Raw genomic sequence first — 72,089 nt, forward strand, 5'->3', positions numbered from 1 at the left:
CATGCCACTCTGCTCAATTTGCAGTGTATTCTCAGTGTGACATGCACTTGAATAATTAAGATACAATCAACAAAATAGTCTTGTAAATCAGCATTTCTTTTAATATGATGATAGGCTAAAGTATCTTATAAAGATAATGAATAGTTCTTCCTCCCAAAAATTAGTAACATTTTGGGGCTGGTGCTGTGGAGTAGTAGGTTAAGCACTGCCTGCACCTCCAGCAGGTTTGACTCCGGCTGCTCCACTTCCAATCCAGCTCCCTGTTAATGGCCTTGGGAAAGCAGCTGAAGATGGCCCAAGTCCTTGGGCTCCTGCACCTACATGGAAGACTCGGTTGAAGCTTCTGGTTCTTTGCTTCGGCCTTATGCAGCCTGGCCATTGTGGTCATTTGGGGAGTGAACTAGCAGGTGGAAGATCTCTCTCTCTGTCTCTGCCTTTCCCTCTCTGTAACTACGCCTTTCAAATAAATAATGAATAAATATTTTTTAAAAAGTTAGTGACATTTCAAAGCTATTAAAATAAATTTTTTTTTAAGATTTGAAATATAACAGTCAATATGAAATTCATGACTTAGAGCTGTCTAATATGAGGGATTGAATACAGCTTAGAGTGAATTTTCAAATTAAAGTAAATTTCTTGACAAGAAACACCAGTTCTTTATCATAGATGAGTATCTGATGCCTCTTGGTTAATGATTTTCTCAAAGTTATGTCTTGATCTCTTCAGAAGAAGTCGTACCCTTAAGTGCCAGTTTTACTTGTTAAGAAGGTGGGTTCCAATTTCATTTTTCTGGTGTTTCAATTATTGTTGCTTTATTATAGATCTTTGGGCCTGCTTTAGGAACTATGCCATTCTGTATTGCTTTGAGCATTCAATGGTACATTTCTGTTAATTCAAGAAATTTAAAAATGTCAGCGCATTTTAAATTTCATTTTGCATTTGATAAGCATTTGATAAGCATTGAGGATCAAGGAGTGGATGCAGCCCTTGCTTGCCAGTGCAAGGATTGTCTTGGTAATGTTATGAAACATAAATGGAGATTAGGAAGTGTCTGAAATAAGTCATCCTCATCCAGTATCGTAAGGGTTAAAACTTGCTTGGCTTCATTGTTAAAGACAAATACCACCTGGGAATAAGTACTATTTTGCCTCACATTTGCATAAGTGCACATTTACAGCCAGTCCATTTCAGAATATGGATATCAGCTATGTTGAGTGGAGGCCCATGGCTGGCATTAGGTGACACAAAATTATCAGTTCATTTGACAAGTGTGACTTCATCCCTGATGGTTTAGTTTGTCTGTTTTATGAGTAGTACCTTGGCTCTGTTGGTTGGCAGGAATATTTCAGTTTTACAGTTAATATATAAAACTTTAGATGCCATCCAAGGGACGTTTATAAGAGTGTTCTCTGCTGTCTACATCATTTGCCGCCCATCATTAAAGCTTGACAGGTAGCCTTGTGGTGAATACTTTAACAGCCTGAGCATGTTACCTTTCACTAAGAAACACTGCCACTGCGATGATCCTGTTTTGAATAAAAGCAAGAGCTTTAACTGTTAGGAATACTATTTATATTCTGGGTATTACACAATATCTTTCTAGGCATATTAATGAATAAGTTAAGTTTATTATGGGTTTACTGGAGAAAATTCCTATTTCTTTTTGTGATTTGCTTTACTTGCTAATTTGAATAGTAACAGTAATAGCAATGATAATGAAAGATAACTTCAATTAGGCATGTACTATATAAAGACTGCTGGTGTTTTATATGACTTCATAAGGATTCACTGTCTCCTGAAGTAGATAATGCTATTATTTTCATTTCATGTATGAGGAAACTGACACTCTGTGTATGGCTTCTCTGTTGTTTCACAAGCCATCACCACAAACACCATTCATTTCTAAGCTTTCAGTTCTGTCACACAGATGTCTGGCACGGCATAACTTATGCTTTGTTTAGGAGCTCACAATGCTAAAATCCAGGTGTCGGTTGGGCTGCATTCCCTTCTGGAATTTCTGGGAGAGAATCTATTTCCAAGCTCATTTAAATTATTGGCAGAAGCTAGTCCCTTGGGACCAGGAAAGTCAGGTCCTGGTGGCCATCAGCAAGAAATTGCTCTCAGGTCTGCAGAACTACCCTTACTCCTCAGCATCTGGCCCCCTCCTTCTGTATGGAGGGGAATGGAATGTCCTTTGTGTCAAACCTCTCACTGCTTTGTGTCTTATTTCTAGACCCAGATTAAAAGGTTCATGTAATTAAGTCAGGTGCATCCTTTTGTAAGGACAACCATACCATATGATTAATTATGCTATTATATTTGTAGTTCATACTCACACTCAAAGGTGTGAGAGAGCATCAGAAAAGAGATGTTGGTTCATCACAGGTGACCTTAGAATTCTTCTCACTGTACCTTGTGGCATGAATACTTTCCTAGGCAACGTAGATACAAATTGGTGGCACCAGGATGAGAACCCATGACTGACTGTAGACCTTTTCTCATTTTACAATGGAGACCCTGCATACCAGAAGCTTCATGAAGGTGGTGGAAAAGGAAAGGATGGTTTAAAAAGATAAGCTATAATTCTCAAAATAATCTTCCAGTTCAAGAAGCTTTTGTAAGTGAGCAGATCAACCATTTAGCTCATTACTAAAGAAATGAGAGCTGTACGAATTTAACTATGTAAACTCAGTCTTTTTCTGTGTTATCAACTGAAGACAAATGTGCATCCATTGATCAGCCCTTAAGGCATTTGGATCTGGCTGAAGAGCCCATCAGAGTATTTTAGGCATGGAAAGCCAAGACACTCTGGGAAAAAAAAAAAAAGACCTAAATGAAAGATCTCAGCGAGTGAGATCCCAGTGGAAAGAACGGGGCCATCAAAGTAGGAGGTACCTTTCTCTGAAGGGAGGAGAGAACTTCCACTTTGACTATGACCCTGTCGGAATAAGATCAAAGTCGGCGAACCCTAAAGGCTTCCATAGCCTGGCAACTCATGACTAGAGCCTAGGGAGATCACTGACGCCATAAACAAGAATGTTAAATTGTTAAATCAACATCGGGAGTCACTGTGTACTTACGTCCCATGTGGGATCTGTCCTTAATGTGTTGTCCAATGTGAAGTAATGATATAACTAGTACTGAAACAGTATTTTTACACCTTGTGTTTCTGTGTGGGTGCAAACTGATGAAATCTTTACTTAGTATATACTGAAGCGACCTTATGTATATAAAGATAATTGAAAATGGAAAAAAAAAACAACTTGGTGTTAAATTGGAAATTACATAGAAAATTAATCAATTTAAAAAAATATATCATGTAGGATCTCTGTCCTTAATGTGCTCTACATTGTGATTTAATGCTATAACTAGTACTCCAACAGTATTTTTCACTTGGTGTTGCTATGTGAGGGCAAACTTTTGAAATCTTTATATGTACTCAACTGATTTTCTCTATATAAAGAGAATTGAAAATGAATCTTATGCCCAGTGCCGTGGCTCAATAGGCTAATCCTCCGCCTTGCGGCACCGGCACACCTGGCTCTAGTCCCCGTCAGGGCGCCGGATTCTGTCCTGGTTGCCCCTCTTCCAGGCCAGCTCTCTGCTGTGGCCAGGGAGTGCAGTGGAGGATGGCCCAAGTGCTTGGGCTCTGCACCCCATGGGAGACCAGGATAAGCACCTGGCTCCTGCCATCAGATCAGCGCGGTGCACCGCCATAGCAGCCATTGGAGGGTGAACCAACGGCAAAAGGAAGACCTTTCTCTCTGTCTCTCTCTCTCTCACTGTCCACTCTGCCTGTCAAAAAAAAAAAAATAAAAAAGGAAAATGAATCTTGATGATGTGAATGGAAGGGGAGAGAGAGCGGGAAAGGGGAGGGTTGCAGGTGGGAGGGAAGTTACGGGGGGGAAGCCATTGTAATCCATAAGCTGTACTTTGGAAATTTATATTCATTAAATAAAAGCTTTAAAAAAAAAGTGCATCCATTGAAAATCGCTTTAAGATGATGAAATAAAAACAAGTCAGGAGCCAGACCAGAACTCTAAAATTGATTTCTCTAAGATGGATTTCTCAGTAAATCTCTTACCAATTGCCCTTGTCTCATGAGAGGAATGAGCAAGAACATTGTTGTGGTCGAGAAGGACTCCCTCGTGGAGAGTTCCTGGGTGTTTTTCTTCTTCTTCTTCTTTTTTTCTTAAAGACTTATTTATTTACTTGAAAGGCAGACCCACAGAGAAGAGAGAGAGAGAGAGAGAATCTTTCATCTGCTGGTTCACTCCCCAAATGGTTGTATGGCTGGGGCTGGTCCATGCCAAAGCCAGGAGCCAGGAGCCTCTTCTGGGTTGCCCACATAGGTGCAGGGGCCCAAGGACTTGGACCATCCTCCGCTGCCTTTCCAGACTTTTTGGCAGGGAGTTGGATTGGAAGTAGAGTGGCTGGGACTTGAGCTGGTACCCATTTGGGATGCCAGTGCTGCAGACCATGGCTGTAATCCGCTGTACCACAGTGCCAGTCCCAAGTGTTTTTCTTCTAAAGCTTTGGCTAATAAGAAAATGCAATTGTTCTTTGGTCTTCCAGAAAATTAAAAGAAAAATCACAAAAATACCACAAGAGAATTGCCGTAATCTTTACTGTTAAGTGATCCATTTTTGCTTTGACCAGACCATTTCCACCTCTTGGTATCCATTACTTTGATTGTTCTTTGTCTTCAAGATCATACTAGGAAAGCCATGTTCCATCTCCTCTTACGCTTCTTCTAAGATATGCTTCAGATCTTGACACCACTTGCTTGCAATGCAGCTGCTATGAGAGCAACAGTTGGGCACCCATGAAGCAGAAAGATTGCTCAACTTTAATTTCTCAGTCAGAATTGTGTAAACTGAACCAACTGAGATGTCTATAATATTGGATTTTGTTTCTGCTGTGAATTGTCAGTTCTTTCAGGGGGCAGACAACATCCATTTTTTTCCTGGCATACTAGTGTGAGTTGTCCCTGCAGACTTAATCTTCAACTTTGTCTTATCCCTTCATAAAACAAGCTACCCATTTGTAAATGGCTTCTGGGGTATTGTCCTCATCAACGTTTTGTAAAGTAGCAATGGTTTCATCACTCTTCTACGCAAGTTTCACCACAAATTGGATGCTTGCTCTTCAATTTTAGTAGAATTCGTGTAGTTGTGATAGGGGTTTTTTCATACTGATGTCTCATCCTTCTTAGTGCCTCAAACTAGATTATGTCCAGACTTTTTGTTGTATGTTAGTACAAATTTTGGGGGGGGGGCAAAATTTTTTGAAATTCCTGTGTAGTTTTTCCAAATATACATTTTCCATAAACTTTTTGAAGACATTGCCTATTAAATGCAAAGCTGCAGATTGGGTAGAGAATGTGTGGCCATTATCTTATTATTGAATGATGCTTCTTGAAGTCTTGTAGTGGTCCTGACTAGGCCTATCTCTCACTTCATTTTAACCTTACAGTGTTTTGTGTTTTTTGGTATTAGTATTAAGTTTATAAAAAGCCAGAGGGCATCATGAAACTTATTTTGACTTTTTTATTTTGATATATGTTCAACTTATAGAAAAACTGCTAAACTTCAAAGTTCCATACACCAACCACCAGCTTCCCCAATTAACATTGTAATACATTTGCCTGCTCATTTTTTCTATGTATGTGTATTTTAACAGCTCTACTGCAATGTAATTTGCATATGATTAAGCTTACCAGATTAAATATGCAATTAATGTTTACTACATTTATAGAGCTGTGCAACTATTACTTTAATATAGTTCTCTATTGCTTCCATCATCCCCCTTCTCAAATCTTTTACTTATTATCAGTTATTTCCCTCACTATCCCACTTAGTGCTAGCCAACTGCTCGTCCACCTTCTGTCTCTATGAATTTGATTGTTGTGGTCCTTTCAAATAGATGGAGTCATACAAAGTGGTAGTTGGTGCCTTAGTCTCTCATTTAGCCAATGCTTTACAGCTCATCTGTGTGGCAGCACCTGTTTGCACTTCATTTCTTTATGGCTAAATAATATTCCAATATATAGATATACTACCTTTTATATATCCTTTTATAAATTGATGGCTATTTGGATGATTTGTAGATTTCAAATTTGATGAGCCTTTGGTTTCTGCTTATTAAGTAAAAGCATTAAAATACTGATAGAAGTTCTGCGTGATTGGGCAGGACTTAAGTCCTGTTCAACTTGCTATCAGGTACATTAGGCATTCTCCAAATTTGAATATCTGTACGTCTTTTAAGCTGCTGTGTTTTGACATAAAGGAATCTTCCTAGCTTTGCCACTGGGGGTAAGACTTACTGAGAGCCACACAGATGAAAGGGGGTCAAGGGTGATAGAGAGCAAATGTTTTTGTCTTCACAAACATTCATATTGAAGCCTCTGCCTCTAATATGACTGTGTTTGGAGATAAGGCATCTATGGAGGTAATTAAGGTTAAATGAGGTCATGAGAGTGAGGCATGGGTCTAGTAGGAGTAGTGTTCTTATATGAGAAACACCAGATTGCGAGCTCTCTCCCCCACCCCTCTCTCAATCTCTATTTCTATCTTTGTCTCTGCTTTGTCAGAACACGGTGAGATCACCATCTGCAAACCAGCTAGAGAGCCCTCATGAGAAATCAACCACGCTGAACTTTGATCTTGGACTTATAACCTACAGAACCGTGAGAAAATAAATTTTTGTTATTTGAGCCCCTCAGTCTATTGTATGTTGTTATGGCAGCCTGAACCAACTAAAACTCATACCCCTGGTTACGGGATGCTTTTGTGTCACATATACTACATGGCTGGAGCTACTGTCTTCGGAGCTGTTGTTACAGCTGTTACAGAATTTTGTTCTGTAAGATTGAACCTTGAATTTTCTGCCAAGGAAAGGAAAGGCATGTATGCCTGACTATGCCAGGTGGAGGTGTGGATTTGAAGGTCCAAGTCCTGTGTCTACGTACTTTCACCAGATCCACCATTTTTCAACCTTACCTTGAACTCTTCCCATCACACAGACAACACCAATTCATGCTTGTCTGGAGTTTTTCTCTTGAATTATTTTGCTTCTTAGAAAAGTCTGTTGCTATCTTCTACCACTGCTGTTTCTTGTCCTGCACACTTTTTCTTGGAAATTGTTACATTACTAATTATTTTCCTTATTTTCAATTTCTAATAGTCATCTTAATGGAATGTTTTGGACACCAAAACATCACAGGCTTGATGGATCCTGCCAGTTTTCCAGTGCTGGGAAGCCACTTGCAGGAATTGCAGCAGCAAATGTTGTAGAAGACTGAGGATGAGTCACACCCAGGCCAGAACTGGACTGGGAAGGACAGGAGGAAGTTTGCATCCACGATAAAGTCAATATTTAGAAACCAGTCTCTTAATGGAATCACTAGGCCAGGCCAGGCTACACAACAGTGATAAAGAGCAAAAGAGAGCTGCCTTCTGACTGAGCCATGGTATAATATCTCTGCTAACCCCCCATCCCCACCCCGACCAACACCAGAGGACTAAAGAAACCACAGGGAAGAAGGAGGGGAAATGTGGGAAGATTAGAAAGAACAGATTATACCTCTTCTCCAAGTCACAGAAGAAATAGACAGCCTGCAAAAGGACACAGAAAGGAAGAGCATCGCGTTAGGTACTGACTCTTAAGTGCAAAATGAGGGTGTTTACATAATACAAGGGACTAAATGATTATTGACTCTCGACAAATGTACATGGGTCTTTCAAAAGTTCATGGAAAATGTGTATTATGCTTTTCAACTTTTTGCACAAAATAAACTTATCTTAATTCAATTTTCCATAATTTTTAAAAGACCTGCTGGTACTTAAGGGGGTCATTATCCAGCAAGAAAAGGATGTCCAATGTGGTCTAATTGGAGTCATTATATTTTAATATATTAGGTGTATACACCAATAAGTTGAGAATAATAAACAATTCACATGGAAAAGATTTGGTCCAAGAACAGGCAAACCTTGATCAGGTACTTACCCATAATCCAATTAGATGGAATAGGCAGAAGGGGATGGAGAGCATATGCAAGCACACATAGCATCAGGATTACCCTGGTACCATTCTAATAGATTCTCAGAGTACATATAACATAGGCTGAGACGCCATCCTCAAAAATAGGGTTACTTCTAAATGACCATTAGCTGGGTGGCAATAATATGATATTAGTTAAAGGATCAAATCAACCTGAATGTTGGTAGGCCTGAAATCAGTACATTTTTCTGCCTCAGTACAGAGTAGTTTTGTGATCAGGCAAACATAACTTAGCTATTTGTTCCAGGAAATAATTATTACTACAAGCTAAAATGGAAAACCACCTTGAATAGCAGTATCAGCAAGATGAACACAGGAAACTGTGTGTAGATTGGTTTTCAAAATATCTTTCCAAAGCATTAACAAAACCGCAAAATTTCACTTTCATTCTGACCACAGTTGTGTTGTAACTGGATCATACATTACCATATTAAGCCTTACTGACATATGGGGATCACGAGATATTTAGCAAAAACTTTTCTTAAACCTCAGTTTATAGTTTCTGGCTGAGTGACATTAGGCAAAGGAGTAAAGTTTTTTTTTTGTTTTTTTTTTAAGCTACAGTTACTTCAATTGCAATATGTGAAGAATAATAACTCCCTTGCAGGTTGTTATGAAGATTAAAGGAAATGGCTTAGAATCATACCACGCTCTCAGTGAATGGTAGTAGTTAATAATTCAATACAAAGGCAAAACACAATGAAACAGAACATACAGGCACAAAAAACTAGGAGGAGTTAATTCATGTGCAAGTAAAGAATTTGAGAAATTTGTTCTTTTTTTTTTTTTTTGACAGGCAGAGTTAGACAGTGAGAGAGAGAGACAGAGAGAAAGGTCTTCCTTCCGTTGGTTCACTCCCCAAATGGCCGCTATGGCCAGATGCACCAATCCGAAGCCAGGAGCCAGGTGCTTCTTCCTGGTCTCCCATGCGGGTGCAGGGCCTAAGCATTTGGGCCATCCTCCACTGCCTTTCTGGGCCACAGCAGAGAGCTGGACTGGAAGAGGAGCAACCGGGACAGAATCCGGGGTGCTGGTGTCGCAGGCGGAGGATTAACCAAGTGAGCCATGGCGCCGGCCAAGAAATTTATTCTAAACCTTGCAGAACTCAGCTAATTTATCACAAATGAAACATCTGGAACCAAAGGCAAAAGGGAAGAATTTTAACAGTTTGCTCAAGCCAGGGAGAAGGCTGGTATGTCACATCACTTTTTCATCATTCATTAAGAGAGAGTGCTATGAGCTTTGAGAGTCAGATTTTGCATGGTAAGACAGAGAAAGAATGGCAAGATTGAAACTTTTCTCTTTATTTTCACCTTGGAGTATAACTCATTAGAAAAGTTGAAACAAAGTCTAGAAATATAATTTAGAATTTTTGGTCACATAGGAGAAACTTATTTCAGAAGAATTTTTTCAAATCAAGGACTTCTTAGAATTAAAGGTCTCTAAAGGAACAAACTTGGCAGATCCGTCATGATTCACAAGATTGAATTTTCTACTGATATGGCAAGGCACAGAGCACATTTGTCTCAGGCAGAGAAAACAAGTCTGTTATTGATTTGTTTGAGGAGGTGGTAGTTCAGATTCAAATTGATTATGTGTGTATTGCAGCAGAGTGCACTGTTGGAGCTAAAACATGACCAGGCATGTCTGGAGAACAAGTAGGACTATTTCACCAGAAATCTATTTATATTAGGAATGAAGCACCCCCTTGCAGATACATCATCCCATAGAAAAGAGGAGTCAGCCACATGGGGCTGCTTCAATGGCAAAGACTGGGTCGCCTGACAGGTAATTTTGAGTACAACATAGTTTATGTTGTTTACATTACTGAGATTCTCAACCTCTCACCCAACTTTCCTTCAATTTCCTAGCATTCATTCATATATACACACATAAGCATATCTGAGAGATTGTGGTGGTTAATTTCAGGTGTCAGCTGGACTGGACTAAGGGATCCTTAGATAGCTGGTAAGGCTTTATTTCTGGGCATGTCTGTGAGTGTGAGTGAGGACTGACTCACAGATATTAAAATCCATGGATATTTAAAAGCAATTTTCTACAAGGGATTTGAGTATCCCTGGGTTTTAATATCTGTGAGTCAGTCCTGGAAGCAGTCCCCTTCAGCTACTGAGGGATTTTTTAAATATAAAATACCATTTTTATTAAAAATACCATATATTATGCATAACACATGTATATTATACATAAGTGCACCCATTGTTCATCCTATTGGTCTCTCTCTGTACAACCCAAACTAATGTACCTAGATTATATGTAGATTATGCAAATGGGTACTGGCAAACGGCTAATATAGAGGAAGCTCATTTCTTTTCCTTTTTTAAAAATTTTTGTTTGAAAGGCAGAAACAGACAGTGATTTCTCATTTACCAGTTTGCTCCACAAAGGCCTGAAAAACTGGGCTGGGCTGGATTGAAGCCAGCAGGCAAATTCTCGGTCTGCTGGGACCCCACCTCTTAAGCCACCACCTGCTGCCTTCTTAGGGTGCTTATTAACAGAAACTTGCAATTGGGATCAGAGCTGGGACTCAAACCCAGGCACTTAGATATGAACATGGCTACCCTAAGTGGCATCTTATATACCAAATGCCCAACTGTGGAACCTCATTTCTTATTATGGGATTATTTAAAGTCAAAGAAAAGAGAAAGCAAAAAATTAGAATACAATCTTATGGAAATAAGCGATTTCAGAAGAGTCATGGATTTTGATGACTAAGAGCCATGCTTTGAGATACTAAGAGCCACAGAATATAATCTTCAAGTTGTTTGAACATTCTGTTTCACCGGGTAATTACTGAATGGACAGAAATTGTACCTACTCAGATGATATATTAGTATCTCTGAAACTCTGAAGCTACTTCCCTCTGGGAAAGTATGTTTTCTTTCATGACACTGGTGAAATGAATAGGAAGAGGCATTAACAGTTCAATTAGCAATGTAAGCACTGGTTTAAATTTCAGATGTATCTTGTTTAAACAGCATCCATATGGAGTAGTAGTCTCTCCTCCCCTATTTTCTGAAAGAGTTTGAGCAGGCTTGGCATTATTTCTTCCTTAAATATATGCTATTCACCATTAAAGCCATCTGCTCTGAGATTTTCTTTGTGAGAAAAATTTCGACTTACTACTTTGCTTTCATATTATAGCTCTACTGCAATACTCTATTTCTTCTTGAATACATTTTGGTAATTTGTATAATTTTAGGGAATTTGTCCATTTTATCCAAATTATCTAATTTAGTCAATAAAAATTGTTTGTAATATTTTATTACTTTCACTTATTGTTATTTATAAATTTTTAGGTTTACAATGTCCTTTCTTTTATCTTAGTAATTTATGTCTTTTTTCTTATATTCTTGGTAAAGATAAGGTTTATCAATTTTGTTGAACATTTCAATGAATCAGCTTTTAGGTTTCTTTGATTTTCTTTTTTTTTTTCTTTCTATTTCATCGACTTCTACTCTGACCTTTGTTGTTTACTTGATTCTACCTTCTTTGCTGTTAATGTGCTCTTATTTTTCCGCCTTCCTGAATTGCAAACTTAGATTACTGGTTTTAGCACTCCTTCCTTTTAAATGCAAGCACTTACTCCTACACTTTCCCTCCAGCACTGCTTTAGCTGCCTCACACACAATCGTGTGAAGTGAAATCAATGTAATCAAATCCCTAGTTTTGTGACTGGTGACTGTAGTTACACAAAAACAGAAAAGAAGGAAAGGAAATACTATACTGACAGAAAGCACTTCTCATTTGGTTAATAACTTACTGATAAAACAAGAGGGGAGAGCAGACACTGTGGCACAGTGGGTTGAGCTGCTGCTTGCAATTCCAACGTGCCCTATCCAAAGGCTGGTTCAAGCCCCTGCTGCTTTCTCCTTCTTCTTCCTCTTTTTTTTTTTTTTTGGACAGGTAGAGTGGACAGTGAGAGAGACAGACAGAGAGAAAGGTCTTCCTTTACTGTTGGTTCACCCTCCAATGGCCACTACAGCCAGCGTTGCGGCCGGTGCACCATGCTGATCCGAAGCTAGGAGCCAGGTGCTTCTCCTGGTCTCCCATGTGGGTGCAGGGCCCAAGCACTTGAGCCATCCTCCACTGCACTCCCGGGCCACAGCAGAGAGCTGGACAGGAAGAGGGACAACCGGGACAGAATCTGGCGCCCCCACCGGGACTAGAACCCAGTGTGCTGGCACCACAGGCAGAGGATTAGCCTACTGAGCCGCGGTGCCGGCCCCTCTTCTTCTTCCCCTTCCTCTTCCTCTTCTTCTTTTTCTTCTCTTTCTCCTCTCCTCCTCCTCCTCCTTCTCATTCTCCTCCTCCTCCACCTTCTTCTTCTTGTAAAATTTTACTTAAGTTACACAAATTTCATGTATTTCATATATAAAGATTTAGGAATGTAGTGAAACTTCCCACCTTGCCCTCCCTCCCGCCCATGCTCCAACTTTTCTTCCTCCTACCTCTCCCATTTCACTCTTAATTTTTACAAAGATCTACTTTCATCCAGCTTACTGCTAATGTACCTGGGAAGACCTTATTAGTTGGGCCCTACCACCCACATGGGAGACAAGGATGGAGTTTTGGGCTCTTAGCCTTGGCCTGGTTTAACACTAGCCATTGTGGTCATTATAATCCTAAGTATAAATCAAAGGGAAATGAAATCTATATTTTGAAGATACATCTGGATTCCTACATTTATTGCAGCCTTATTTACAATAGCCAAGAGGTGGAAACAACCTAAGTGTCCATCCACCAAGGTAGTGATAAAGAAAACATAGTACCTATACACAATGGGATGTTACTCAGTCACAAAAGGAAGAAATTTTGTCATTTGAAACAATGTGGATAGAACAGGGGATCATTATGTTAAGTGAAATGACAAGTACAGAAAGACAACTATCACTTGATGTCAATCCCATGTGGAGTCTAAAAATAGGTGATTTCAAAGAAGTTAAAAATATAATGGTGGTTACCAGAGGCTGGGGTAGGGAGCAGAAAGAGAAGCATGGGAAAGGTTGATTGGACTAGGTTACAGCTAGAGAGGAGTAAGGTATTTGGGAGTTCTATTACACAGTAGGGTTACTATGGATAATGTTAATGTACTGTGTATTTTTCTGTTTCAATAAAACCTAGAAGGGGGCCGGTGCTGTGGCGCAGCGGGTTAACGCCCTGGCCTGAAGTGCTGGCATCCTATCATAGGGGCGCTTGTTCTAGTCCTGGTTGTTCCACTTCCAATCTAGCTTCTGCTATGGCCTGGGAAAGCAGACATTGAGTGACTCAGAATTATCTCACCATTGTCATTGTTTTTTAATAGAAAACTTTTATTTAATAAATATAAATTTCAAAAGTACAACTTCTGGATTATAGCAGTTCTTCCCCCCCATTACCACCCTCCCACCTGCAAACCATCCCATCTTCTACTCCCTCTCCCATCCCATTCTTCATCATGATTCATTTTCAATTATCTTTATATACAGAAGATGAACTCTATACTGAGTAAAGATTTCAACAGTTTGCACGCACAGAGACACACAAAGTATAAAGTACTGTTTGAAGATTAGTTTTACCATTAATTCTCATAGCACAACACATTAAGGACAGAGATCCTACATGGGGAGCAAGTGCACAGTGACAGGACTCTCTTTCGCTTTGTCTCTACCTTTCTAACTTTTTCAAATAAATAAAATAAATCTTTAAGAAAAAAATAAAACCTAAAAGATAGAATTTTGGATGTTTTCACTATAAAGAAATGTTAAAATGCTTGAAAAGATAAATATATTTACCATGGTTGGATATTATACAACATATATATATAATATATATAATGAAACATCACATAGTATTTCATAAATATGTACAATTTTTATATACCTGTTAAAATATTTTTAAATATTTATTATTTTTTTGAAAGTCAGAGTTACAGAGAACAGAGGCAGGGAGAGAGAGGTCTTCCATCCGATGGTTCACTCTCCAGATGGTCACAACAGCCAGAGAAGTGCCAGTGCAAAGCCAGAAGCCATGAGCTTCTTCCAGGTCTCCCACGTGGGTGCAGGGGCCCAAGCACTTGGACCATCCTCCACTGCTTTCTTAGGCCACAGCAGAGAGCTGGGTAGAAAGTGGAGTAGCTGGTGCCCAACCTGCTACATCACAGCTCTGGTTCCTAACATTTTTAAAGATAAAAAATAAAGAAAGTTTTTAAAAAGGTAATGTTTTTCCCTCTCACAAAGGGTGGGAAAATAAGATGCACAAATATCCATTTTTTTGCTTTAAAAAATTTTTGTAATAAGCAATTTTTGTTTTTACAGGAAAATTCTGCAGTGAGTTATAGCCTCACCAGGACATATTTTCTGAAAAAAAAAAAAAATAGAATAAGAGTTTTAACAATGATAATGGTGAATCATACTAGATAAAATGATCAGTTTAAGTTCATAACTGATCATAAAGATAGGATTAATTGTCAAAAGGATCACATAAATAAGGCCAGCGTCGGCAAATAATAATTGATAGAATTAAAAAGAGAGAATGATTCGACATAGGAAGTGGGATACACAGCAGATTCATAGAATGACAAATGCCCTAAACAGCACTCTGGCCTCAGAATCAGCCCTTAAGGCATTTGGATCTGGCTAAAAAGGCCACGAGAGTTTCTCAGGCATGGAAAGCCAAGACTCTGTGGCAAAAAATGACCTAAATGAAGGATCTCTGTGAGTGAGATTTCGGTGGAAAGAAAGGGCCATCAAAGAAGGAGATACCTTTCTCTGAAGGGAGGAGAGAACTTCCACTTTGATTATGGCCTTGTCTAAATATGGTCCGGAGTTTGTGAACTCAAAGAGGCTTCCATAGCCTTGGCAACTCATGACAAGAGCCTCAGGTAATTACAGACATCATAAATAAGGGTGTCAATTGTTAAATCAACAATGGGAGTCACTGTGCACTTACTTCCCATGTAGGATCTCTGTCCTTAATGTGTTGTGCTATGAGAATTAATGGTAAAACTAATCTTCAAACAGTACTTTATACTTTGTGTGTCTCTGTGGGTGCAAACTGTTGAAATCTTTACTCAGTATAGAGTTCATCTTCTGTATATAAAGATAATTGAAAATGAATCATGATGAAGAATGGGATGGGAGAGGGAGTGGAAGATGGGATGGTTTGCAGGTGGGAGGGTGGTAGTGGAGGGAAGAACTGCTATAATCCAGAAGTTGTACTTTTGAAATTTATATTTGTTAAATAAAAGCTTTCTATTAAAAACAATGATAATGGTGAGATAATTCTGAGTCACTCAATGTCTGAGAAAATATAGAATAAGAAGTGATAATGGAAGCAAAGTTTAAATCATAATAGAAAGCTAGATATTTGTTGCATCAAAGTATAAATATTTTAAAAGAAAAAGTATTAGTGCAGGATTTTTAAAGTGAATGGTTTTCTAAGTCATGTGAAGATGAGAAATATTTTAAAAATCACATCCACAAATCTTTTCTGAGAATATTCATAAAATATTAATACTAATGAGAAAAGATTATGCTATATGTGATCATTTTTAAAATACATTTACTCAGCTGTCTCACTGTTTATTACAAATTCTCAGTATTTATTTTGGTTGCATTGTAGTTCTTGCAGTGGATCAGAATGAATAATGATAATAATAGGAATTTTTACATAGCAGCTATCCCATGATGGATTCTGGTCTAAGTGCTGCATCATTATTTTTCCATTTAATCCTGCAAATTCTTTATGAGATAGTGAATCATTGATGAGCATGGATTCCATAACAATTAGTCTTACTCAAAGTTCCCTGACTGGACCACTACAAATACTCCTCCCAGATGTTTCCAGATCATTCTTTGATTTGTTGTGATGGCTAATTTTACATGTCAAATTGGTTAGACTTTTGTTCCAGTTATTTGGTCAAACTCTAGCCTGCATGTTGCTATGAAGATATTTTTAATATGTTACTAACATCTACAATTGGTTGACTTTAAAGCAAGTTACCATTCATAATGTAGGTGAGCTTCAGGCAATAAGTTGGATGATTTAAGACCAAAGATGGGAATTTCCAGAGAGGAAAGAACTGTGCCTCCACACTACAACGCAACAACACACAAATTCTTCCCAAAATGTAAGAGATGGGATTCAAAATTGCTACATCAACCTTCACCTGAATGCACAGGCTGCTGGCATTCAGTCCCTACAATAATTGCATGAACCAGTTCCCTCCCTAATCTAAATCTTTCTCTCAATCTCTACAGATAGATGATAGGTAGATCAATGATGATGATGATGATGATGATGGCAATGATAGATAGATCGATAGATAGATAGATAGATAGAGACCCTATTGGTTCTGTTTTCCTGGAAAACCCTGACTAATAGACTTGAGATGGCACGTTTGAAACTATGCCATGAATAACCATCAAAGTATATTCTGTATTTCGTGCCAGTGTGGTTACTGTTTATTATTGGTTTGTAAGAAGGTAAAACAAATAAAAGATAAAACAAGAAAATAAGCATTTAGAAAACATAGCAATTTCGCACCATAATAGTCAAATTCATGATCAGTGAACTCATCATGTTTAACAACATGTATACCAGCATGCATGCAGAAGGAACTTGCACTTTTGTGGTTATTTGCATGTTTTTCACCAATCAACTAGTAATATATGATGATATTTCAAAGTTAGTTAACCGTAACCCAAAAGTATATTTAAATCTGAGAATAGGTAAGCACTAAATATTTATAACTTTTTTAGTTATTTTACTATTTAATTCAAAATTAAATGCAATTTAACATGGCTAAAAGGACATAATTTAGAAGATTTCACAAGTGCACACATATTTTTAACATGAAAATTCTTTTATATATCTGTGATTTGAACATGATAGTAATTATTCTGTCAACAAATATGGTCCTAAGTCTAAGTTTAGTATGGGAATAAATTCTGCTGGCAGAGTTGTAATGACAGGAAAATAACCTGGAGTTGCTTTCCAGATGAAAGAGTTTGTGCCAGAATGTAAATCAGCTTGCTGCTTCCAGCATTGATAAAGTCTTGCCTCAAGAAAAAAAATGTTAACTGAGCTGAATAGCAAGCAAAGTAGTAAAAATTGTGAACCACATACAGGCTAATATGTTACATTTAAGATTATTTCCTTTATTGTATGATAACGAGTACACTGATCATAAACAACTAGGCATGCTGGCATTGATGGTTAGCAAGGCACAATGTTCTTTCAAGAATATATGAATTATGGAACAAACTCATAATGTTTCCACATCATTAGAAACAGTTTGCTCTTAAATTTTTAAAGATTTTGTAAATCATGTAAAAAGTTTTACAAGATATCAGATGTTTACTTTTCTGATATCAGTGACTTTTTTTTTTTAATTTTCTCTCCCAAGGAAGAAGTATCACATGTTTTCCAATGGAAGATCAAAAGGAAAAATGAAAGTTAGAAGCTTGGAAAAACAGACTTTCTATAGATTGTCACAATGTGACTCAGACTGAGTGACTCTGACACAGGTGATGATCTTGATGAAGCTCATCGGCTGGATGAAATTTCCATGTGTTATTTTTACAGGGGAAATTGAGGCATACGGAGGTTGCTTTAGGATATGGAAACATCTATCACACAAACAACTATTCCTCTTTGTTCCCCCTTACCTAGCTCCTCTGTTTAACTTATTGAAAGACTACTGATAGCAAAATAGTGAGTGAGAATTTGGTGCAGCAGTTAAGATGTTGCTTGGGATGACTACATCCCATATTAAAGTCCCTGCTCGACTCCCAATTCCAACATCTTGCTAAAGCACACTGTAGGAGGCAGCAGTTGATGGCATGGATTCCTTCCAGCCATTTGGGAGACTTGTGTTAAATTCCAGACTCCTGGTTTTGGCCTGGCCCAGCCTCAGGTCTGTGGGCATTTGAGAAGAGAACCAGTGACTTGAAGACAATCTCTTTCTCACTCGCTCTCTCTCCCCTTGCTTTCAAATAAGTAAATATTTTTAAGAGATATCATATATGTGGGTAAATATTACTTACCTTTATAAAAGCATTCTTTCTTTGCTATTTTTCCTTTTCTGATAAATACAATTTTCTTCCATTCTGCTATATGTGCCCAGGTAATCCATGATGATGATGACGATGATGGTAATGTTGATTTTAGTGCTGAACATAGCTATATTATAAAGAAATAAAATGTGTCTCTTTTGTCCTTTTCCTGGAATAGCCAATTTTTACATTCTAGTGAACCATTTGATTCTTTGTCACTGAAAATGACGTACTTAATCTTTTGAAAAATCTTGGTATAATGCCACAAAAGCTTTTAAAATGGCATTTTAGCAGAGAAAGATGTTCTGGGTATCAAGAACTACATTGATGAGTTATTACCCCAAGTGATCACTTTTCACATTCTTGTTCTTCAAAAAAAAAAAAAAAGAAAAGAAAAAAAAAAAGCCTGATTCATTTACAAACAAATTTAACAAACCTATAAGCCCTATGAAGGATTACATTGCCAACAATATGGTCCTCTTTTATTTTACTTTCTTGAAAAAAAAAATAAGCATAAGCAATAGGCATCCATTCTTGTGATTAGTTCAGATACATGATGATTATCTAGCTTATACTTAGATTTTTTAAAAATTTTTTTATTTGACAGATAAAGCTAGACAGACACACAGGCTAATGCATGAACACTAGAGAGCTTGTTCTCAGCAAGCTGGCGTGGAGGACAAGGAGAGCAAACCTGAGAAGTAAAAAGAGCAGCACAAAAATGCATCATCAAGGAGTGGCAAGATGGCGGAATAGGAAGGGAGCACATTGATAGTTCAGCAAGACACACAGGTTAATAAAAGTGGAGATACTGCAGGGTCAAGGAAGAGTAGGGGAAGAAACAGCAGCAGAAACTCTTCCGGAACTAGTGATTCACAGTGGACCTGCGTGGAGAGCGTGGAAGCCCAAGTTTGGGACACCAGCGGCAGACTCAATGCACCAGCACTGGAACGCAAGGTGAGCCAAACCTCAATAGCCCGAGACACCAGCGGGCAAGCGGAAAGAGGAGGCTAGAGGGAACGAGGCTTGAAACTCCGTGGGGAAAAGTTCACCAGGCTAACTAGAAGAGAGAGAGGAAAAAAAAAAAAAGTGACCGATACGGACACGAGTTTCTCTCTCTCCGCTCACCCCTCAAAGGCGAGCAAGACAAAGAGCAGGCGCCATTTTGGACATACGTCATAATCAGAGCGACCTCAGGTCTACACCAGCCCTGAGCCTAGCAGAAACACCTGACTCTGGGGGGAGGGCTGAAATAACGGGAGATTAGCATCTAACTTGGCAATCCAGTGGGAGACTGCAGGAGAATTGGAGCCCACACCGAGGGCAGCACAGATTCCCTGTGTGGTCCATGGGAAAGAGCTTTCGATCTCTGGCTCCTGTGGGTATATCATTCGCCTGCTAACTACCTCCAATTACGTTCAGCTGTGCAGAATTACTTCCCTTTTGAATCAAAAAAAAAAAAAAAAAAAAAAAAAAGAAAGAGAGATTTACCACACCTAACCTGGGAGTGTCATCTTTGACACACCCTCAACCCTGAGGAACCAAACACAGCTCTCAGTCCACACTTATCTCAAACCTCTAAGGCTCCACCGAAAGCAGACAGTCCACTTAATGTAGAGCCATAGTGTAACAAGAAAAAACACCACAGTGAAGAAACCAAATATCTCCAACATGCCAAACAACAAACGCAAAAACCAAGCTAACAAGAACAAGGAAGACACTATGACGCCCCCAAATGAAAAAGACACCCCAATTCAAGATTATGAAGATGATGAGATAGAAGAAATGCAAGAAGCGGATCCCAAAAAATTGATAAGAACATTAAGAAGTTCTCAAAAACAAATTCTTGAACTACAGAAATCCTTAATGGACAAGATAGAAAATCTCTCTCGTGAAAATGAAATATTAAGGAGGAATCAAAATGAAATGAAACAACTAGTAGAACATGAAACTGTGATAGTGACAAAAAACCACAATGAAATGAAGAATTCAATAGATCAAATGACAAACACATTAGAGAGCCTTAAAAACAGAATGGGCGGAGCAGAAGAGAGAATATCAGACTTAGAAGACAGAGAACAGGAAAGGAAACAGGCAAACCAAAGAAAAGAAGAAGAAATTAGAAATCTAAAAAATATTGTTGGGAATCTACAGGATACTATTAAAAAACCTAATATTCGGGTTCTAGGAGTTCCTGAAGGCATGGAGAGGAAGAAAGGATTAGAAGGCATTTTCAGTGAGATACTAGCAGAAAATTTCCCAGGTTTGGAGAAGGACAGAGGCATCTTAGTACAGGAAGCTTATAGAACCCCTAATAAACATGACCAAAAGAGATCCTCACCACGACACATTGTAATCAAACTCACCACAGTGAAACATAAAGAAAAGATTCTAAAAGGTGCAAGAGAGAAACGTCAGATTACTCTCAGAGGATCTCCAATCAGACTCACAGCAGACTTCTCATCAGAAACCCTACAAGCTAGAAGGGAATGGCGAGATATAGCCCAGGTACTAAGAGAGAAAAACTGCCAGCCCAGAATATTATATCCTGCAAAGCTCTCATTTGTGAATGAAGGTGAAATTAAGACTTTTCATAGCAAACAGAAATTGAAAAAATTTGTTGCCACTCATCCTGCCCTGCAAAAGATGCTTAAAGATGTGTTACACACAGAAACACAGAAACATGGTCACCAATATGCAAGAAGGTAAAGGAAGGAAACCTCACAGCAAAAGATCACAGGAAGCTCAATTTCTCTTTGACATAGAATTAAACTCTGATGCTCTGTTAAAGCAATGTGTTAAAGTAATCTAAAAACAAAAAGCAATTCAAATCAATTGGCAATCTACAAAAAGAGTTAAAGATTTTAAAAGCTATTATTAAAATTGCTATAGTGGTCTATTATGCTATGTTATATGTGTGTACATATTGTATGTCCACATAGGAAATTTTATTAAGAGTTTAATTTTAAATGGCTTATAGATAAGATTGTCCATAAATTTAAGCTGCTAAAATCAATCAAAGATACATTTTAATTTGTGGGACCTGAATCTGTGTATCATATGTTTTAAACTTGTTGGTAGAAAGAAACTAAAAACATTTTATATGGTTGTGCTTAAGTTTACTGGCTAAACAAACTACACCATGTTAGATATTTAAGAGGTGTTTTCAAATACATGATTCTTAAAATTTATAGAAGGCATTGGACCTTCTGGTAAATGTTTTCTTAAGTTGTTATCTAATGGTGGAAACTGTTTGCTAAGTATTCATGTAATATTGCTATTGTCAGCAAGCGATCTAGGACTTGCTCCCTCATTTCTCTATTCTAAGCCCAACTTGTTCTTTCATTTCTCTATTCTCTTCAAGGTAGGAAACTAATTCTATTATGAAGGAATCTGTAGGATGCACAATTTAATCTTTAGACCTTATAAAAGAGATGGCTAACATTTTTCTGTAATAGCATAGCCAAAATAAGAACTTAAATAATAATCTCATAGCTAGATTCACTTCGCCATCAGCGAAGTATACAGTAAGTAGAAAAAAACCTCCCTTTCAGACAAAAGGGAAAGAAAGTTTTAAAGTGAGAATATAATTTTCCTCATGGGCATTGTCTACCTTAGAAAAACTACTACAGAACAAGCCTGTGACTATAGACTTGTAGTTCAGGCCACCGAAGATTAGAGATGGGATACGGGCACTCCCTTGACTTGCATCCTCTGGTCTGCTTTAACACAAACCAGGAGGAAAAGAAAGCTCGGCATCAGAAGCAATGGGTGGCAGGCCTATTAATGGCTGATCTGTACAGTGATCTGCCCTCAAGCAGACCCAACAGGCCAGTCTACTGCAGTGGCTTTCAATGTGGTAAGCCTGGGCTTCAGCAAAAGTCAGCTTGTGAAGAGCCCTGGCAGCTCTGCCAAGAGTTGGATCACTGGAAATGGACCTGCCCTGGAGTCGAAGGATGCCCAGGTCAGAGCCACAGATCTTATTGGCTCTAAGCTGAAAAGCCCTTCACTCAGCCCAACTTCCAAAGTGACCACTGCAGCTGAGGGGGTGGTCAAGTAGGGTCAGCAACATTGCAGGCAGAACTGTAAATTTCTTGTTAGAGATGCCCCCTGCCTTTACCTGGCCAGCTCTCCTCCCAGGCCAGCCAAGTAATGAAAGTCAACAGAGTGCCTTCCCCTAGGAGGTTCACACCTCCCTTAGGATATACCCCATGTGAAGAGATAGATAGGTCTGGGCCTCTTAACTTACAAGGCCTAAAGCCCACCAGATTATTATCAAGCCCCTTCTGTCAGGTTCTATTTGCCTCTCAATCAGAAAACTTAATTGTAGCTTAGACAGCACCTTTCTTAGCTCCTCTAATAATGAGTCTGTCCTTTGTTCTAGACCCTGTCTAGCGCACTTGGGCCTCATTCCTTTGTAATCATAACCTCTACTCTACCACCAATGGCTCTACTCCCAACCTGTGTGTACTGATGGTCCTCTTCCCCACTTATTGCTGTATAATTGTTCAAACCTGGTAAATGCCACTCTTAGGATCATTGGTTACTATCCTCACTCTGTCTTTTATGACCTTATCTAAATATGATCAGAGTCGGCAAACTTGGAAGGCTTCCATAGCCTTGGCAACTCATGACGAGAGCCTAGGGTGGTTACTGGCGCCATAAACTAGAGTGTCAATTTGTTGGGTCAACAACAGGAGCCACTGTGCACTTGCTCCTCATGTGGGATCTCTGTCCTTAATGTGCTGTACATTTTGATTTAATGCTATGACTAGCACTCAAACAGTATGTTTCACTTTGTGTTTCTATGTGGGTGTAAACTGTTGAAATCTTTATACTAAATTGATCTTCTGTATATAAAGAGAATTGAAAATGAATCTTGATGCAAATGGAAGGGGAGAGGGAGCGGGAGAGGGGAGGGTTGTGGGTGGGAGGGAAGTTATGGGAGGGGGAAGCCATTGTAATCCATAAGCTGTACACTGGAAATTTATATTCATTAAATAAAAGTTAAAAAAAAAAGAAAAAAAAAAAGCTAGACAATCAGGGAGAGAGACAGAGAGAAAGGTCTTCCTTCCATTGGTTCACTCCCCAAATGGCCACCACGGCCGGAGCTATGCCGATCCGAAGCCAGGAGCTAGGTGCTTCCTCCTGGTCTCTCATGCGGGTGCAGAGGCCCAAGCACTTGGGTCATCCTCCACTGCCCTCCCGGGCCACAGCAGAGAGCTGGACTGGAAGAAGAGCAACCAGGACTAGAACCCGGTGCCCATATGGGATGTTGGCGCCGCAGGCGGAGGATTAACCAAGCGAGCCACGGTGCTGGCCCCTATATTTAGATTTTGAAACTGGTAGTCATTATTATAAATTTTTTTTCCAGTCTCTAGATGAAAGAATAACAAACTCACATTTCTTCTTGAATCAGCACCATACATAACCGCCCCTTCTCTCCTGCCTGCCTCTAGCCATCCTACTCTAATGCATCCCTCCACTTGTTTGCACTTTTCTAGGCTTAAAAGACTTCTGATATTGAGGTGACATCAGTAGGGAATAGCACTTCTGGGCCTTTATGTGGTGATGGTGAGGCGAAGCAGGTCTAGGCACAGGTTTTCGGTCATAATCTTGCCTTCTCATCAGCATGTGAACATTTACCTACTACATCTCTTGTGTACACCCTGATTGAAGAAAATACAATTTGAGTTTCTGGAGAGTCTACAAATGGGGACGTGGTAGGGTCACACTGAAAGCTACTGAAAGCTGGGAATGCTGGAGGTGATGTAGTAAGACGGTTTGGTGGTCATCAGGTGTGGGGTTGAGTCAGCTCCAAAAGTTGCTAGTTGAGTGAGTTCAAAGAAGTCATCCTAACCTCTGTCAGTTTCCTGAAATATATAATGAAAACAAAGGAGATTTCAAATAGTTTGTGGACAAATGAAATGAAAAGATAAAAGTATAATTTTCCATCAGGTTAAAGGCAGTTTGTAAGCAATGGTACCAGTTATTTAGTTAATCTCTAAAGAACTAAAGATCTTGAAAATTTAACTGTATTAATGAATTTTTTTACATTACTAATTGGAAAAAACTTGGTGCTCCTTAAAGATTTTTTACATTGGGAAACAAAAAGAAGTCAGAAGGAACCAAATCATGACTCTAAGGTGGATGCCCAACAATTTCCCATAGAAACTCTCAGGAAATCGACTTTGTTTGATTAAAGAAACAGGAGCATAGTCATGGTGGAGAAGAACTCTCCAAGGAAATTTTGTTGGGTGTTTTTCTGCTAAAACTTTGACAAACATTCTCAAAACACTATCCTAATAAGCAGAAGACAACAAGAAAAATGCCTCCGTTCTCCAAAATTATCTTTCTCTTTAAAAAAAAAAATTCAGAATAGTTTTAAATTAAGAAAACGAAAGTTGTGAAGTAACATTACAAGTTATCACATGACCTTTACCATTGACCAGTCTGCTTTTGCTTTGACTGATGCACTTGTACTTCTTGGTAACCACTGCTTTGATTGTACATTGTTTTCAGGGTCATACTAGCTAAGCTGCCACAACTCTAAGCAATATTTCAGGATCTTGATCTCACTTGTCTAAAATTTCCATTAAAAGATCCCTCTTTTCTGCACCTGATCTGGCCTCAACAGTTTGAGTACCTGGTGAGGAGAAAGTTTACTCCACTTTAATTTCTCAGGCAGATATTTAATCTGAACCAGTTGAGATATTTATGATGTTGGCTATCATTTCTGATGCTTACAGTCAGCACTCTTCAATTAGGGTATTAACAAGGTAAATTCTTTCTTAGAAAGTGGAACAGGGACCCCTAGTGGAGTTTAGGTCTCTCCTGAGAGCGTTTGCACAGACTGACCACAGAGGACCCCACACTGTCCTCCCCTTCTTTGCAGGCGTTGCACAACCTCCTGGCTGCTCCACCCCACTTCCTGCCCACTGTCATTTGCCAGACTGCAGACCATGCTGCTGAGTCTGGTTTACCAGGCTAGCTCTTCTGTTTTTTAATCTCAGGGATTTTCTTTTAGGGACCCCACTGGGTGCTCTCGCCAGTCTATCATCTTGTACCCCCTGATACAAGCTAGATTTAAGTTTTCCTCTCTGAGCCATCAAGACTGTGTGCAACTCAGAGAATGTGCCTGTTTATGGACAAGAAAACTGCTTATAGAAAAGTACCAGGGGCTGGCGCTGTGGCTCAATGGATTAAAGCCCTGGCCTGCAGTGCCGGCATCCCATACGGGTACTGGTTTGAGTTCTGGTTATTCCACTTCTGATCCAGTTCCCTGATAATGCACCTGGGAAAGCAGTAGAAGATGGCCCAAGACCTTGTGCCCCTGCACTCACATGGGAGACCCAGAAGAAGCTCTTGGCTCCTGGCTTTGGATCGGCTCAGTTCTGGCCATTGTGGCTATTTGGTGAGTGAACCAGCAGATGGAAGACCTCTGTCTTTCTCTCTGTACCTCTATCTGTAACTCTAGTCTTTCAAATAAATAGCATTTTTTTATAAAAGTACCAGAATGTCACCAATGTCTCTCATTTGCTATAAATAATTGGAATGAAAATAATTGTATTGCTTGGAAAATAAATACTATAACAAGATAAGTTGTAAAAAATATGTAACTTCAGAAAACCAAAAACCTCCTTTGATATGAATGCTGATCCTGGTAGTTTGGCCTTCTTATCATACAATGTCTTGCTTTTTCTCCAGTAGTAATTTTTATCTTAAAACCTGTTGTTTTCTGATATTGGGATAATTATTCTTGCTCTCTTTTAGTTATTGCTAGCATATTCACCTTTTTCTGATTTTATTTTCTAGTTCTTCATGTTTTTGAATCTGAAGTATATCTGTTAGACCTACTTATTTTTAAAAATCTGCTGCTTTGACGTCCTAAACAACACTCTGGCCTCAGAATCAGCCCTTAAGGCATTTGGATCTGGCTGAAGAGCCCATGAGAGTATTGTAGGCATGGAAAGCCAAGATACCATGGAAAAGAAAAAAAAAGAAGAAGACCTAAATGAAAGATCTCTGCGAGTGAGATCCCAGTGGAAAGAACGGGGCCATCAAAGAAGGAGGTACCTTTCTCTGAAGGGAGGAGAGAACTTCCACTTTGACTATGACCCTATCGGAATAAGATCAAAGTTGGTGAACTCTAAAGGCTTCCATAGCCCTGGCAACTCATGACTAGAGCCTAGGGAGATTACTGACGCCATGGACAGGAGTGTCAAATTGTTAAGTCAGCAACAGGAGTCACTGTGTGCTTACATCCCATGTGGGATCTGTCCTTAATGTGTTGTCTAATGTGCAGTGATGCTATAACTAGTACTGAAACAGTATATTTACACTTTGTGTTTCTGCGTGGGTACAAACTGATGTGATCTTTACTAATTATATACTGAATCGATCTTCTGTATATAAAGATAATTGGAAATGAAAAAAAAAAAAAAACCCTGGTGTTAAATTGGAAATGGCATAGAAAATTAATTAATTTTTTTAAAAAAATATTATGTAGGATCTCTGTCTTTAATGTGCTGTACACTCTTATTTAATGCTATAACTAGTACTCCAACAGTATTTTTTTTCACTTTGTGTTGCTATATGGGGGCAAACTGTTGAAATCGTTACTTAATATATACTAAACTGATCTTCTGTATATAAAGAGAATTGAAAATGAATCATGATGTGATTGGAAGGGGAGAGGGGGCGGGAAAGGGGAGGGTTGTGGGTGGGAGGGAAGTTTTGGGAGGGGGAAGTCATTGTAACCCATAAGCTGTACTTTGGAAATTTATATTCATTAAATAAAAGTTTAATTAAAAAAAAAAAAAGAAATGTGCCAGGGGATTCCAATTCAATCCCACCAAGATGGCATATACCAATGCCATCTCACTAGTCCAAGTGATCAATTTCAGTTCACAATTGATCACACTGATAGGTCTAAGAGTCAAAGGGATCACATAAACAAGACTAGTGTCTGCAAATACTAACTGATAGAATAAAAAAGGGAGAAAACGATCCAACATGGGAAGCAGGATACACAGCAGACTCATAGAATGGCAGATGTCCTAAATAGCACTCTGGCCTCAGAATCAGCCCTTAAGGCATTCTAATATGGCTGAAAAGCTCATGAGAGTATTTCAGGCATGGAAAGCCAAGACACTCTGTCAAAAAAAAAAAAAAAAAAGAAATGACCTAAATGAAAGATCTCTGCGAGTGAGATCCCAGTGGAAAGAACGGGGCCATCAAAGAAGGAGGTACCTTTCTCTGAAGGGAGGAGAGAACTTCCACTTTGACTACGACCTTGTCTAAATAAGATCAGAGTTGGGAAACTTAAAAGGCTTCCATAGCCTTGGCAACTCATGACAAGAGCTTAGGGTGATTACTGACACCATAAACAAGAGTGTCAAATTGTTAAGTCAACAACAGGAGTCACTGTGAACTTACTCCTCATGTAGGACCTCTGTCTTTAATGTGCTGTACATTGTGATTTAATGCTATAACTAGTACTCAAACAGTATTTTTCACCTTGTGTTTCTATGTGGATGCAAACTGTTGAAAGCTTTACTTAATATATACTCAACTGATTTTCTGTATATAAAGAGAATTGAAAATGAATCTTGATGTGAATGGAAGGGGAGAGGGAGCGGGAAAGGGGAGGGTTGTGGGTGGGAGGGAAGTTATGAGGGGGTGAGAGAAAGCCATTGTAATCCATAAGCTGTACTTTGGAAATTTATATTCATTAAATAAAAGTTTAAAAAAAAGTATTCCTTTTTTTCACAGAAAATTCTAAGGGTTGCTATAACCTGACACCCCATGAAGCAATATTGCAAGTTTTCAAGTATACAGCAAGAGATTGTAATCTATAAGCTGTACATTGGAAATTTATATTCATTAAATAAAAGTTAAAAAAAAGACTCAATTTCTCACTTACAAAATAGGGACCATGACAGTAATGGTTTATAGGATTGTATGTATGAAACAGAGAGAGTTTAGTTTGGTGCCCGACACCGTGCAAACTCTTAATAAACATTTGCTTTATTACAAATAAAAAAAAAATCTGCTGCTTTGGGGCTGAGGCATTTAATGTTTATAATTAATGTAATTACTGATAACGTAAAATAGTGAGATCTAGGCATTCAATATCTATTTTCATTCAATATGTAGATCCAGTCAATGACAATATGAGCATTTCAAGTTCCTAAATAGTATAACCTTGGTAATTTTTTTCTTTAAATGTTTATAATTGTTACAGGGTCAGTCCATCCAGTTGAAGTTTGACTCTCATATACCTCCTCCCATATTAGTTTTTCTTACTAATTTCATCTGAATATTTGCTTGGTAGTTTCTTTTTTACTTAAAATTGCTTTGAAGGGAAGCTTTATGTCTCTGTTTAAATAAAAATCCATTATATATATATATATATATATAGTACATAAAATATCTTAGAGTGAAAATAAAATTCTGTTACTAATATTTGCTAAATACTGTTGCTGCTGGAGCCTTTGAACCAGAAATTTAGTCTCTTAAAATATGTTAGCAACTATTAGCAATATAATAAATATATCCCAGTACTAAACTGAAATTTTACTCTTGACTAACCAAAGAAATAAAGCAAAGTTAAAAAGGAGATAGCTTTTACTAATGTGATTCAATGTTATTTAATGCAACACTTGAAAAATCTTCTGCACAGTCCATATTTTGAAAACATGTCCTCCATTTGGACTACAATAACAAAATATCTACCATCAAGTAATTTGTAGGTCATGGACATTTATTTTTTATAATTCAGGGGCCAAAATCAAGTCTCCAGCACTAGGGGTCTGGTGAGGGCCTAGTTGTGGTGTCTTCACATGGTGGAAGAGCAGTAGAGATCAAACTCACTCATACAAGCCCTTGATACGAGCCGAATCTCACCCATGATTTATTCACTACTTAAATACCCTGCTACTTAATGTTACTACATTGATAAGTTTCAACATGAATTTTGAGACATTCAGACCATTGCTCTACTAATGAGAGCTGCCCAATTTTCCTACTCTTTCTACAGACACACGCTTTCTTTTTCTTCATGTTTGTTTTTAAAAGATTTATTTATTTATTTATTTAAGAGGTAGAGGCTACAGAAAGAGAAGAGGGAGAGACAGAGAGAAAGGTCTTCCATCTGCTGGCTCACTCCCCAGATAGTTGCAATGGCTGGAGCTGAGCAGATACAAAGCCAGGAACCAGAAGCTTCTTCTAGGTCTCCCACTCAGGTGCAGTGGCCCAAGCACTTGGGCCATCTTCTACTGCTTTCCCTGGCCATACCAGAAAGCTGAATTGGAAGATAAGCAGCCAGAACTTGAACCAGCATCCATATGAGATGCGGGCACTGTAGGCAGAAGCTTAACCCTTTACACCACAGCGCTGGTCCCTACACACTCACTTTCAACACTGAAAATAATTGGGGCTTGTCTCTGAGCTTGGCTGAGAAACCAAGGGTGTAGAACTGCGTATGGTCAAGCTTCTAAATGTTGGTCCACAAAGAATCCAGCCATCTACAATAGGGAAAGATAATCACACTGAAAGGACCCCTGGGTCCTTTTAGTTGCCACATGCTACTTTAATGCAGAGTAGAAAGCTTATTTGTATGACTATAGATTCCTGGGTTTAGGTACTATATTCAGTCACTGAACATGGCACCCTGTTAATGCTCATAATGATTGGTTTTCAGAATATTAGTGTTGGAAACTGATTGAAGACCTTGAAACTCATCTTCGCATTTTCTGTATGAGCAAACTGAGTCCAGATAGGTGAATTGCATTTCCCTGGGCCTCACAGCTGCAGTAGAGTCCAGCCCAAGAGTCCTTTTCATCTACACAACTGGTTCTCACTCCTGGTTGCACATTAGAATCATCTGAGAAGCTTAGCAAAAAAAAAAAAAAAAAAAAAAAAAAAAGACACCTGTGCTTCATCATGGATCAATTAAATTAGAATGGGGCTAGGCCATTGATAGTTTTAAGATTCCCAGGTAGGGCTGGCACTGTGGTACAGCTGGTTAAGCTGCTGCACTTCCAATCCAGCTCCCTTCTCATGCACCTGGGAAAGTAGTGGAAGATGTCCCAAATCCTTGGGCTCCTCCACCTGTGTGGGAGACCATGATGAAGCTCCTGGACCAGCCCTGGCTGTTGTGGCCATTTGGGGAGTGAACCAATGGATGATTTCTCTGTCTCTCCCTCTATCTGTAATTCTGACTTTCAAAATGAAAAAAAAAAAAAAAAAAAAAAAAAGATTCCCAGGTGACTCCAATGTGAACTCAGGCCTGAGAATCAAATTTTATACCACTCTCCTGCCGAGCTAAAACATTTACAAGTATTAGCTGATGAATTTAAGATTCTTTTTGTCATTTCTCTCTATTCATAAATGATGCTAACATGTTTATTGCTTTAGGGTAGGGTAGATAAAATACAATGGTGGAACAATTTACTATTTTATTCCTTTTAGTATTTTTTTGTTCTACTTAATACCATTGGTTGAACTCTTTAATTAACACACAGTTATTCTCAGGAGTTTAAATTTAACTGAAAAGTGATCCTTGTTAAATATAAGAGTGGGAATAAGAGAGAGAGGAAATGTACAGTTCGGCACATGCTCACTCAGACTTACTCCTCAATCCCATCAAGGTGGCATGTACCAATGCCATCTCCCTAGTCAAAGTAATCAGTTTCAGGTCATAATTGATCATAATGATAGGATTAAGTATCAAAGGGATCACATAAACAAGACTAGTGTCTGCTAATACTAACTGATAGAATTAAAAAGGAGAGAATGCTCCAACATGGGAAGCGGGATACACAGCAGACTCATAGAATGGCAGATGTCCTAAACAGCACTCTGGCCTCAGAATCAGCCCTTAAGGCATTCGGATCTGGCTAAAAAGGCCACAAGAGCTTCTCAGGCATGGAAAGCCAAGACTGTGTGGCAAAAACAAAGACCTAAATGAGGGATCTCTGTGAGTGAGATCCCAGTGGGAGATCCCATCAGAGAAGGAGATACCTTTCTCTGAAGGGAGGAGAGAACTTCCACTTTGATTATGGCCTTGTCTAAATATGGTCGGAGTTTGTGAACTCAAAGAGGCTTCCATAGCCTTGGCAGCTCATGACAAGAGCCTCAGGTAATTACAGACATCATAAATAAGAGTGTCAATTGTTAAATCAACAATGGGAGTCACTGTGCACTTACTTCCCATGTAGGACCTCTGTCCTTAATGTGTTGTACTATGTGAATTAACGGTAAAACTAGTATTCATACAGTACTTTATACTTTGTGTTTCTGTGTGGGTGCAAACTGTTGAAATCTTTACTTAATAAATACTAAGTAGATCTCCTGTATATACAGATAATTGAAAATGAATCGTGATGAAGAATGGGGTGGGAGAGGGGGTGGGAGATGGGATGGTTGCGGGTAGGAGGGAGGTTATGGGGGGGAAAAGCTGCTGTAATCCAAAAGTTGTACTTTGGAAATTTATATTTATTAAATAAAAGTTTAAAAAAGATACCAACCAAAAAAAGTTAATAATAATAATAATAAATGTCTTTGAGACATTGCAGTTGGAAATAAAGATGATCAGAATGGGAAAAAAAAAAAAGGAAAGCCATTGTTCAGTTTTGATTTTCAAAATGGACATTTTCAAGCGTATATCAAAAAAAGAAAAGCTGAAAAGCTGAACTTCCAGCAGCAAGGACTAGGCACTAAGCACAAGGTCTTGAACACTGCAGCTGTTAAATGAATGTTACCCTAGAAATAACGTAAATAATCTGATCCATACCTGCTAATACGATGCTTACACCAGAGCTAGGCTACCTGGTTTCTTTTGTTTTGATGGAAAATCTGAAGAGAGTTTAGTATGAGGAGAGCAGGGAGAGAGACATGTACGTATCTTCCCCAGAAGTTTAGAGTATTCAAACAATAATTCATGATATAATTAACTTTCTCTTTAGGAATTTTTTGCTCTCACCAGTGGGCTATTTTCTGTTTATGCATGGTAATTTACTGAGAGAAAAAGACACGCAGCTTTTAAAAAATGTGTTTGGGACAGATAATGGTTTTTAAAGCAGGGAAAATATATCTAGTCACTGAACAGGTGTGCAGTTGCAAAGGGAGAAGTAAATGAACATTTTAAAGCAATTTTTCATCAAAATGAGTTTGCATCTTAAAAAATGATGGGCAATATACCCTGTGGATTCTTAATATGAATTCATTTGAAAGGCATCTTAGATCTTTTTTTACCCAGTGGTCAGTTCCTTTGTCTTTATTTTTATTTTAGAAAGCCAAAAGGAGGGGAAGGGCGGAGAGGGAGAGGGAGAGGGAGAGAGAGAGAGAGAAATCAAATTCCCCAAATAAAACAGAGTAATATTCAGCTGTTTGCTTGAATTTCATAGCATGGTGTGAAAATAAATATACACTCACATTAGTTCCTTATTTTAATCCTTCATTTGGACACGCAGGGTTTGCTATATTATCAGTTTTTGTGCTATGTAATATTCCTGGGAATTATATCTTACCTATGACCATATAGGCAATAGACAGAATCTGTATGATTGAGGTTTATGGGACTTAAGCAAGATATTTTTCTAGTTGTTGGTAGTAGATTTTAATTTAAGTCAAATTCTATGTAATGTTCAATGTGGAAGCAACAGCATGTTTGTATTTTGTATGCAAGAACAGGTTATGATGTAATATCGAGAGCAGAGTGAAATGAGCTTGCTGTTAGAATGATGTTTTGATCACGGGACTCAGGAATAGCAGAATCTTTCTCCAGAAAAATATCTCCCACTATATTCTGGAAAAGGATATGTGAATATGACAATGACTAAATAAATAAAATAACATTTTAATATAAATTTGGTCTCTGTCTCAGAAGTCATTGACAAAGCCTAGTAGATTTTGTTGAAATTTAATAGAACTCACACCCAAGCTAGATACATGATGATCTACCATCTTACTGAACCAAGACCTGAGATTTAGAAATGACCACACCTGTAAAACAAAGAGGTACACCTGACAGCTCAGGCAACCAATCAGAAAAGAGATTTGGGTTCATTTGCCTGGGCCTGAGTCAGCCTAGCCAATGGGCTGCAAGATCAGGGCAGTCCCCTTCTGTGTAAGAGTATGTGAAATACAAGTGTGTGTGTGTGTGTGTGTGTGTGTGTGTGTGAGAGAGAGAGAGAGAGAGAGAGAGAGAGAGAGAGAGAGGAAATAGAGACAGAGACAGAGAGAGAGAGACAGAGAGACAGAGAGAGAGACAGAGACAGAGAGAGACACAGAGAGACACAGAGACACACACACACACAGATGATATCATTACCACCTTCCAAATGTGGAAGAAGAGATAAATTAAGATAAGGAAAAACACAGCCCACTTGAAAGCTCTACTCATGGAAAATTCCCCTGTGATGGTATTCAGTGTCTGAGTAGTTCAGTCTGTCTCTTTGGAGCAGGGTGAGAAGAGGGAGGGAACCGCTGGAGATGAGAAGTTTGGAACAGCCCCCAGGTTACCATCTGTCCCACAGACAAGTTCATGACTCGGTGAGATTTTTGGTTTTTACAAGACATTTTTTCCACCCTATAACTTTTATTTCTTTAAACTCATGAAATATAATTTAAAATTTTTTTCAGCACAAGAAATCTAATCTCAAAGAGAAAGCACTCACATTTTACTTGATACTCATTGAGGAGAACATTTAGTTTTTGAGAGGCATAAAGGGGAATTAAAATGAATCTGCCCTTGAAGAACTCACATTTTAGTAGACAATTGTCAAAAATAACTAGGATATAAATCACCGAATGAAAATTGCCATAAAATATGGGCAGTTCAAGGACACTGAACATTATGAAATTTTTTTAGCAACAGATTTCACTATGATTTTTATGAGGAAATATAATAAGTTTTGGAGTAATCTGTTAGGAATTCCAAACAGAACTCAAAGAAATACATCTTTTAGAGAGAAAATAAAAGAGCATGAGCAAATGTACACCTGCACAATTCAAATATTGATGCATCTGCTCTCAAGCACTAAAACTAATTAGTCATTTCATTTCATGACTGCAATTAGCCTCTGAAAAGATGGGTACCCATTAACAAAGTTTGGTGGTATAATGGCAAGCAATTAGTTATAATTGTTCTATTCTGAAAAGAGATAATAATTGAAGCTGGATGATTTCTGAAAGAATTTAAAAAATAAATTTGTTAACTTAATTTTTAAAATTTGGTGCAGGGAATTCTTTTTAGATCTATTTATTTAGTTAGTTTTTACAATTTATATATTTATTTGAAAGGCAGAGTTACAGAGAGGCAGAGGCAGAGGCAGAGAGAGAGAGATGTCTTAGGTCTTCCATCCGCTGGTTCACTCCCCAGATGGCTGAAATGGCAGGAGCTGCACCGATCCAAAGCCAGGAGCCAAGAGCTTTTTCCGGGTTCCTCACACAGATGCAGGAGCCTAAGGACTTGGGCCATCTTCCACTGCTTTCCTAGGCCATAGCTGAGAGCTGGATTGGAACTGGAGCAGCCAGGACATGAACCGATGGCAATATGGGATGCCGGCACTGCAGGAGGTGGCTTTACCTGCTATGCCACAGTGCCAGCCCTTTTAGATGCATTTAAGGAAATAATATTCCCCTGGAAATTGCAAAGGGCAGATATCAAATTCATGCAAATAAGAATTTCCCAAAGATTAGAATGGTTCAAAAATAATTCTCATTGATGTTTATAATACATCGATTTGTTCAAATATGAACTGGAAAATCCTTTATTGGATGTTGTCAAGTGATACAAGCATTCATTGGGACTTATGAAAAGCTGGGTTAGTTAATATGTATGTTTTTGTCGTGCGCTGAATCAGTTTCTGTCAGCAAATTTATTTTCTAACAAAGGAGTCATTTGTATTATACTCTTCTCAGAAAAGTGCAGCACCTACACAGTTTAATCCCTGAAACTTTCTTGAACTGAGCCATCCAGTTAATCATGAACTGGCATTCACATGCCATTCAGAGGATGGATTTAGAAAGCAAAATTGGATACCAGCTGCTGAGTGGACTAAGGACATTCCTTGTATGCTTATTAGCTCCAAATATTTCAGAAGGATAGATGTAAATAAAGAATTTTAGGGCAGGAGCTTGGGATAGTTCTGCTGAATTAAATAGAAGGTGGCTGGAAGTCAATTTTGGTACCCACACACAAAATTTCCACAAATACAACTTTATTACTGATAAAAAGATATCTGCATATTGCCCAACATGATGTGTTTTCTGGTCTGCTAAGGCCATAAGGGAGTGTAGCTCAGATCTCTGGGCAATAGAGAAGAGAAGAAACATTGCAGAGGTCAAGTGAGAAGGTATACTTGATATTATAGCAATGCTGTTGGTGGACTAACACCACTCATAACTATCAGGCCAGAGCTGCCATTACTCCAGATAGTGATGTTATTCAGTTCATAGGCCTCCCTCCAATCAGTTCTGCTCTGGCACACGCAGGCATCACTAGTATAAGTCAACCCCCTTGGCCACACTGCCCAGAGAACCTGTACCTCTTAAAACAGGAATATCAGATTACAATCTCAACACAAGGTTGTTTCTCAGGAGTAACATGATATACAACTTATATGTGAGCATAGTAATTATCTTCACAGCTAAGTACAGAAACTCAGCACCCCTTACCTTCTGTGTGTGAAACCCTTGTCACTTAGAATGTTTTTGTTTACAAGCAACAGAAAATAAAGCAGCTTGAACAATAAAGCAATTTGTTGGCTGTCAAATGCCTCAGTTCCTCACATCCTCATAACTTCCTTGTATTTCCAGTACTATTGTAATTTTTTTTTTGCATTTCCAGTACTATTTTAATACATTTCATCTGAACTCTTGCAGTTGCGCCCTACTGCTAATTCTACCACAATTACGTATTTCCTACAATAGCTACTTACCCTTTCAACCAATATTTTTAAGGTCTATCATGCTACTTTTAAAAAATATTTATTTATTTATTTGTAAGGCAGAGTTACAGAGATGGAAAGAGAGAGAGAAAGAGAGAGAGAGAGGTCTTCTATCCGATGGTTCACTCCCCAATTGACCGCAACAGCTGGAGTTGCACGGATCCAAAGCCAGGAGCCAGGAGCTTCCTCCGGGTCTTCCCATGCGGGTGTAGGGGCCCAAGGACTTGGACCATCTTCTACTGCTTTCCCAGGCCATAGCAGAGAGCTGGATCAGAAGTGGAGCAGCCTGGTCTCGAACCGGCGACTGCCGGCGCTTCATCCCAGGGCGTTAGCCCACTGCGCCACAGTGCCAGCCGCCTCCATGCTACTTTTTAGCAAAAACACATTGAATGAGTTATTTTGTAGTCCCTAAATTTGAGGAGCTATGTCAGTTGGGTGAGGTGAGGCTATGGTGCAATAGCAAATGCAACCTCAGAGGCTGATACCACGGGTCTATTTCCCCACGCTACATTTTCTATAGGATGACTGTGACTCTGCTGCATATCATATTTACCTCCGGCCCAAAGAAGACAGTGGACTCTATTTGGAAATTTGCCCGCTGGTGTGGCACAAGGAAAGAAAGCGTACCAAAGCATAAACTTGTTCTCAAAATTTTTGCCTGTAAGTGCCCCGGATCATACTCACTTATTTGACTCACATCAAAGCAGGTTGCTCAAAACTCTAACTTCAAGGAGTGGGGAAGTACACACCTCTACCCGGCAGTGCCAGTAGATAATGGTGAAGGCTAATGCAATCAATCATGGGATCTTACAGTTCAGAGGGATGGTCATCAAACTACACCAGGCCACAAATTTTTGCAAATAAAGTTGTATTGAGACACAACCACACCCATGGATTCATATATTCACATATTTTCTGTGGCTGCTTTTGTGTTACAATGGTGGACTTAAATAGTTGAGACAGAAACACTATGGTCAACAAAATCTAGAATATCTCCTATGCAGTCCTCTACAGAAAATATTTTCCTGTCTTCATTTAGGAGAACATAAAGATTTAAAATATATTTATATTTTAAATATAATATTAAATCATATATATTTTATTAGCTTTTTTTTTAGCAGCAATAGTGATTGCTTTCTTTCTATACAAATCACATTAGGATACAATACACATTTTTGAAAAAATACTGGTTTCTGGTGGAGAGTAATCTTCTGGTAGCTTCAGGATCCCATCCAGTATTTTTAAGTTTGGCAAACAGGAGAACACTCTAAAACAAGAAGTTAAAGAAAAAGTAACTACATAGAACAAAAGAATTTTATTTCACTTACTGTCTCCATAAATGGATGAAACTTGCTTATTGGAACAGACAGATGAGTTACTATTTCTTCAGTGTGTTTTCTTCATCTTTGCAGCGGGATTAAATAAAATATTATATGTGTTCACTGCCTGAGGAACCTGTGTAATTTGCCCTCTAGAGGATCTGATAGATCTTTCAGTAGACGCTAAGTGTTGATCACAGGAGTGGGACTACACACAATCTGTTTTTATAAGAGAATTTCACTCCAGTTTTTACAAAGTCCTATAAGGAAAAAAAAATCAATGAGCGATTTAGCCAACTAACTATGAGAAGAAAAATGAGATCATGATATATGTACCCATTACAAAGTGAAAACTTGAGAGAGAGAGCCAAGCAAGCCCATTGTGTAGTGATGGCTAAGGAGGAATTCTGGCTGAGAGACATAAAAGAAGGGTGGGTGAGTTATTTTGTCTTGACCAAGAGTACTTTTGAAGTTCATAATTCAAATTTAGAGTCTCTTCCAGTTTCAGGCAGAGATCCTTCAGGTCAGTCTAGTTAAACAGTGGGCAGATAAACAGCTATTAGAAAGCAGAATTTTCTTTCAAGCGAATAGCTTTTTTAGATCTAAGGATTCTCAGGGCTAAAGCAGTAGGAAATTGTGACATTCAGATGTGCTGGATGACAGATCTGAAATATTTCAAAGGAAGATTTGTCAGCTAATCAAAAGCTCCCATTGACTACATGACTTTCTTACAGCTCAATGCTTTCTGCACAGTATCTCATTTAATCCTCCCAACAACTCTATTGAGTTGATTTTTAGCCCCCATTTTGAGTAATTTGTTGAAGATCATATAGCCTGCAGGTGACAGGACAGATTAAAATCTACGCCTTTTGTTTCCATTGTTCAGACTTAGCTGACAAGAACTCCTAGCCACTGCTTATTCATAAAAAGCCAAATGATGGTGAGCTGACATCACGTTGACTTCTGGAGATTGGTGTAGCAGTCTGCCTGTGATGGTCCCAGATGATGGGGCTACCCATGACCTACTGGGTCTTAGACTATCAGCTCTATCTTTAAGCCCTTTCTCTTTTGAACGGTGCTGTCTTCTTAATGGAGGAATAAAACAAAGGAAGGGGAAGACAGTCACAATTCTAGGTAACAATGAAAGGGAAGCTTCTACTTGACATAACTCTGAGCATGATTTAAAGTTTCAGTGTAAGTCTTGCCCAAGTCCTCAACTCAAATATCCAGTGACAAAATAAAAACTTAAAATCTTCAAAGTGGGGATCTTGCGCTGAAACCTAATTTGGGTGAACTTCAGACTTCAGCTTATTTGCTCAGCATGATTCGAAGTTTAAATGACCACATCTTTCTGTTGAAAGCAACCGTGCTCTACCTAAGTCAACATAGCCTGGCTTTTTATAACTTGAAAGTCATTATTTTCCCCTTGGATTCAATCCAATTTGGAGTTACTACTGGAAAAATAGAAGAACCTCATTATACCCTTCATTCCCACACAACTCTATACCACATCATAAATTTTGAAGACAGAGTTATAGTGAGACCTCAGGGCATATCAGATTCCAGACAATTAATCTTAATACAATTGTTGTAAGACATTCTTGAAGGGAGGCAAGTGACAGAATTGGGACCAAAACGTCTTACAAAATCCCACATATAAATTAACACAACCAAAATTTAGTACTATTAAATTATCCTTTGACTAGGAATGTGCTTTCTTATGAATGATGTTGAAATGTCCAGCTGAACCTCCTCTGACTACAGGAAATGTAATTTGAAACTTCAAAACATTATTTTTTTTTTTTTTTTTTTTTTTTTTTGACAGGCAGAGTGGACAGTGAGAGAGAGAGAGAGACAGAGAGAAAGGTCTTCCTTTGCCATTGGTTCACCCTCTAATGGCCGCCGCGGTAGCGCGCTGCGGCCGGCGCAGCGCGCTGTTCCGATGGCAGGAGCCAGGTGCTTATCCTGGTCTCCCATGGGGTGCAGGGCCCAAACACTTGGGCCATCCTCCACTGCACTCCCTGGCCACAGCAGAGAGCTGGCCTGGAAGACGGGCAACCGGGACAGGATCGGTGCCCCGACCGGGACTAGAACCCGGTGTGCCGGCGCCGCAAGGCGGAGGATTAGCCTGTTGAGCCACAGCGCCGGCCTCAAAACATTATTAAGGTTCAATATTAGTTCAATATTAAACCAACTCTGCTGCTAGTATTCACTGTTATGTAAAAACAATTTGAGAATTTATTATCACAAAGTTTTGCTTCCAAACTATAGTCATTGGGGAGACAACTGCAGTAATGAGATTTATGTAATAACAATAGAGATTAGAATTTTCATTTTGACAATTTTTCATTGTACATCAGGAGTCAAAGTATCTAACATTATATTAAACCTCTGGAATATAGTTGCTGTCATGGGAAGTGGTTGTGTGAGAGTGGAAGACATTTAGAAATATGTCTTTTATTGAAGTTGGATGTAGATGAAGGATGATAACAACAGAGTAGGAATAGACTCTGGAAATGATCTAACCCTTTGTATTGTGGACTTGAGAGTGAGATGACTCACAGCTACGTGGGGAAAATACAGGTGCTAGAATTCTGTGTCTGTTTTTAATCCTTTTAGTTTCCCTAAGTATACTAATAGAGGTGCTGGACCTAGCTTCAGATAAATGGATGAGCACATTGTTTGGTACACACTCCAAGGCTCTTCAGAGTCTATTACAACCATTAGGAATGCCCCCTATCGGGATAAAGTAATATAAATGGTGTCTTCTTGGCAGGTTTTTGAACTCTTTCAACCACTGGAGTAGACAGAATCAATTACTTCTTTGTATTCACTTAATGATGCTTCTGTGGCTCAAAGGAGTGAAAATAAAACCAGAGAACAAACTATTTATGATGTTGTCTCATAGAAGTTGGTAGGAATCTACTATTTTAAAAAATTATGAGACATAATATCTATTAAGCCTATGAGATAAAATGTACAAAATTTGAAAGTCTTAAAATGAAACCAGTTTGTATACATAAAGTCACATTATACAAGAGCCTAAAATCTTTTCAGCGATTATAAATTTACCAAAAGAAGAATATGCTAACAATGAAAAAAAAAGACAAGGCCTGTTAAAACTTCTTTAGGTAAGTTTGAAAGTAGGAAGTGTCCACATAGCAGAAATAATAAATATTTACTGAATGAATCGAAGCAAGAGGGTAGTTGCATTGCAAAATATAGTTAAAACACAATATTCAGTGATGTGCAAAAGGTGACTTGAGGCATTTGGGGCTTACCGTTTCCTGTAATTTTGGTGAAACTCACAAGGGTTCCTCTTGAGAGTAAGGGATTCTAATGGAGTGCACTGTAAACTCGAGAGTCCAGTCAGGGTCTCAATGTGATTTTCAGCCAAGGATAAATGTTGTATCTGAGGTATCTTTGGCAATTGTTTGAAAGATGTGAGATGGTTTTTGTTCATATTTAAAATTCTGCAGCTGGACACAGAATATAAACATCATGGTGCTTAACTCCTAAGAAGATGCTCAACAAGCAGACTTCACAGAGGGCTACTTTGTCTCCTCTAGACCACAAACCTTCAAGAGAATGACAGTGCATCTTCTACAAGCATGAAGTGTGTGTATGTGTGTGTGTGAGAGAGAGAGAGAGAGAAAGAGAAAAAGAGTTTTGTATTAAACATTAAGAGAAAATAAGCAAGAGACATGAGACCGAAACCTCAATGAGCACAGAAATTTGTTTTCTAAGATATATACTCAGTACCTAGTACAGTATTTGGCCTATGGTAGATTTTCCACATGTCCTGAATGAAAAGTGAGTAGTTGAGACATCCCAACGATTAGATGTTCATGTGTGGTTGTGTAGTTTTCCTTTTGTGAGTGGGGAAATGGATAGGAGGGAAGGGCAGCCCTAAGCAAGGCTTCCTCTCTGGGCCTTTCACCTAGCTCAGCCTCTCTTCCCTGCACCACCTTTTCCTGTTTAGACTAATTTTCAGTCTTCCAGCAGGAAGAGATCAAGTCATGGGGACTTGAAACACGTTCAAGCTGAAGCAAATTTCAAAAGGATACTATGGCAAAAACCCCAGCTCTTCTTGGCAAAATGAGGTAGTTCAATAGGCTGTGCACTCCAAATAGTTGCTCTCCAGGGTAATAAAAACAACAAAACGCTTAATTCTTGGGGAGTCTCCACAAATCTAAAGGATTCATGTGAAAACCATAAAGAAAATAGGAAACCTCCATCCCTTGTTCCCAATCTTCTGGGATCAAGACCATTTCTTGGTGTGATTCATGCCAAAAACAAGACACTGATGTATTTTGAGGGCTAAAACCTACTCCACTTGTCTTCTAAAGAAGAGAAGCTACTGCGGACCTTCTGTGTAGAAAGTGGGGTTTGAAGACCAAGAAAAGGACTATGGATGTACATCCAAGTCACTCAGTAACTTTTATACAGGTGCGAGGAACTTATGTCAAAGTGGCCACAAGATTGTTTGATAGGACCAGATGAATGTAACTCCATGTTTACTGCTAGCAACCAAAACTGTGTGGGAAATCTTGAATTTATGGAGAGGGAGGAAGGGCAAGAAAGCTTGCATTTGCTCTTTCACCGACCCCTTCCCTTCAGTCCTGGACTGCAGGAGACTAAGTCCCCTTGGGCTTTGGTGACCCTGTCACTGGTGTGTTGTTTCTTTGAAGGTTGGTTTTTGCTGTACTGGATATTTCCTTTCTCATTTTCTAATTGCTTTGTAACAACTATGCTGACTCTCCCCATCCCTTCTCCTTTCCCTGAGAAAATGCACTGAATAGATCAAGACTTACTGGTACTGAAAAAAAAAAAAGTGAATAATTATACCTAATCTCGGCAACATAAGAGTACACACTCAAATACAGTAACTTTAAAAAATATTGCTGGTAAGTAGTGAGATTATAGTTATTTTTCTTTATACTTTTCTGTACTCAAAATATTTCATATTGAAGAAACAGCTTTTCAATCACAAAGTGGCTTTTTATCTAAAAGAAAACCAAAATGAACCCCTAGGAGAAGGACAGTGTGTTAGGCATTTAAGTTGAATACATTTTTTCTGTTACGTAATGCTCCCCAGTATTTTTGCCTTAAAACTATAATTCTATAAGACTGTGCGGATCGAGAAAATAATTCAAAATCTATCACTGACAACTTGCCTTAAGGAAAAATTCCTCTGTGTATAGTCTGGAATTCAGTACAGCATGAGAAACACAGGGTACTTATTCATGGGCCCTGGGTCCACAAAGAAACGTGGAAATAACAATTGCCAAGGGTAAAGATGGTGCTATCCAGAGACGGCTGCAACATTAGAACAATGAATTCACCTGGATTTCATTGTAATTTTTCCATGTCTTTTATTTTCATTTTCCTTGCTTCCTTTTGGTCCCTCTCCCTCTGGTATTGTCTGTGATCATTATCACATCTTCAACAGCTTTTGACCTGTGCCCTGTTCCAGATTACATGTCATTGCTAGAAACACTTTAGGTCTATGACAATTTCTAATTGAAACCCCTCCCTCCGAGCTCTCCCTGGCCCTCTGCCTTGCTCTCTGGTCTCCTCTGAAATCTTATCTTGTTTACAGTCATACTGTCACTTCTCAGTGTGCACTCTGCCATCCTGTCAGTCTCTCCGATTCAGCCCAACACAAATTTCCCACTCAGTAGGATACGTGAGGGCGAAGAAGTGGAAGATCCAGTACACAGTGGCATGACTTTCTTTATCTTTTAAAACATATTTATTTATTTGAGAGGGAGCACCAAGAGAGAGAAAGAGAGAGAGAGAGAGAGAGAGAGAGAGAGAGAGAGAGAGAGAGAGGCAGGGCTATGTTCCATCTGCTGATTAATTCCCCAAATGATTTTAATGGCCAAGGCTGGGCCAGGCTGAAGCCAGGGGTTCATGAACTCCATCTGGGTCTCCCATGTGGTCGGCAGGGACCCAACTACTTGGACCATATTTTGCTACTTCCCAGGCACGTTAACAGGAGGCTGGATTGTCCTGGCACTCTGATGGGTGTCACAAGTGGTGCTACAATGCTGAACCCAGTGACATGACTTTCTTTGCAAGATCAGGAGAAAAGATATAAATATACTGGCACCAATTTTTCTACCCACTGATTTGGCAGCTGTAAAAATTCCAATTCCAATTGTGTAATTTTATATGTTCTATTTCTAAAGGAAACAGTGGCCAAGAGAATGTCTCTAGAGAACACTGAAACTGTGTCAAGTCTTTTAATTATTGGATTGTTTCCTCTTCTTTTCTTCTTCTTCTTCTTCTTCTTCCTCTCCTCCTCCTTCTTCTCTTCCTTTCTCTCTTTTCATTTTGCACAAAATAGTAAAGATTTCAAAAGCTTATTGACTTGGATCCAGTTCAGATAATCCAAGAAGATGATCTTCTACTTGAATGCTTTTAAAATATGCTGTGGACCTATGCGATCATTAAAATATTTTTGTTTTATATTGCATTCAATGTGTATTACAAAAACACAACTAATATGTCCCCATTTTCCCCCAGTAGCTAAAATACAGTGCTCTTCACTAAAAAGTTATTGAGAAATCAATATGAAGTGATATCAATTTTAAAACAAAGTTTATTTTGAAAGCTTTTATTTAGGTATTTTTAAATTAGTTCCTTAGGGGCTGGCACTGTGGCATAGTGGTTAAAGCCACTGCCTGCCATGCCCGCATCCCATATGGGCGCTGGTTCAAGACCCGGCTGCTCCACTTCCAATCCAGCTCTCTGCTGTGGCCTGGGAAAGCAATGGAGGATGACCCACGTCCCTGGGTCCCTGCACCCACATGAGGGACCTGGAGGGGACTTCGGATAGGTGTAGCTCAGGCTGTTGAGGCCAATTGGGGAGTGAACCAACAGACGGAAGACTTCTCTCTCTCTCTCCCTCTCTCTCTCTCTCTCTCTCTCTCTCTCTCTCTCTCGCCTCTCCTTCTCTCTCAGTGTAACTCTGAATTTCAAATAAATAAATAAATCTTTAAAAAATTAGCTACTTAACAAGAGAAGAATTAAATTTAAATGCTAAGTAAGTGTACGTTACGTTACCAAGGGGCTTTGAAAAGGACTGAAGGTGTGGATGCTGGTGCACTGCCCATCCTGGAGCTGCTGTGCCCACCCCCTCCTCCCCTCCAGCCTGCAGCCATAATGCTCTCCTCTGTAACCTCGTCTCAGCCCAGGCTCAGAGGTGGATCTTCACCTTCATTATTTTGGATGCTCAGTTTTCTTCATCTCCTAATTCATTCTTGGAAAACCACTGTCTGACCTCTCATTGATCACCCCACCTACCTGTTCTGCAGATAGTATCTTTCTACATAATAGATTCTCAGCCAACCCTGAGCAAATGGGCGGAAATGCTTCAATGCTAGAGCTGGGGATCCTTGGGAGAGTAAGGGATCCTCAATACTTTTAAAAATCTTTAGTTTGTTTTTACCACTAATCTGATCACTAACTTCCACTCCCAAGTTAGAATGTAACCCCGAAGTCTAGTCTTGTCTGTAATCTTGTCAAATCTTTTCTATAGGTGTTTAATCAATATGACTAAAAATTGCTACTTTACTACTATAAATATGTAATGGAATTGTATTTTCTGGTTTATAACACAAATAAAATGGTAAGCTTTGCTGCTCATAGATTTCCATGATTATAAATTATTTCCCTAAGAATTGGTAATATTTGTAAATTACCTGATTTGATTGATTTCTGCTATATACATGTGTGGAAATACTGCTGGGTACCCCATAAAATGTATAAGTATTAAATGTAAATAAAATTTTAAAAATAAAATAAATTTTAAAAATAAAATTGCTAGTAAAAATATAATTTGGGAAAGAATTTTTCTCACTAAAATATGGTGTTTTGACATGTAACTTTCTTTTTGCCTTATCATATGTGCTTTAGCACAAAGTACCAAATTAAAGACTTGACCTCCAGAAGGGAGGCACGATATGGATAAACAATGGTCACAAATTTCTAAATGGCAAAGGATTTAATTGTAACATAGTAACTAGACATGCTAGGGATCAGGTACCTTGGCAATCGTATGGCACTTAAATCCACCAGTGAATTATCCACTAGCCACAGGGTTTCAACTCTAATAAGTCTTCTGAGAATCCTGTTAAAATTTTCAACTTGATAAGCATCCCCCAAATCCTGAAATGAAATGTTCAAGTTCTAAAGGAAAAACAAATAAGAGGGGGAAAAATGTAAGTTCTTAGTCAACTTTTGAAAGCAGTTACTAATTAAGAATTGCTGTATGCATCATTTCAACCAGCAGTCTTCATGCCTTATTATTCATGCAAACATAATTTTAATGCAAATACATGCAAACATGACCATTACATTGCAGCAAGTGGAAAAGCTTCTCTTTCAGAATTACTCATTTAAATGATGAGTTATCATTAACCTCACTTGAGAAAATCACATTTATAAAAAATGTGATTTTTTATAGTCAGAAATCACATTTATAAAAAAAGAATTTCAGAGTATAATAACATTATTCAAAAAATGAAAACTATGATTTTATTTTAAGTGAAATAGGGATACATGCCAAAAAATGACCTGGAATATTTCAAAGATAGTGGATTTTTTAATTTTTACTGTTAACATCAGTCCACATGGATATAATGGAAATCAAAACTACTCTGAGTAGAAGCATTGCTCTTGTAATCTCTAAGGGGAGGCTTCAAAAAATTAATGGAAAACAGAATTAAAAGATGAATTGTGCAAAATTTTAAAAATGTACATAATAAGAATTTTCCATGAACTTTAAAAAATATTTATTTATTTGAAAGAGTCACAAAGAGGGAGGCACACACACACACATACACAGAAAGAGGGAGAGAAAGAGAGAGAGAAAGAGAGGAAGGGAGAGACAGAGACAGAGGTCCTCTATCTGCTTGTTCACTCCATTTAGGTCTCAAAGGCTAGAGCTGAGCCTATTTGAAGCCAAGAACCGGGAGCTTCTTCCGAGTCTCTTATGTGGGTGCCGGGGCTCAAGCACTTGGCCCATCTTCCACTGCTTTCCCAGGTGCATTAGCAGGGAGCAGAATCAGAAATGGCATACCTGGGACTTGAACTGGTGCCCGTATGGGATGCAGTCATTGCAGGCAGCGGCTATGCCACAACGCCAACCCCTTTGAACTTTTTAAAATCTCTCTCTGCATAAATTTCAAAAAATTTTTTCATTAAAATAAACTTACCTTTTTTAAAAAAATATTTTATTTATTTTATTTGAGAGTTAGAGTTACAGACTGTGAAAGAGAGAGACAGAGAAGGTCTTCCTTCCGTTGGTTCACACCCAAATGGCCACAATGGCCGGAGCTGCACCGATATGAAGCCAGGAGCCAGGCGCTTCTTCCAAGTCTTCCACGAAGGTGCAGGGACCCAAGGACTTGAGCCATCTTCTACTGCTTTCACAGCAGAGAGCTGGATTGGAAGTGGAGCAGCTGGAACTAGAACTGGTGCCCATATGGGATGTTGGCGCCGCAGACGGATTAACCTACTGCGCCATGGTGCCGGCCCCAAACTGACCCTTTAAATTTTTTGCTTTCCAGTTTAATTTTTTGAGGTACTCTAGTGTACATAAATTATATGTGAGTTTGTTTTTTTATTTCTTGTTTGAATATATTTGTACTTCAAGAAATACATGCATATTCCTAAACATCAACATGGCTTCTTCAGTTTCACATTTTACCATTAATTTGTGTCAAGAAAAATTAGTGAATTGAATAACAATTCCCTTTTAAAAACTTTAAAGTAAAATAACTTGTCATTCTTAAAACATCTCTATCTTTAGAAAAATTGTTAGGATCTTGACATTTTTAGATATTATACTTTACAATATTTGGTACAGAGAGTTTCATTTTCCAAAAATATAAAAGGTGTTCATTTGAGGATTAAACTTAAGAAAAGATAAAAGATTACATCCATTATCTATACATTAAATGTTACCTCAGAAAAGTTTAATTTTTACTTACCATTATTTTCCAATTAAGTTTTCTTTGCAGTATTCTTACAGTGTAGATATTGAAAGGCTAATTAGGTTTTCTGTGATAGCTTATTTGCAAGGCTCCATTTGGCCTTATAGTATACTCATGGTTTAAATTGCAGGCATAAAGATTGAATGCATACACACACTAAAATGATTACCTATAAAGAATATCTTGGGAATGGAGGTCAATGCCTTTGGTGCATTGATTTAATTTTTAAAATAAACATACTACTCAAGTTTTGAAAATAAACAAAGTAGGTATAATGTATACATTTTAAGAGTGAAATTATTGATTCATTATGTATGAATAAGTTAAAGGGAATTTTAAAAGGAAAGAGAACACCATACTAGAACTCTCTTCTACGTTCATATCTTCTACTAAGAAGCTGTGTAACTTTGGGCAAATTATTCCTCTTTCTGAACTTCTTTCTCTTTGGAAAGGAAGGAATTTTGACCACATTCTCCCTGAAGCGCTTTCCCTTCCCTAATTTTATGAATCTATGACCTACAAGATCAACATGTGAAGCAAGGGAGGCATCAGGAAATGCTAACAACGAGCTTTTAGACTCAATTTCATTTCTTGAAGACTTCTTAGAATTTTCCAGTGCGGTTTGATCACTTTGAAACACAAAAACATTGGCGTACACTCGGCTGCGAAGTTGATTTACTACTTGACTGCTACCAGCATTCCTCTTCCAGTTAAAGCCCCAGTCCTCTGCCTCAGCACAGCTTGGTCCAGCTGGAGTTAGGAGCCTGAGCCAGGGCGGCCCTGTGCCTCTGAAGCGGTCAGCATGATTGACTGCAGGGCTGTTGCAAGGCTTGCGGTTTGGGCAGGGAGAAGCTTTTCAGCACTAAGACCACAGCTTGTACCATTCCGTGGTGAAAATTTTGATTTGTTCCAGGATACTTCCAGTCAGACCTGGCTGGTTGCCATTGCTGTAGAGAACTTTTGCCCTGAGCTCCAGACTGCATCAGAAGCTCATTGATATAGACTGTTGTCCAAATTTTGACATTTTAAAACTATCAAAATGGGGCTGTTGCTGTGGCGTAATAGGCTAAGTATCCTGTATCCCAGCTCTCTGCTATGACCTGGGAAAGCAGTGGAAGATGGCCTGAATGCTTGGGCCTCTGCACCCACATGGGAGACCCGGAAGAAGCTCCTGGCTCCTGGCTTCAGATCGGCCCACTCTGGCCATTGCGGTCATCTTGGGGAGTGAACCAGTGGGTGGAAGACCTCTCTCTGTCTCCCTCTCTCTGTAACTCTGCCTCTCAAATAAGTAAATGAATCTTAAAAAAAACTATCAAAATGAGTAATTTCATTCTGAAATATTTAAAGTTTTTACAAAGTTCAACAATTTCTGACAAAAGAGTCAGAAAATATAGGGGCTGGCATTGTGGTGCTGAGGGTTAAGCCACCACTTGAGATTCCTGCATCCCATTCAGAAGTTCTGGTTGAAGTCCCGGCTGCTCCACTTCCCAATCCAGCTTCCTGCTAATGTGCCTGGGAAGGTAGCAGAGGATGTCCAAGTACTTGGACCCCTGCTATCCATGTGGGAGACCAGGACAGAGTTCCTGTCTCCTGGCTTCAGCCTAGACCAGCCCTGACTGTTGTGGCTGTTTAGGGAATAAACCAGCAGATGGAAGATTTTCTCTCCCCACCTCCTTTCTCTCTATATCACTTTGACATTCAAATTAATAAATGAATAAGTGAAGGAAAAGAAAACATAAGTAGTACATCCTGATGAAGGGGGGGTGGAGGATGGAGCAGCCCAAACCCACAGGTTTTAGGGAAAGCTCTGAGAGACGCTGAACATGTCGGCATTCATGCTGATGACTGCCTGGTATAACACTATGCTGTAATTTAACCAGTGGAGAACGTAGGCGTCTTGTTTTTAAGCTCTCACCGTGCAGTCCTCCCAGTTCTCTTGGAGCCACTTTTCCCATTTGTTTTTTCCAAGGACTCTTTTTACTGGTGTCGAGGCACAGCCCACCCGTGTGAAGGAGATGTCTTCTTCAGCGGGTCCTAGGCCAGAAGCACAGGTGAGACCTTGGAAGCAGGTTTGGGGGACAGGATCACATCTTCCCTTGCAGTTAGATCAGTTCCAAGCTTTCACACAGTATCAGGATTGAGGAAAACATGATTTGACCCCTTTTATACCATAGTGTGGGAGCAATAGCAAAATGGGATTCATCTGCCCCTCTCTACCCAACCTGACTGGGGAGGGGGAGGGGGAGGGGGAGAGGGGGGGAGGGGGAGGGGGAGGGGGCAGGGACAGGGAAGCTCTGAGACTTCAGCACGTTCTAATTGTGAGAATGACTTCTCTTGAAACTTGCCAAAGGTCAACCTTCCTCTTATAGCTTCACGCCCATACCTGCATCTGTGACTTCTGTACTCACTGTTGGTTGAACCCACAGATATGAAAGCCATGGACACGAAGGGGAAACTGCACCTTTGATTTGAAAACCCTGGGTCAGAGCCACAGGTGTGTTTATGATAAATTAATCAGGAGAGGTCTATTAAATATTTAAACCCCTCTTTCCCTGTCTCACTCTTTGCTGCTGGAGCCTGTGCTGTGTCTCTTGAACTTAGTGGTGAGCTTTCTCATTATGAGTTACACGAGAGAAAATAGCCAACAACTTAGCAACTTCACTTTTTTTTCTTTTATTATTTTTTAATTAACAAGAAAGTAAATACAATTATCAGGGAAAAAATTAGGGTTGCAGACTAACTGGATTTAAATCATTCATAGTTATGCTATGCATTTATCTAAGTTTCTATAGATGATTGAGAAGGACTTCAACTTAAATTTCCACTTGTATGGGGGTACTTCAAACATCTATGAAAAAATAGGATTAAAAGATAAATTTATTTTCTCACAAAACATTTTTGAAATCTGTGCATAATTTTTTCATAATGCACATTTCCATAAAGTTTTTGAAGGTTCCTTATATGCACAACTTTCTTTTTTAAAATTTTTTTTATTTATTTGACAGGTATAGTTATAGACAGTGAGAGAGAGAGACAGAGAGAAAGATCTTCCTTCCGTTGGATCACCCCCCAAATGGCCACTACGGCCAGCACCGCGCCCATTGGGAACCAGGAGCTAGGTGCTTCTTCCTGGTCTCCCAAGCGGGTGCAGGGGCCCAAGCACCTGGGCCATCCTCCTCTGCCCTCCTGGGCCAGAGCAGAGAGCTAGACTGGAAGAGGAGCAACCGGGACCAGAACCCCGTGCCCATATGGGATGCTGGTGCCTCAGGCAGAGGATTAACCTAATGAGCCAAGGCGCCAACCCCCAACAACTTGCAAATATTTATTTGAAAGGCAGAGTTAGAGAGAGAGCTGGAGAACCAGAGAAATCTTCCATACTCTGGTTCACTCCCCAAGTGGCTTCAATGGCTGGGACTGGCCCAGGAGCCTAGAGCTGCCTCTCAATCTCTTATGTGCGTGCAGGGGCTCAAGCACTTAGGTCATATCCTTTGCTTTCCCAGGCACATTAGTAGGGAGCTGGATTGGAAGTGGAGTAGCCAGGACTTGAACTGGTGCCTGTATGGGGTGCTGGCATTGTAGTCGGTGGCTTAACCCACTATGCCACATTACCGCCCCCAAATAAACATCTTTTAATTCAATTTTTCATGAATTTTTTGAAGTCTTCTAGATTTCTTTCAAAGTCCTTTAAGACCATTAATAGGAAAAATGTGATAGTTAAAATATATAGTTTTAATTAAGCCAGCTTCAATTCTGTGTATACTCTGAGATTCAGAGATAATTTGATGATTTTTCTAGAACTATTAAAAGAAAAGTGGAGTTACTTCTGTTAATAGAAGGAAAAAAGCTAACAAATAGAATTAACTTTTAATCATATGGGGAATTATTTCTAGCCCAAATAAGAAAAATAACAACAGGGGCAGGTACCTTGGCACAGCGGGTTAAGCCACCACTTGAGACATCTGCATCCTATATTGCAATGCTTGTTCCAGTCTCAGCTATTGCACTTCCCATTCAACTTCCCACTAATGCATCCCAGGAGATAGCAGAGCATGGCCCAAGGGTCTGGGCCATTGCCACCCACGTGGGAGGCCCTGGTGGAGTTCCAGGCTCTGGTTGCAGCCTGGCCCAAACCTGGCTGTTGTGGTCATTTGGGGAGTGAACCAGAGGATGGAAGATCTCTTTCTCCTTCCCTCCCTCCCCTTTACTCTGTCTTTCAAATAAATAAATAGAAAATAAAATTGTGAATACGGTAGTGACTCGAATCTTCACATAATTTCCTTGCCGGGGTTTCTGAAGTCACTCCTGAACTTCTCTCTCTTCTGTGTCTCAGTTACATCAGCCCCTTCATCCTTGAGATTTTTCACTTCGGGAACCTCTCCCTTCCTGTTCAGCATGAAGATCCTCCTGTCTGCCTGCCGAGTTGTAACTGCTTTCTCTGGGATCTTCTTGCTTGCTTCTCTCCTCCAATGTAAATGACACAAGTTACCATTAATCCTTCCCGAACACAGCTCCTACCACAGCACTCACATGCTCAAAGCATTTGGAAGAGTTCTTATTGCCTACAAATCCTAGCTTGTTAAGAAAGGTTGTCCACAATGTTATCCAAATTTCCATTTCCAAATTCATTTCCCACTATCTTCCAACCTTATCATTCTCTAAATAGGGTAAAGCTTCCAGAGTTAGGGAAAAGATGTCCTGTTTCCAGTCTGAGTTGTAGAGTGGGAATTCGGTGACTCTCAATAACTAATTTTAATTTTCTGAGCATCAGTGTTCCATGTCTGCAAAAATACAGGGAAGATTTGAAGCAAAGGTTCACCAAGAGCTGAATTTTGTGAGAAAACATGTTTGGTTGGCCCCAGTGCTTCATAAAAATACTGATTTATAATACTTCTAGACCAATATATGCTTTCTTATTGCCATGGGCCCCTATTCTCTATTTTGCTACCTAAAGCAAACTTTACTGTCCTGTGACATCAGCCAGGCCCCTGAATGCAATTCTGCATTAAATTATTTCAATACCCCCACCTCTCACATACTGTATTTCTGTGACATGCCTTGTGACACTGTACACACTTCCCCAATTTTGTGTTTCTACAATGCTTGATTCCCCTCATTTCAAAGGTTAAAGAACACAGAAACAGGACAATGGTGGTATCAAAAACAACTTTGTTTTTCTGGCATGTTTGTCAGGACTGTGGTGGGAAACAGTGAGTCCAGTGATGAAAGACTGATGGAAGACAATAAGAAAAAGAGTCCAACATTTCCTTATTTTGACATAAACATCAACTCTTATACCCAGTGCGAGTAGAGGTCAAGGTACCATCTGTTTTTTTCCAAGCATTTTCCTCGTGATGAACTATTCTATTGCTGTCCAAGAAACCTTTGCCCTTGAACGTCAAAAGAAAAAAATATCCTCGGGTCAGGAAATGTTCTCCTTCATCGATGAGGCTGATTGGAGGTAAAAATCACACAAGTGGAAAACTGGAACAATCACTTAATTGACAGGGAGAATTTCGGATTGCATTGTCTTTAACACTGTCCCCTCCTCCATCACCCTACCAAATCTGGTATCGTCCTCTGTGCACTAGATTCCCCAGAGTTATTAAACTCTGCCCTTTATTGTTTGAGTGCTATTGATCTTCTACTCTTTTAATTATTTCTTTTTACCACAGCTTTCATAGATTTCTTTGAAGTTGGAGGCCAAAGGTCATTTCCACTGTGAGGAGTAGTATTAAATTGGATTCCTTTTTTAACTGTGACCTGGTTGGTAATTGAGGATATATCTTAGCAGCTGAGAACCACAGTCTGGAATAGCTGACAGCCCAGGGACGTTAACTTTCACCTGCTACCTCTGAGCTAGTTCTTTGTCCTCTCACTGGATTTGTAACTCGTAACAGCAGTCCCTGAATTCACTTGCTGGGGGATTTGAAATCCGAAAGAATCTGTTCTTTAAAAGGATTCTGCCAACAATGTGCTCTTTTGCTTCCTTTAACTGGGCAAAGTTGAGTCAATCTTGATCTGGCAATCAAAGCCTTGGGAAATTGCTGTTTATCACACACTGGGTAGCCTTTCTTTTCCAACAAACTCTTCATGGATGCACAAGGGGCTAATTGAGATCAACAGAAGCAGTTGTGGTGGGTGTTTTCAGGCTCTAATCTAGAAAGAGGGTAATTCGTAGCAGAATGGTTTTAAAAAGCACTTGTTCTCCATCTCACAAAACAAGCTTAAACAAAATTAAGAGCAATGAAGAAGGGACATCAAGTTTTCTCTATGGCTTGCAGTGATGGGATTTTTCCAATGGTTTCCATGCCCTGGATCATGCTCTATTCTTTTCATGACGAGTCACTGGCGAGAGATTGGGTGTTGTTAATGATCTATGGAAGGAAAATGTGCCTTTATCTCTGCAGAGCAATGAGGTCCTTTTCATGAGTGGCCGCTATGCTCATTACGTGGGATTGGTTTTGCTGAGTGAAGACCTCAGCACATTGCCTCACAGAGGGAGGGAGACCTCTGGGCCATTTTCGCATGTGTTTACTTTTGTTTTACTCTCACATTTTATTCTGTCGTCATCCCCTCAAATTTCTGCAGTTTTTTCTAAACCTCAACCCTTCACCTGGGCTCAGAATACAATTTCTTTTTGCCTCATGATGGCTGCCACAGTCATCATCTTCTGCCTCCCTGCTGCCCCATGCCAGTATCCTTATTTAATCAATATTTTCACTTTCTAATTAAATGTTTTCCTTCCCTTTCTCTCCTCACGCCTAGTAAAACCATATTTCTTATAGTGTGGACTTCAAATAATTTCCAACAGAATTTCTTGCAATAACTTTTATGAATGCAAATTTTGGGGCCCCATCTCACACTAACTACATTAGCTCATTTGGCAACAGGGCCTGTGAATCTGCATTTTTTGCATGACTGACAGTGATTTGCTCAGACACTAAAGGTTAAGAACCTGTCCACATTAGCTCATGATGGAGCCCCCTCCTCCTTTTGCTGTAGAGCTCCTTACACATGTGACGCTCTTGGCCTCTACTTCCTCTAGTTTCCTTTCCCCCTCTAATTCCACACTACTTCTTGCTTTTGGACAAAAGATTCTAAGATCCCAAAAGGGCAATTCTAATTTCTTCCTGGTAAAACTGTCTACTCACATTTTGAAGATAGGAATCGATGCTTAGCTGCAGATAGTATTGACAGAGTTAAAGCATAAGAACAAAGTTCAGTCAAAGTTAAAGAAAATGATGCTATTTCTGTCTCCCTTTGTCAACTGAATTTAAATGAAAAGTGATAGATATTATGTGGGTAAAGTAATGCCATTGAGAGGGGCATATTGGCAGATGAATATATATAAAGCCACTTTTTTTAAAAAAAATCCATAACACAATAGTACAATATACAGTATTACTGCAAGGTAGTAAATACAGATAGGAGAATAACCAAAATATTTGATGTTTTATTTACACCAAACAGTCACTAAAGCAGGAACATACCTAATATTACTTAACTGATTTAGGGGATACAAAGACATGAGAAATGCACAGTCCTTGTTCTCAAATAATTTATATAATCTATTAATATAAAAATATAAATATATTTATTTATAATAATATAAATAATAAATATAAATACTATTTATATAATAAATATAAATATTGCAAATCACTTATTGAATTCAAGCATCATGTGTATCAGTGACTGCAGACGGCAATGCTTTGTTTTCATATTTGTACGCTTGTAAAATCTGGTGAGATGCAAAGGAATAATGAATCATGGCTGGTACACCAAATGCAAAATGCTGTGTGAAAACACAAAATGAGGCCAGCGCCGTGGCTTAACAGGCTAATCCTCCGCCTTGCGGCGTCGGCACACCGGGTTCTAGTCCCGGTTGGGGCGCTGGATTCTATCCCGGTTGCCCCTCTTCCAGGCCAGCTCTCTGCTATGGCCCGGGAAGGCAGTGGAGGATGGCCCAAGTGCTTGGGCACTGCACCTGCATGGGAGACCAGGAGAAGCACCTGGCTCCTGGCTTTGGATCAGCGAGATGCGCCGGCCGCAGTGGCCATTGGAGGGTGAATCAACAGCAAAAAAGGAAGTCCTTTCTCTCTGTCTCTCTCTCTCTCACTATCCACTCTGCCTGTCCAAAAAAAAAAAAAAAAAAAAGATGATACAATCCAGTTTAATTTTATGTATCCAGTTTAATTTTACATATCAACTTGACTAATTAAAGGTATTACCAAATAGTAAGTCAAACATTATTCCTGGTCATGCTGTGTATTAGATTCCTCCACAGAAATAGAATACAAGAGATAGATGTATATGTTAGTTAGATAGGTGATCGATAGATAGATGAGAGGTGGATAGATAGGTTGATATAGATATAGACTGATATAGATAGATAAACGAATAGACAGATATTAAAGGAGATTTATTACAGGAATTAAATCATACAATTATGGAGGCTGAGAATCCCACAATATGCTATCTGCAAGCTGGAGAAACAGGAAAGCCAGTGGTATAATTCATTCCAAGTCTGAGGGCCTGACAATGAAAGGAGTTGACAGTGTAAGGCCTGGAGCTTAAAACTGGAGAACTCGGATTTATGATGTCCAAGTGTGGGAGAAGATGGATGTTCCAGCTCTAAAAGAGAGTAAATTCCCTTTTTTCTCTGCTTTTCTTGTTCTACTTTTGTCCTCAGTCAATTGATGGTGGATGGCACACACCTATGTTGAGGGAAGGCAGATCTTCCTTGTTTCACTTATTCAAATGCCAACCCTTTCCAGAAATACACTCACAGATGCACCCAGAAATAATGCTTTACCAGCTATCTAGGTATCCCTTAATCCAGTCAAGTGGGCACCTCACATTAGCCATCACAATTGTAAGGGTGTTTCCTGGAGAGGTTAGAATTTGAATCAGCAGGCTTTTTAAATATTTGCCCTGACCAGTGTCAGTGGGTGCCATCCAATCCATTAGGGCCCAGATAGGACAAAAATGTGGAGGGAAGGTGAATTCATTCTCTTAGAACTGGGATGTCAGTCTCCTTCCCCCAGACATCAGAACTCCAGGATCACAGTTCTTCAACCTCAGACTATCAACTCCCCTGCTTTTCAGAACTTTACACTGGGGCTCAGTGACACCCTGGTTTCCCTTCCCTGTTTCTCCAGATTGCGGTCGGCATGTCACAGGACCTCGTGGTCTCCATAGTCAAGGGAGTCAATTCTCATAATAAAATCTTATATTTGTGTTTTATCAGTCCCTCTCTGGAGAACCCTGAATAATACATTTAGAAAGTCTTCCGATGCCTTTAAAAAAAAATAGGATTAAATCAACTTTAAACCATCGGGTGTAGTGATAGTGTTATTTGCATCTGTGAAGGATCATAAATAAACTAAACTTCCAACAAGGATCATTGTTTAAATACATTTAATAATATCCATATGATGGAAACTATGCAACTTTTAAATTCATGTTTTGGATAACATTTAATACAGTGAAAGAAATGTTCATAATGTATTAAGTGAAAAAATTCAAGAAATAAAATTATATATTAAAGTGCATATATGTGCATGTACATGCATATAAATGTATTATTGCTTTATAACTAAGACTAAATGGGAGTGGGGCAGCATTGTGGTAGAGTGGGCTAGGCTTCCTCCTGTGCTCCGGCATCCCATATGAGGACCGATTTGTGTCCTGGCTGCTCCTCCTCTGATCCAGCTCTCTGTTACGGCCTGAGACAGGAGTAGAAGATGGCCCAAGTGCGTGGGCCCCTGAACCCATGTGGGAGACCTGGAAGAAGCTCCTGGCTCCTGGCTTTGGATTGGCCCAGTTCTGGCTATTGTGGCCATTTGAGGAGTGAACCAGCAGATGGAATAGCTTTCTGTCTTTCTCTCCCTCTCTCTGTAACTCTCTCTTTCAAATAATGAATAAATCTTAAAAAAAAAAAGACTGGGAATAAAAGTCATAATGGTTGTTTCTGGATACCTCATTTAAAGATTGTTCTTTTATGTTTCTCTTTTTTCCCAGTACTTACCACTGAACATTGTGTACATATGTTGTATATTATATGAAATATAATAAGTGAAAATATATGTAGTATATTTTATATTAAATATAAAAGTGAATTTGCTCTCTTTTTTTTAGAGCTGGAACATCCATCTTTTCCTGCCTTTGGACATTATATATAAATATATTTGTTGTATAATTATTTATATATGTTGTATATACTTTAAAGTGGTTTAATTATATCCATAAACTTATGGTCTTGGAAAAGGAATTTTTCTAACTTCAAATAATGTCCTTTTCACCCAAAGCATTGTCTTTTTTTAAAAAAAAAAGATTTATTTTATTTATTTGAAAGACAGAGTTACAGAGAGAGGTAGAGACAGAGAGAGAGGTCTTCCACCCGCTGGCTCACTCCCCAGATGGCCGCAACAGCCGGAGCTGCGCAGATCCAAATCCAGGAGCCAGGAGCTTCTTCTAGGTCTTCCACATGCGGGTAGGGGCTCAAGGACTTGGGCCATCTTCTACTGCTTTCTCAGGCCATAGCAGAGAGCTGGATTGGAAGAGGAGCAGCCGGGACTAGAAGTGGTGCCCAAATGGGATGCTGGTGCTTCAGGCCAGGGTTTTAACCTGCTGTGCCACAGCGCCAACCCCCAAAGCATTGTCTTTTACTCCAGAGAGGTACACAAAGAATATACACATTTGCTCTCTCACCTTCTCGTACTCTTGGGCAATGCAGTTGACTTCCTTGAATGTCATGTTGTTCGATTTTGTGCCAAGTGAGATACTTACAAGAATCTGATGGGAGCTTTAAAATAATAAGAGAAATATCATCTGGCAACATGTAATTTATTTACTTCTGTATAAATTAATATAAATCCTTCCCAAATATTTGACTAAGTTAAACTCCAAATATCTAATGTTATGCTCCTGAAAGCCACATTTTTTCAATCTAAATAATGTATTCTTAGTCACCTTAGCATCCCTCAGCACTTGAAACTGGTTTATGTTGGATGCTAGATGGCAGCATAAATAAATATATGAACCCATTCATGAATCTACTTTACATCAGCTCTGAGAAATCATCCTTTTTTATTTATTGGATAACTCATGAGGAATCTCATTCCATTTCAGAACAATGCTAACTGTTAAGATCCTCATTATATGGACCCTTTTCACTATACAATTCCTCTAACTTTAATGCACAAGATATGCCTCTTTGAGTCCCTGCAAAAGTATCCCTCCACAAGTATTTGGTAACAGCTATTTTCTCCTTCCCAAGTCATTCAAATTTTACTTCCAAATCAAATGGTTTGTAGACCATTAAACATCCTGCTTGTTCTTCTTGGGAAGGGTTCTAATTTGTTGAGATTTCTCTTAAAGTATATAGCCAGCATCAAATAAAATGCTTCAGATCTGATTATCTTTCTTGTTTCAGACAGCATATTACTGACCAAAATATGGGCCAAGGTCATATTTTTGGCGCTTTTATATTATTTACTAATTACTAATACTGAGGTTGTGATCGATCAAAATTCCAGTATTTTATATAGCTTATGATAGTTTCAACGTTTGACACAAATAAACAAGCAGAAGTCATGATACTAAAGAGAATATTATGTTAGATACACACATTGCACCATAGATTCATTCTTCTGTTAACCAACACATACATACAGACACTCTCTGAAAAATGAACTCAAAATATTTAAAGAAATGCAATTGGTGTATTTGGAACACTTGTGTTTATCTCACTGGGAAGTATTTTGTATGCCTTAATGTTTGCTTGAACTGTAAATTTGGAACTAATCAAACAGGTTTTTTTCTGCCTTTAGCCAAGTTAGACCCAGGATTAAACCAAGTTAAGCATTTCTCTTTACTACAGGATTTTTCAGAAGCTTTAATAAACTAATAACACCAGTGAGTCTATACCATAAACTATTCCCTTGAACTTTTAAACCATGAAAACTTTTATTCTTGGAGCAACACTTAAGACTAGCGCCTTCTGGAGTGAAGAACTTGGAAAAGGCTGCTTCCAAATAAATTGGGAACAAGTGAGTTTCAAATAATATTTCGAGAATAATTCAATAAAATTTGACCTTTTAGTTTCATTACTTACTCATTTAGTGATCTTGTTTGAGTTAGTATTCCAATATCTATAATTTAAAAAATAGAACTGGTAACGCTAGTAAACGCTGGTAAATAGAACAGTAACGCTAAATTTTAATTAAGTCGAGCAATTCTTTAAGCCATTCTGAAGATTGCTAATGTGATTTCAAGGGATTGACTCATCCTTTCAAACTAATCTTTAAAAAACCCATAAACACACAAAAATTTTAGATTATTAAGGAAGACAGCCCCAGACCTCTTCTTGGTTTGTTCAGCTCTCATGTTTATGGAAGATTTTCTTTTTTAGATGTTATGTGCTTTAGGAAGTTTTATTTTCTTGCTTCTCTCATCAAATAAAAATTTCTTAAGAGTTAAATTTCCTGGGTTTGCCACAACCCATTGTATTTTATGAAGCTTGTGCTGGTAAAAGAGAAAAAATATCTAAGATAAAATTGTTTAGGAAGAGAGCTTCCATTTTTCCTCTGACATCTAAATATGTACAAAAGTATAACCTGTTTGTTTCTAAAAGAAGTTATTGATTCTGGAATTCCTGAAATTATAGGAAAATGAGCCACTTCATGTCTTCATTTCTATGTAAGGTTATAAATATGGTACAGCATAGTGGTTTCTTCCTGAGGAATTAGCGAATTTTGGTATCTACCCCGTTCGTTCCCCCTTTTAATTCTAATGGACCAGCTGATTAATCTGTTGGTTCAACAGATATTTTTAAAGCTAGTGTGCTTAATTTCATTTTACTCATATATTCAAAAATACAGTAGTGAGAAGCTGAACTCACAAGGAGCAGCCGAGAATCAAACCTGGGTACGCTGATATGGGATGCAAGCATCTTAACCAGTTTCTTAATGCTAGGCCAAACATATACCCTGGTCATTCATTAATTTTTCTCTGCTCTTTTTTCTCCTCCTCTGTGACCTTCCTTCCTCTACCTCCATTTCTTTCGTTTTCCCCTTTGGACTGCGCTATCAAATTTTCATTTGCCGTAGATAAGCAGAAGGGTAGGTTTAGGAAGCTAATACATTCATATTAAAATGTTAAATATAAGATGCATCCTTTTTATGAACATGTCATTTTTAAAAAGCTTTTTAAAAACATTTACCAAGGATGATACTGCAGAGTCTGAACGTGGATGGAATATTCTGCTTGACAGAGCCGACCACTGATGAGCCTCACTGGGAGTAGGGTCGCACGATGAAGCAGATGGGCAAATCTCCAGACTACTCTCATTCCAACCTGAGGATCTGAGTGGAAGAAAATGCTTGAAGGGATTACACCCCTCATTTAAAGGCTTGAAATGTAAATACCCTTGTTTGAAACAACCACAAGATAAAGCACAAACTTTTCCATTTGTGGGAGAGGTAAATTATACTTTGGGATTTTAACTAGATTTGGAAAGAACTTCGCCATCGTGCCATAGTTCCAACTATTTCTTTTTTTATTTTGGTGTGTATGTGTGTGTTGGCTAATAGTCATTTAAGACAAATTTTCCTCAAAGGTAAGGATGTCTGTGTAGACAGAGTCTTAGAAAAAGAGAAATTGAATATTACACACACATCTACGCATGCATATTTGTTTCTAAGATATTAAGGGGTCCAGCTCTTGTGTTGGAAGTTCATTCCTAAAGAGTCACAATAGCAAAGAGAGGGGGAGAGATTTCACTCCCAAATGCTCATAAAAGCCAGGGCTGGGCCAAGTTAAAGCCTCCTGGATGTGGATGACAGGGACCCAACCACTTGCACCACCACCTGCTGCCTTCCAGGGTGCACATTAGCAGGAAGCTGAAATTGCAAGTGAAGCAAAGATTCAAACCCAGGGACTCCAAGACCGCTGGTCAGCATCCCGAGTGTCATCTTAACCCTTGCACCAAACGCCCACCCCTTTTTTCCCATTTTTATACTGTTGAGATACAGCATTTTTTTCTGCTGTACTGTGTGAATCTTGATCATTGTTCATTATTTTCCTATACTTTTCCCTTTCCTCTCAACAATAGTTGTTAAGTTTTTCTTTCTGTAGTTAGAGTTGTACATTATTTTAGCCAATGATTTGAAAATAATATCTAAAGATGCTTTTTTGGGTAAGTAAAACTAAAATCATGCCACTCTATATTTTTGGTCTCCTGCTTTTCTTGATAGTTTATTTTCCAGGCTCAAAGAATCTTAAGATAAATTATTATAAATTATTCCATTCTTTACAGCACAATTATTATGTCTCTATAGCAATTTTGTTTACAATAAAATACTATATCTTATATATTGATGCTGCCTTCATGAAGATTCAGTTTTCACTTACTAACTCTTCTACTACATTCAGAGAGCATAGCCATTATATTGTAAAACAGCACTCTTTACTAAAATTAGCATCATATTCTAAAAATAACAGCACCATGCCATTAAAAGTAGCAATAACAATAATATCCTATTTTCAGGGAGAAAATTTATTTCTCCATCCACCACTAAAATCAAGTATTTGGTCTTAATTATGTGAAAAAATCAGGCAGGGAATATATTCCTCTCATATCTTTCCCACTCGAGTAATTGTTTCACATTTTGGATATTATTTCTTGAAAATGCCAAAAAGTATTTTATCAGAAAAACAAATTAACAAACATTAGAAGAGTGGTATTAAATTTTCTTTTTATTGTTCCCCAAACAGGTGTATCCTGCTATCTGTACCAAGAGTTTGGGTCAACAAACACAAGAAAAAATTCAAGGGGAAGTAAAATACCAAGGAAGAACAGGGGACAAATGCTTAACTTTTTTAGTTCATTGTCTTTGTTGAAATATACTACCATTTTCTTCCAAAATGAAACCAGGAAAATAAAGATCCCAAGCATGGCCTAATCTTTCTTCAGTAACTGGTATCTTGTGGTTGCAAACTCTAGTGATGGTTACATGGTGTTGGGTCATCTGAATAGAATGATCTAGAAGCCTTCCTTTGACTTGTTTTTAACCTAAAGTATGAGAAAAGGCCTTGTTTTGCTTATACAATCTCTCTAAAGTAGAATATAGAAAAGTATTCCCATAATTAAAAAATCTGGGGCCAGCACTGTGGTGCAGTGGTTAACGCCCTGGGCTGAAGCCCAGGCATCCCATATGGGCGCCGGTTTGAGACCCAGCTGCTACACTTCCTGTCCAGCTCTCTACTATGGCCCGGGAAAGCAGTAGAGGATGGCCCAAGTCCTTGGGCCCCTGCACCCACGTGGGAGACCGGGAAGAAGCTCCTGGCTCCAGGCTTCAGATTGGCACAGCTCTGGCCGTCGCAGCCATCTGAGGAGTGAACCATCGGATGGAAGACCTCTCTTTCTCCCTCTCTCTCTCTGTCTCTCCTCTGTGTAATTCTGACTTTCAAATAAAAACAAAATCTGATAAGAAAGGTCCAATTGACTGAATTTGGCTATACCTTTTGGCATAGTGCTACAGCAGCTGCAAGGTGAAATTAAATTTGAGTAAGTGAACCACTATAATCCAAAAGTCGTACTTTCGAAATTTATATTTATTAAATAAAGGTTTTCTATAAAAAAAGAGTAAATGAAAATCATCTCATCATCTTAGAATACATCAGCTTTATTTCTGGTTTCAACTAGACAACTCTTTGTGACATTGTCCTGATAATGACTACGCATTTATTAATAAAAGAAGGCAATTGAAACTTCGGTAACACACTTAAGTAGATAGCTGACATCCTCTCTGTCATGTTTTTCCTAACACATTGAAGAATGAATTCAAGAACAATTATGAGTATCAGCTAAAAAGACTAATCAGTAGATAACTAGTCTGATTGTTTCTGGAGGTAAAATCTCTTTGTGGGCTCCAATATCTAGTTCCTTCCTTTGCATTCTTATTTTACAGCTGGGTTCTACTCCAGGGTGTAGTGATAAGGACCTTGTGCTGGGAGGATCTGTAAAAACCTCTGGAACATTCTCAAAATCCTTTTTGTTCCATGACTTCTTTTATAAATTCCATGTGGAACTTTTCTACCCTCTGCTCTGTAGGTGAACTCAGCCAAACAAGATTATTTCTATTCCTGTAGTTTAAAAAAGAAAAGAAAAAACAGCACATCTTTCAGATTATATCGCTAACCCAAATCTCTGATCTATGTGCAGTCTTAACATGCACATCACTAAAATCAACACTGCAAGAACTGGAGCTCCAGGCCTGGATCAGGCACTTGTACTCCTGATTATTCAAGATAATAAAACGTTTTATTAAAGATGATAAGAAAGATTTTCCTCACCTTTAACATTCACTCAGAAGTTGACATGGGCTCTGACTTAGTGATAGGGTTTTGCTGTGTTTTGTTTTGTAACGTTCTTGCTCCAATGATAACTACTACTCTTATTAACATATTAATTTTATAGTTTATGTTTATTGACTATTTACCATGTGCTGGGCAGTGTACTATGAGCTTCATATAAACTAATTCATTTACTCATTCCAATTAACTCAGGAAGTTATTAGTATTATTATTTTGATTTTATAAATGAGACAGAGAGAGGTGAGGTAACTTGCCAAAGCCACATCTACATGGTACCAAGTGCTCCTAATCACTAGGATTCAAGTAAGAATTGAATAAGCTCTGTGCTCCTTTAAGTGATTATAGAGCTCTATCATAATTATGGTGCAGTTTTTATTAAGAAAAATCATTAACATTGATTTTGCCCTATTCTGACTATTCTGCTTAACCACATAAAAATAATTGCACAGGTTAATAGAACCTTTAAATTTGAGCAGTTATTTACTGAAAGCAAAAATTCAGCCTTCAGCAGCAGAACCTGTGAGAACACCATGGCAGATAATATCAAGCTGTTTTTATAACCCACTCCTAACTCCCCTCCCCCTCCCATAAAAACTGACATATGCAGTTTAGTTAGTATATTGGTTTACTCATTTTTAATCTTTCTGCTTGTGGTGAACAAACAGTTATCATAAATTACAAATCTAAACTCTTATGAAAGCGGAATTTATTTTATTAATGTTCTAATATAAAGCTGCCATGGAGAGGATGTCATGGCTAAAACTGTATGGCATTTGCCAGCCATGATTTATAGAGTCTTTAAAATAAGTGGCGTTATCGGAATTGGCCATCTACTCTTGGTTTTGAAAAGTGTAGACCAGCTAACAAGGCGGAATCAGGAGCACTGAGACTGCCTGATGGAAAACAATAGTAAGAGGACATCAGTTCATGAGCAACTTCCATCAGAACATTGCAACGTCCTTTACAATCACAACTCCATAAGCTTCACAAATCTTCTGCTGCAACGGGTGCTATCTGTTTAATTAAAATGTCAAATCCGTGATTATGTAACTGTGTAAGTCTTGTGAAGGAGGAAGTGACAGGTGGCCTGGTTCTTGAGGAGAAGCTGAGCACTGGATTTGAATGAAATGGCATTGGATTCACATCATACAGACCGGAAGGCTCCTTTAAGACATAAAACGTTGTCAAAATAGTATTAAATACAACTCAATTTCTAAATGTTCCATTTATATACTCATTGCTTTATCATGACAGCTTTATCGCAGAAAGGAATGAAGGAAGGAAAGCTCAGACTTATTTTTCACTTTGCAAAAAACCCTCTCTTCTATCAGATCTCATCTCCCCTCCCAAAAATATTGAGAAAAGTTCTCAAATACAGTGAGATTTGAGAAAATCAAGCATTTCTTTTTTTTAAACTTTTATTTAATAAATATAAATTTCCAAAGTACAGCTTATGGATTACAATGGCTTTTCCCCCATAACTTCCCTCCCACCCGCAACCCTCCCATCTCCCGCTCCCTCTCCCATACCATTCACATCAAGATTCATTTTCAATTCTCTTTATATACAGAAGATCAATTTAATATATATTAAGTAAAGATTTCAACAGTTTGCACTGAGACATGGTCTAGAAGAAAATTACTCTGAACTCTAGTGCATTAAATTTTGATGAAAGGAGATATAAGTTCAGCCCCTGCTTTCTTAAACCATTCTTTTATCTTTCAGTTTTTTAAAAGAGAGGAGATTTGTGTATGTATTTGAAAGAGTTACAGAGAGAAGGAGTGAGCGAGTGAGCGAGAGAGATCAACCTTTTATCTGATGGTTCACTACGCAAGTGGCCACAAAGGCCAGGGCAGAGCCAAGCTGAAGCCAGGAACTTCATCTGGTCTCCCAGTGGGTGGCAGGGGTCCAAGCATTTGAACCATCCTCTGCTGCTTCTTCCAGACTACCAGCAGGGAACTGGATTGGAAGTGGAGCGGCCAGGACTTGAATTGGTACCCATTTGAGATGTCTGCATATCAAGTGGTGGCTTTATCCACTATGCTACGGTGCTGACCCCTATTTTTTAACACCCATAATTCCTGCCCCCCTTGTGCATAGATTGTATTCTTTTGTAAAGCAGGTATCTACATGTTAAACATTTTAATGAGATAAAACAGAGTGCTCTCAATCAAGTTCTTTTTTTTAATTTTTTAATTTTTTTTTTTTTGACAGAGTGGACAGTGAGAGAAAGAGATACAGAGAGAAAGGTCTTCCTTTTGCCGTTGGTTCACCCTCCAATGGCCACCACGGCCAGCGCACCGCACTGATCCGAAGCCAGGAGCCAGGTGCTTCTCCTGGTCTCCCATGGGCTGCAGGGCCCAAGCACTTGGGCCATTCTCCATTGCACTCCTGGGCCATAGCAGAGAGCTCGCCTGGAAGAGGGGCAACTGGGACAGAATCCGGTGCCCTGACCGGGACTAGAACCTGGTGTGCCGGCACTGCAAGGCGGAGGATTAGCCTGTTGAGCCACGGTGCCGGCCTCAATCAAGTTCTTATAGAATCAGGAAAAAATTTTATATTGTAAGTTGCTGGTTGGCAAGTTAGGTATATGAGGCTTTTAAATTTGAACATCATTACTACTTGCTGATATGATAGCTCTAAGTTCCTAGAACTAAATTCACATATTGAATACATAAGAATATCAATAAACTATTCTGAAAAACTGATTTATAGATATTCCAAAAATATTTCTGTTATCACAAAGCCTAGAATTTCAACAGAAACATCTTAAAATATTTAAGTTTTTTATTCCAAAACCACACAATAAATCTTAATTTAAAAAAAAATTGCTATAAGAGTGGGAAAAAGAGAGAAGTACAGTTTAGCACATGCTCACTTGGACTTACCCTTAGTGGTAGAGCTAGAAATGTGCCAGAGGATTCCAATTCAATCCCATTAAGGTGGCATGTATCAATGCCATTTCCCTAGTCAAAGTGATCTGTTTCAGTTCATAATTGCTCATAATGACAGGATTAAGTGTCAAAGGGATCACATAAACAAGACTAGTGTCTGCTAATACTAACTGACAGAATTAAAAAGGAGAGAACAATCCAACATGGGAAGCAAGATACACAGCAGATACATAGAATAGCAGATGTCCTAAACAGCACTCTGGCCTCAGAATCAGCCCTTAAGGCATTCAGATCTGGCTAAAAATTCCTTGAGAGTATTTCAGACATCAAAAGCCAAGACACTGTGGCAAGAAAAATGACCTAAATTAAAGATCTCTGTGAGTGAGATCCCAGTGGAAAGAACGGGGCCATTAAAGAAGGAGGTACCTTTCTCTGAAGGGAGGAGAGAACTTCCGCTATGACTATGGCCTTGTCAAAATAAGATTGGAGTTTGTGAACTCAAGAGGCTTCCATAGCCTTGGCAGCTCATGACAAGAGCTTCAGGTGATTACTGATGTCATACATAAGAGTGTCAATTGTTAAATCAATAACGGGAGTCACTGTGCACTTGCTCCCCATGTAGGATCTCTGTCCTTAATGTGTTGAATTATGTGAATTAATGGTAAAACTACTACTCAAACAGTACTCTGTGTGTCTGTATGGGTGCAGTCTGTTGAAATCTTTACTTGGTATATACTAAGTTGATCTTCTGTATATAAAAATAATTGAAAATGAATCATGATTGGAATGGGATGGGAGAAGGAGTGGGAGATGGGATGGTTGTGGGTGAGAGGGAGATTATGGGGGCGAAAAAGTCATTATAATCCAAAAGTTGTACTTTGGAAATTTATATTTATTAATTAAAAGTTGAAAAAATTTTGCAACTATAATTTTATTCTCCTTCAACCTTGATGAATCCGATTGTAACTGTGTATGATCCAATATTTATTCTTCTAAGTTTAGCATCTCCTTGTTATTTCAGCCCCATGCACATTCTAATGAAGTTCAATAGGTTCCTGAATCAAGGTACAACAAAGTTAAAAGAACAAAACCATCTATAAAATTTCTCTAGAAGGAAAACTTCAATAGTTGCTAATGGCTTCGCTGACATTTATAGAACTAAGAGAGATATTGCCATCCCAGAAGCAGTGAAGATAGAGGGACTAAAATATCTTTATCGCTACAAAATTATATTTACTAGTTTTTAGAACTTGAAGGTAACAACATATATAGCTGATGCTTTGAAAATTTTCTTTTCTTTCTTTCTTTCTTTTTTTTTTTTTTTTTGACAGGCAGATTTAGACAGTGAGAGAGAGAGAGACAGAGACAAAGGTCTTCCTTTCCGTTGGTTCAATCCCCAAATGGTCGCTACGGGATATCTACTGCTCTGTATGTTGTTAGACCTTTGAAAATTTAGGGACATACAATTCCATAAGAGAGAAGAACGTAGAAACTAAAAGATAATTTGTAATTGAAGTAAGTCTTGGGAGCAGAAATAAAACTGTGAAACTCCAAATGAGAGTGATTCTATTTTGGCAACATGGTATGAATAAGGTTTTTCTTTCATGATGTTAAATAATGAGATTAAAAAAGTACCATGACTAAGAAACATTTTTTCTTTCCTCCCCCTCTTTCTTTTTTTCCCCTTCCTTTCTTCCTTTTTTCCATCTTTTCTTTCTTCCCTTCCCTTTAAAACTTTGAAGGTAGAAATTTAAACTACACCTTGAATGTAACTTTTTATGCTGTCTCTAAAATCATTTTCTAAAGACTTACTAATTGACAAATAACAATTCTTATAATAAAAAAACTTTTATACAGTGCTCAAAAATAAAGATCAGTTTGGTACAGAGTATTACAAGTTTTACCAAGTGGGAAAAAAATGAGGCTTACAATTCTACAAAGAACTTCTATCCATTTAAAATCTATTGTTTTATGCACCAGTTTCTCCAAATTATGACAATGAGTTGCTCACATTAAAATCGACACAATAACTTCACACTTGAGGTGTGCATCACGGGCTAACAAGAGAACTCTTACTCCTTCAGCCTCTGATCCCCTACCTAAACATCCTTCCAATGCTTCTCCATTGGCAGTAGAAGGAAGCTGTTAATAAGTTCCATATGCTTAATGAAACCACAGTGTGAAAATCCTGAGAACTGAAGCTACAAATCTCACGTTTTTAAAGGTGAGAGCCAGGTTATACACAAAGGCAATATAAGGAAAAAAATTTGAGGAACCCGTAAACCCCTTAATTTTGTATTGTTTAATTATCATCATATTTTGAAAGGAAACTGCTAAGTTTTGAAGGAAGGAAACAGGGTTTTGGCCTCTTTCTTAATTTGATTTGTGGCTTAAAAATTTTTCTTTTGGATTTGTGGCTTTCATGAGCTAGTTCAAGTCTTGCTTTTGTGATAGTAATTTCATTTAAAGTTAACTGGTTAACACTAATAGCTATTTCCTGTTAGCTGTCTTATCTGTTGCCCCCATGAAGCCTACACATGCTTTCATAAAGAGCTCTGTGTATCCATAGACTTACCATTATTAAAAGAGTAAGTCTACCTCTCTCTCTCTTCCAACAGTGATCACAGAAATTGCATTGCATTTGTAACCAGTTGCATGGGCTCAAGAGAAAGGGTGGTGGTTAGATATGCTTCTCTCTCAAAGCAACTGCCATCAGTAGTGCATACTGCATGACTTAACATCTTTAAATGAAATATAGTCTGGTAACACTTTCTAGGCTTCCTGTTTTTCTGTTTTCTCTCTAGTAATGACAAAGGTCACATTTAATTTCATTTTCTTACCTTTCTGACATGTCTTGCAGGTGCAAAAATATCCTCTTGCCTTCATAAAGCTATTTTTCTGAAGACATTTTTCATCATGTTCCCAGGAGGGAATATGAAGAGCTGTCCTCCAAGAATCTGCAGCCTCTTTTGGGGGTCTTCCATGGATTCATTGTGACCAAGGAAACAAGCTGTTGCCTAGCAACATGGCCCTTTAGGAGGTATGGTTACCAATCATTCAGAGTTCAGCAGAGGTATTCCTGTGCTTCTGAAGCAGCATGCACACTGGACATTGTTTCCATGGAGTTGTCTCAATTGTGGTACAACTGAAATCCTGACTGCAGAAGTATAAATGACAGCAGAGGGAATACACATCCTTTGCATCCCTGGTATGTTTGCTGTTTCCAGTTCCATTATTTCTTGAGTTGTTTGCATCTGGCATCGGTTTTGTTGACGTGGTACCCATGCAATATGTCCCTCAGTGTTTGATTTCTTGCTTCCCTTCTATGGTTTCAGAACTAGCAGAGGAAACAAAAGGGAAGATATCTAATTCCTGCTTGAACTTTGTTCAAATAAAAAGCCTTTGAACTGAAGGCAGGGAATTCTACCTAGTTCATAACAAGAAAAGAAAATAGATTTTTTTCTAAAGTAAGTCTTTATGCCTTTTCACATAAAATGGAAAGAATATCACATTATATTGTGTTCTCATTTACTGGTCCAACAGTTCTGCTCAGAATGGTTCCTATGCATACAGAGCACTGTGAGTTGCTAACTTCATGAGCTGATAAAATGAAACCTGTCTAAGCCTATAACATGCATATCTCCTTTCCCCCAAATAGAAAAGTGTTATCTGTGCTTTTAAGGACTGAGATACTGCTGTTTACCAAAAGTACAGCAAACTGTTTTATAATTTTATTGCTTCAGAGAATATGATATATAGGAAATCACTGCACTCAAAATTTAATTTCAAAACAAAATATCAAGTTTTCCTTTGCATTCTTTTTGATTTGCACAGTAATAGCCCATCTATCGACTAAAAAGTTTTCAGCAGTCTTCTAAATGTGTTTCATTTGAAAGCATACTCTCTTCCACACTGTCTCTCTCAGAACTTCCACTGTACACCCAAAATGCTTCGGGCTAAAACTTAGCCTAAAATATCCTTGCCAAAAATATAATTTAACATATTTTGCTAAAAACTCACAAACTGATTTGTTTCTATACTGGTTAGTTTAAAAAAATTTTTTTTTATTTGAAAGAGCAGGAGAGAGCATGCACATGTTGAGAGAGATTTCCATCTGAAGGTTCACACCCTGAATGCCTTCAAAATCCGAGGCTGGGCCAGGCTGAAGCCAGGAGCCTGAAACTCCATCCAGGTCTCTGACTTGGGTGGCAGGGCCCCAACACTCAGGCTGTGATCTTCTGTCCCCCAGGATCCATGAACAGGAAGCTGGACTCATATGGGATGTGGGCATCACAGCAGCAGTTTAACATGCTGTGCCACAACACCCACACCAAGTTAGTATAATTTTTGAAAACTATCAAACCCATAAAATATTACATTTTAATTTTCTGGACATTTTACTTCTGATTAGGCAGGAGATGAGAAACATACAACATTTCCTTTAATCTTTACTAAGCATCATAGGAATTTTCACAACTCCAAAAATTCTAGACTAGGATTATCTAAAAATTAACTAGATAAAATAAACAAATCATACCCCTTCTTAACGTATCTTTTTATGTTAAATTACCTTTTTATCTTATTAATCCACAACCTTTTCTCCATGTCCCACCTACTTCAAGTGAAAGATGCATATTACCTAAGTGGCTTGACTCTTAGTTTAGAATCATCTTGAGCGCTTTTAAAAAATCCAATGGCTAGACTCTTCTCCAACCAAATAAGTGAGATATGTGACCGTGAATGGGGCCTAGTCTTCATAACGTTTTTAAAAGTTTCTGTCATATACTACCAGTTCCTCACTTACCTGCACTTACATCTGCTCAGCAGAATGTTATTCAAGAAAAACACACCATTGTGTTGAGTAATTTCGCTATGAAACATATAATCATTCACTGTGGGGTGTTGTCTTGCAACCATGCTGGAGTCTCAGATCCATCCTCTATTGGACTCCACATCCCCTAGGTGACTTTCAGACCGCCTTTTCCTTCTGACTTCCTTGTGCTCTGCTTCCATCCCAACTCTCATCTCAAGAGTCAGAAAAGAATTTCCACAGAGTGCCATCTTGCATTTATCCACCTACTCTGCTTTCCTCTCTTTGACAAATATGCCCTATCAGAGTTTCCATCTTCCTGGGTGGATTAGAACCTACCCCCTTTATCTTTGCTCAATGCCATCATTGCAGAAATTCTCTGCCTCCTGTGTCATCCCTTTTTCATCTCTAGTAGGTCATTCCCACAGGGATATAAACATGCTGTACTATTCTCCCAATCAAAACAAACAACAAGTAAAATCACTCTTTGGCTTGCTTCTCCCTTGAACTTCCACTCTAACAGATTGCCTTACATGTATGATAGCACGTGGGGAATGTGTTGTCCACACCTGCCACCCCTAATTCTCTTCCCAATGCCTCCTGAACTCA

The 72,089-nt window shown here is 38.7% G+C and overlaps 1 long non-coding RNA gene across 1 annotated transcript; it reads left to right on the plus strand.

The window, feature by feature from the left end:
- The first annotated feature begins 9,790 nt into the window (after positions 1 to 9,790).
- On the plus strand, positions 9,791 to 25,479 carry LOC133748994 (uncharacterized). The gene is made up of 3 exons (XR_009864560.1): positions 9,791 to 9,849; positions 17,468 to 17,588; positions 25,395 to 25,479. It is a non-coding gene; the product is annotated as an uncharacterized LOC133748994 (long non-coding RNA).
- The last annotated feature ends 46,610 nt before the right edge of the window (positions 25,480 to 72,089 follow it).

This window comes from Lepus europaeus, chromosome 2 (genome assembly GCF_033115175.1).
Source record: "Lepus europaeus isolate LE1 chromosome 2, mLepTim1.pri, whole genome shotgun sequence".
Taxonomy (NCBI): domain Eukaryota; kingdom Metazoa; phylum Chordata; class Mammalia; order Lagomorpha; family Leporidae; genus Lepus; species Lepus europaeus.